Source organism: Protopterus annectens, chromosome 2.part0 (assembly GCF_019279795.1).
Source record: "Protopterus annectens isolate FY-2018-M chromosome 2.part0, PAN1.0, whole genome shotgun sequence".
Taxonomy (NCBI): Eukaryota; Metazoa; Chordata; order Ceratodontiformes; family Protopteridae; genus Protopterus; species Protopterus annectens.
This window is the reverse complement of record NC_056728.1, coordinates 1,610,647,661-1,610,719,749: the sequence shown is the minus strand read 5'-3', so window position 1 is coordinate 1,610,719,749 and position 72,089 is coordinate 1,610,647,661.

Below are 72,089 nucleotides of genomic sequence, written 5' to 3'. Positions count from 1 at the left end.
CTTGCTTGAAAAATAAAAATCAAATTTCCTACAGTTGAGCATTGTAGATCTTTCAAAAAGAAAACATTCTCTCCCAAGGACTGAACCCTTTAGTTGAAAGCTTTATTTGCAGATGTTACATATGGATCACTTATGATTTTTGAGGCTTGTGTCAGAGTAATTGCCCTGATGATCTCCCTAGGCAGACTACACATGTGAAAAATTCAGTGGTACTTTAAGATCCTTTGGTGGCAGCACATCTACCCCCTGCATCAGAAGATTTCTCTAACTCCCCCTCCATCCAGTAAGACCCTTTTTTTTAAATGGGAATAGCATGTGAAATACATCAGCACAATGGTAGTGGTGATCCCAGAAAGTCACAGACCTATACTATAGGTGCCTCAGATTTTCCCTTGGAGCTGTATTTAATTAAGTTGAAAGCTCAAGGGCTATGAGGCAATCCCATGCTTCACAGACATATCAGTCTGTAGCAAATGTAGGCCTTGATCCTAGCCTTAAGGGCATTCAGGTCAGTATTGTTGCCAGCACACAGGTGGATTATATATTATGTAGAAGGGCCAGTCTGAAGGAGATTGGAGACTGTAAAGTGGTGGCAGGGGAAAGTGTAGTTAGGCAGCATAGGATGGTGGTTTGTAGGATGACATTGGTGATCAAGAAGAAGAGGATGAGTGCGAGGGCACCAAGGATCAAATGGTGGAAATTGAAAAAGGGTAATTGTGAGGTGATGTTCAGGGAAGAGTTAAGACAGGCACTGCGTGGCAGTGAAGAGTTACTGAATAGCTGGGTAACTACAGCAGAGCTAGTAAGAGAGATGGCTAGAAAGGTGCTTGGTGTGACATCTGGAAAGAGGAAGGAGGACAAGGAGACCTGGTGGTGGAATGAAGAAGTACAGGAGAGTATACAGAGAAAGAGGATGGCGAAGAAGTGGGATTGTCAAAGAGATGAAGAAAGTAGACGAGAATAAAGAGATAAGGTGCATGGCAAAGAGAGAGGTGGCAAAGGCTAAGGATAAAGCGTATGAAGAGTTGTATAAAAGGTTGGACACTAAGGAGGGAGAAAAGGACCTGTACTGATTAGCTAGACAGAGGGACCGAGCTAGTAAAGATGTGCAGCAGGTAAGGGTGATAAAGGATAATGAGGGAAATGTACTCACAAGCGAGGAGAGTATGTTGAGCAGATGGAAAGAGTACTTTGAGGGGTTGATGAATGAAGAGAATGAGAGGGAGAGAAGGTTGGATGATGTGCGGATAGTGAATCATGAAGTGCAGTGGATTAGCAAGGAGGAAGTAAGGATAGCTATGAAGAGGATGAAGAACAGAAAGGCTGTTGGTCCAGATGACATACCTGTGGAAGCATGGAGGTGTTTAGGTGAAATGGCAGTGGAGTTTTTAACTAGATTGTTTAATGAAATCTTGGAAAGTGAGAGGATGCCTGAGGAATGGAGAAAGTGTTTTGGTACCGATTTTTAAGAGTAAGGGTGATGTGCAGAGCTGTAGTAACTACAGAGGGATTAAACTGATCAGTCACAGCATGAAGTTATGGGAAAGAGTAGTGAAAGCTAGGTTAAGAAGGGACGTGATGATTAGTGATCAGCAGTATGGTTTCATGCCAGGAAAGAGCACTACAGATGCAATGTTTGCTCTGAGAGTGTTGATGGAGAAGTAGAGAGAAGGTCAGAAGGAGTTGCATTGTGTCTTTGTGGATTTAGAGAAAGCATATGACAAGGGTGCCTAGAGAAGAGTTGTGGTATTGTATGAGGAAGTCGGGAGTGTCAGAGAAGTATGTAAGAGTGGTACAGGATATGTACGAGGGTAGTGTGACAGCGGTGAGGTCTGCACTGGGAGTGACGGATGCGTTTAAGGTGGAGGTGGGATTACATCAAGGATCAGCTCTGAGCCCTTTCTTATTTGCAATGGTGATGGACAGGTTGACAGATGAGATCAGACAGGAGTCCCCGTGGACTATGATGTTTGCAGATGACATTGTGATCTCTAGTGAGAGTAGGGAACAGGTGGAGGAGACCCTGGAGAGGTGGAGATGTGCTCTAGAGAGAAGAGGAATGAAGGTCAGCAGGACTAAGAATATATGTGTGTGAATGAGAGGGAGGCTAGAGGAATGGTGAGGATGCAGGGAGTAGAGGTGGTGAAGGTGGATGAGTTTAAATACTTGGGATCAACAGTTCAGAGTAATGGTGAGTGTGGAAAAAAGGTGAAGAAGAGAGTACAGGCAGGATGGAGTGGATGGAGAAGAGTGTCAGGAGTGGATTTGTGACAGACGAGTACCAGTAAGAGTGAAAGGGAAGGTGGCATTGACAAAAAGGCAGGAGTCAGAGCTTGACATGGCAGAGTTGAAGATGTTAAGATTTGCATTGGGTGTGACGAGGATGGACAGGATTAGAAATAAGTATATTGTAGGGTCAGCCCAGGTTGGAAGGTTTGGAGACAAAGCCAGAGAGGCAAGATTACATTGGTTTGGACATGTGCTGAGGAGGGATACAGAGTATATTGGGAAAAAGATGCTAAGGATGAAGCTGCCAGGTAACTGGAAGAGAGGAAGGCCTAAGGTAAGGTTTATGGATGTGGTGAGAGAGGACATGCAGGTGGTTGGTGTGACAGAGCAAGATGCAGAGGACAGGAAGAAATGGAAACAGTTGATCTGCTGTGGCAACCCCTAACGGTTGCAGCCGAAAGAAGAAGAAGATGATTGATGCCAGGGATCTTCGACAATACCACAGTAATGTAGTATAGAAGCAAACATGGGAGTACTCACTTTTACAAGATATGCAGATTAGCATTAGTAATGCAGGAATTTACTACTTCTTCTTTCGGCTGAATGCATCTGGGAGTGTATTCCAAGCATCTTATGTCCCATCATCCCAGAACACAGTTGCAGATAGATTAGTTAAGACAACACTCAACCATGAATGGAAAATTGGCCTTAAAGTCATCTCACTGACATACAAATAATGTTCCACTGACAAAGTTTGCATCAGAGAAGACTTGCCAGATGAAACTTTTTTTTTTCTTGCTTCCATGCTTAATTGTAGGGGCAGTGAGTTAATTTGACATTTCTTGGTCCAGCTAACAAGGTGTGGTCCTCCCCTACTGCTGAAGCAGTATAGCTTCCAAAAGAAGGACTGGACATTCATCTTAATTTATCTCAGCCTCTGAAAAATATTGTCTTTGTTGTCCTTAACATTCTTTTTCCTATTTTTACTTGGGGTGAGAGTGTTCAGTTTTTTTCCCATTTAAGATTCACCTGCTAAAGTAATCCTTTCCCCAGGATTCAGCAACTGTTTTTTTGCTTGCCATCTAAGATGGATGATCAGATTTAATGTTGGGCTGAGTTTGATTACTTGGACTATGACAAGCTCATGAATATGTTTTTATCAATGTCCCAACATTTTGTGCCTTCTTGGACTCACAAAGCTGAAAAAAAAATATCTTGCTTCAATTCACTATTTTCAGTTATTCGGATTGATTTCTCATTCTTGAAAAAATATCGATCTGATGTTATTAATCTTATTTCCATTTATCATTGATGGGTTCGGTTCTGAGCCCTCGTAATTGAGTCAGCCTATTACCAAGCTCCCGCCAGCCAAAAAACTCTCAAGCTAAGCTTCTACCCACAATGCCCTTCTCCCTGTTACCTCAGATCTCATTTGCTGCGTAGCCATAAAGCCGCGTTTCAGCCGAGCTCTCAGCTAAGTGGAAACTTTTTTGATATTTTGTGTGAAAACTTGTTTTCTTAATATTTGTGAGTTATAGTAATTTCCTGTATAATTACAGTTAGTTCTAGAACTTCTTCTCTTCTGTTTCTACCCATTGGTAACATTTTAAGTACCATTGCTGGTATGGCCCTTTCTCTTTACCCTTGTGGTATTCCTTGAATACCATCGCTGGTATTCCTTCCTCCCTTTCCTTCTAGTCTTTTTGGTGTGTTTGATATTGTTTTTTTTATATATACTACGTGTATTTAAAATTGTTTTTTTATATATACTACGTGTATTTAAATTTTGTTTTTCTGACTTAGGAAAATAGAGTTTGCCTTGCTCTGAAGATTTGAATCATTGTGTTTACTTTTCAAGATGTCTGATAAGAGGGGTACATCAGGTTTCTGGCACTGTAACTCGTGTAATGGTAAACTACCAAACAGTGACACTCTCAGTGATTGTGTTTATTGCTTGGGGCTGCCCCATTTTTCAGTGCAACTTCCCTGTGGGATTTGCCAAAGTTTCAGCCAATGTACTCTGAACAAGCGGAAGAATAAACTAATTCTGAAGGGACTACTTAAATCTCCCTTTTCAGAGGCCCTTTCTGTGATGAAGGTCTCAACCCCTCTTATGAAAGATAAGAAAAGGCCCCATTTGGTTCCTTCACCCTCCAATGAGGGTAAGTCTGTGAAACCTAAAGTTCAAAAGTTATCATCTGAGCATAAATCTGCCACGTCGGCACTGTTCTTATCTGCTCCGAGTACTTAGACTATTGCTGTACTGGTGCCAGCTTCATCGGCTCCGTTACTGCCTCCAGCACTGACTATAGAACTCACCTCACCTTCTAAGACTTGGGGACCTGTGGCCACTTCGGCACAGTATACCCCTTCAATGCCTATCTCTCCAGTGATGATTGAACCTCTCGTTTCAGCTCTGAGTGCCCCTTCGGCACCGAGCTCTATTACCTCAAGACTGGATTTGACCCCACTACTCCTGTCTCTAAACTCGAGACACCGGTGCCGGAAGATCACACATCACGGACCCGATACTCTCCATCTATAGTCCCATTCCTAGGTCAAGTGTATAGCCCCTTGATAGATCGACCTGATTTTCCATCCAGAGTATCCAGTAGGTCCACCAGAAGCCTTTCAGAACTTGTGGCGCGTTTTGTGGATCAGCTGTTGGCAGCCAGGGGGATACCCATGCCTTCCAAGACCCATCCTCCGGCAGGACTTTGGTTGACCTCTCCATGGACTCCATCCTATTCTCTTCCTTCGACCGTAGCAGCTTTGAAGCCTTCTGCTCAGACGTCCTTTTTGGAACCCTCCTCCCCTCAGTGACTGTAGTGGACTTCACTGAGGCTCTGGGTCTGTCCCTTTGGCCCTCTGTTCCTGCTGAACCAGTCCTTCCTCAATCTTGTGATTGGGCGGCGGGTTCCTCGGTTTATGGCATGGTTCCATGTATTCCTTCGGTTCCTTTTTTGGTGCCGGTAACTTTGTCTGCACCGATCCTGCTTGAGGCTGTATCCTCTGGTGCGGGGTAGACGGAGCAGGTTTTTGACACCAGTTCCTAGGTTGTCCTTCTCTGGGCTCCCATCCCTCTTTGGGCAGGCCTGCTTTCCATGTGATGGAGAGGGCACTCGCTTCTGGAAGCATTCCGTCGACATCAGGACCCCAGTTTTCTCCCCCTGAGCTACAGCTGCCATGGACAACCTTCCCAAGACACCAGGCAGGGAAGCCATAGGAACCCCCTGTTAGGGTACCCACTCTTCCGAGTCCTCCTCGGAAGCCCCCAGTGAGGAGTCCTCATGGAAGAGATCATGCAAGAGGAAGCACATTGACTCACCTGAGGAGTCTCTAACAGAAGACATGGATTATGATGAAGGTGAAGGGGTCCCCACAGTCACCTCATGATGATGTCTCCTTCGGAGACATCCTTGAAATGTTGAAGCAGAGGGGTAGCTAGAAGCCCTAAAACCCTTCTTCTGAGGAGTCTGTGTTCCTGCAGGCTTTCCGTGCCCAGCCATCTACCTCTTGGGTGACCTCACCTGCAGACGAGCTAGTCCAGCTTGTAGTGCAATGCGCATGGAAGAATTCTAACTCTATTGAGGTGATTCCTTGGAGATCTGACAAAATGCTGACAAAATACTTTCCCCTCCCGAGGAAAACCCACATTGGTCCAGAGGTTTACCAGTCGACGCTATGGTGGTGGCCACGAAAAAAGATCTGGCTGAAGAGTGTCCTGCTGTCCACCTGCACAACAGGGAGTCCCAGGCCGTGGACAGATTGGGGAAGCTAGTTTTTGCATCAGCGACCTTTGCCATACAGTCCCTGAACTATTTGGCACATTTTACGAGTTTCCAAAGAGACTTGATCTCTGAACTCTCACAGGACCGGTGTCTGACAAGATTCAGGACAAAGTTGCCTCGCAGCTTGCAACCCTGGAATTGATCTCCAACTCGTCCATGAGGTTACTTTCACATGCAACCAATGGGATGGCTAGACCTGTGGATTCAGGCATAGTTATGAGGCGTCATGCCTGGATGCGCATTTGTGACCTCGCGGATCCCTTCAAGTCTTACTTTTTGGATGCTCTCATCGAAGCATCTTCCTTTTTTGGCTTCAATGTGAAGGACACACTAGCCAGGTGTGAGCAGGATGGCAAAACCCTGCACCAAAAACTATTGCTATACTGGTGCCAGCTTCATCGGCTCCGTTACTGCCTCCAGCACTGACTGTAGAACTCACCTCACCTTCTAAGACTTGGGGACCTGTGGCCACTTCGGCACAGTGCTGTAGGCCTGCATTTTTCCAACCCTCAACTTTCCTTTTCCAAGAACAAGAGGAGTGGGAAGATGTGTCACAAAAAATCTCAGGGTCTTTTCCATGCTGCATGTGGTGATGATACTCCCAGAGGCAGAGGGGATCATTCTGGAAGACGCCCCTATAGAGACAGAGGGGGTCCGCTTAACCCAGGCTCCAGAGACTCACTCTGTTCAGTCTTACCAGCGCTTCTGAAGAGCAGCCCGATTGCATACCTCTGGAAGCATTCAGGCGTCGTTTCTCTCTGCACCAAGCTGCCTGGCAGTCTGTTACCACCAATCATTGGGTGCAGAGTATAATTACTAGAGGTTACACCATTCCCCTTATTTCTTATCCAAACCTTCCAACAAAACTTCCCGACATTCCACTCAGTCAAAGGGATTAAGCAGCTTCAGAAATAAAAAAGCTGTACCAAAAAGAGTTGTCCAACCAGTCCTACCAGACCAATGCAGATCCGGATTTTACTCAAGATTCTTTTTGGTGCCAAAAGAGACGGGGGACTGGAGACCCATTCTAGATCTCAGCAGCTTGAACAAGTCTGTCGCCCAAACCAAATTCCGGGTGGTCACGGTTCAGTCCATTCTCCCTTTTCTAAGAGAGGGCGATTGGATGTGCTCGATAGATCTTCGGGATGTGTATTACCACATCAAAATAGACAAATGCTCCAGGGGTCTGCTTAGCTTCCGGCTAGGAGCCAATCATTGCCAGTTTCATGCCCTGCCATTTGGTCTCTCTTCAGCCCCCAGTGTGTTAGAGTGTTCACAAAGTGCATGGCAGTGGTTACAGCTCACTTGAGACTACAAGGATTCCGGGTGTTTCCATATTCCATAACCCAGACTAACCTTTCATACCTCCCTGCTATGAGATTTTTTTTCCACTCTCTCTTTATCTCGTATATCTAACTCTCTACATAACTCTCTACAAAGCTGTTTCTATTACCTCACTTCTAATAAAGGAACTAAATCTCTACTTTCCATCTTCTTTTAAAGATGTATTAGACTAACTAGGTACTTTATCTTTACTGTCATATTGTACACTTTTCTAAGTAATAGAGAGACTTCTTACTGTACCTCATATTTGTACTCAAATGTTCTTAATTCTAACAGATGGTTTAAAGTATATGTTATTAGATATTATTTGTATATGCTGATATATTCTGATAAAGTTTTTGTTTTAGTCTTACTATAGTAGTACTGTAGAGGAGCTTTTCTCCCCGGGCCTCCACTGAAAATGGACATGTATCCAGTTGGACTAGCCCGGTTAACAAATGTAAAATAAATAAAATAAATAAATAAATAAATATTTGGACGATTGGCTCCTTACCGCCCCCACCAAGTGTCTTTGGTAACAGCCCTGCAATACACACTTTCTCTGGCAGAAATTTTGAGGATAACTTTGCACTGGGAGAAGTCCAACCATGCTTCTACCCAGCAGATAGAATTCATTGGAGCAGTCTTCAACACCTGATCCTGTCTCGTGTCTGTCAGCTCACAGACTCCAGAGATTCAAGCTTCAGCTCTGGGTGATACTCTGTCAAAACAAAATCTCAGCGAGAGAGGTTCTTCAGGCCCTAGGATCCATGGCAGCTTCAATCCCTGTAGTGTCTCTTGTGAAGCTGCACATGAGAATTCACCAATGGCTTCTTCTTTCTCAGTGGTTCCTGAATCCTCACCCTCTGTTTCCAGATTCAGATAAACAACTCCTGCAAGCAGGACCCTCTTTGGTGGATAAGACCAGACACAGAACTTTGGAGCCACCCATTCCAGTCCCCTCACCCCAAGGCTATTGTGATCACGGTTGCTTCCCTGATTGAGTGGGGGGGGGGCAATTTCCAGGGAAAGACAGTCCAAGGCACATGGTCCACATTGGGGGCCATCCTGCATATCAGCGTTCTAGAACTAAAAGCGATGCTGTTAGCATTGCAGGCATTCCATCCGTTTCTTCCTTCTGGGATAATTGCAATTCAGTCCGACAATATGTCAGTAGTCTGGTATATCAAGCAAGGAGGAACCAAGTTCTACTCCTTGCATCGAGAGGCCATGAGGATTTGGCAGTAGGTAATAGCTTCCAACCGCTTTCTGATAGCAACGTGTATCCCGGGGAGCACCAACGTGATGGCGGACAGATTGAGGAGATGTATTCTCCTACCCCACGAGTGGTCCCTCAATCCCAATGTAGCGGCAGAAATTTTCAGCCATTGAGGCCAGCCGTGCTGCAACCTTTTCACCTCTCCATCGAACAACAAGTGCAGCAGCTATTTTGCCCCATTACCGCCAAAGCGGGAGTCCCTGAGGGCTCTCTGATTCACGGGACTTCTTTATGCCTATCCCCCCATTCTTCTGATTCCACAGTTCTTAAAGAAAGCTCATTGGTTGAAATGCAAAGTGATCCTCATAGCCCCCTTCTGGGCTCGACAAGTTTGGTTCCCCTTCCTTCGCCCTCATCTGGTATACCCACCATTGATTCTGGACCCTCCGCCAGCTCACCCCCAAGGATTGAGCCACCCGAATCTGTCCAGTCTCAAGCTGACAGCTTGGTTTCTCCACTTCTATTAGTTGCCAGGCAGGCTAATCTCACCTCACCTGTTCGGGACATTATCCTGGCCTCTCATAAACCATCCACCAGAAGACTGTATCAGGACAAATGGAAAATGTTCTGTATCTGATCAAAGGATAAGATGCTAGATCCATATTCAGCTCTGGTCACAGCGGTTTTACAATATCTGTCTAAGTTTTTTAAAGATGGAGCTACAGCCTCTACCATATGAATACATCTGGCAGCAATTTCAAATTACCATAATGGGCTGGATGGTACGCCTCTCATTTCACTACGTTTATGTAAAACCTTTCTCAAAGGAGTTTCCCACATCAGGCCCCCAGTCAGACAGCCTATATAGCCATGGAACCTCACGTTAGTTCCTCAGTCTTTGACTCAACCCCTCCTTTGAACTCTCAGCAAAGTGTGACCTAAAATTCTTGTCTTGGAATTCCTTGTTCTTGGTAGCCATTACGTCAACCAGATGGGTTTTGGAGCTGCAGGCATTGTGCATCAGAAGGCCCTATTTGGTCTTCCACAAGGACAGAGTATCACTCTGGATGAACCCATCCTTCCTTCCCAAGGTTGTTTCTGACTTTTCCATCAATCAGTTCATTAATCTAGCAGTGTTCTTCCCAAATTTTTCTAATAAAGGAGAGTACTGCTTACATTCCTTGGATGTACACGGGCAACTGAGTTTCTATTTAGACAGGACCAAAATTATGCGCAAGTCTGACCAACTTTTCATTTCTTTTTCTGGACCTAGAATGGGAACTTCTGTCTCCAAGGTCACCTTATTGAAATGGCCAAGGGACTGCATACGCTTCTCTTATTCTTTCACAAAAGAACCTATGCCACAGGTTAAAGCCCATGCCACTAGATCAGTGGCGACATCTGTAGCTTTCCATTCCAGGACTTCTATGGATGACATTTGCGCAGCAGCCACTTGGGCTAAAGCCCACACTTTCATCAGTCATTACAAATTGGATGTGGTCTCCAGAGGGAGAGCTGCCTTTGGCTCAGTGGTACTCATAAATGTTCTTCCATAAGGGCCATGGGTCTCAAGGTAGCTTGGGATTCTGTTCCATCAGTGATGAATGGAAAGAAGATTAACATCATCAGGTAGAGAAGTTATGTCTTACCATAACATTCCATTTGTGTTGTTGAGCTTCTTTCATTCATCACTTCCCACCCCCCTTCCCCCACCAAAGGCTCCTGGGGGATACTTTGGGTCCAAGTGGTGTCTTAGGGCATTTTTGCAGAATGGGCCTCTGTTTTTCTTATCTATCATGGGCAAACTCGATATGAGTTAACAGGGAAAAGGGCATTGTGGGTAGAAGCTTAGCTCGGGAGTTTTTTGGCTGGTGCAAGCTTAGTAATAGGCCGACTCAGTTTCGAGGGCTTGGAACCAAATCCATCTGTGATGAATGTAATAAAATCAACAACACAGATGGAACGTTATGGTAAGACACGACTTTTTTTTTCCATCTTTGTTAAGAGGCTTTGATTACCCCAGCCCTCAAGAAGCCATCTTTGGATGATAACATTCTGGAGAATTATTAATGTTCTTCATATTGATCACTGCTGCAGTAGCCTTAGATATATGGGTTATATCATGCATAGGATATAACAGCCAACCAGCTTGCGGAGTTTCAGGGCACCTTCCAGGTAACCAACCATTAGACAGCTTGAGATGAGCTGACTGAAAGACAGGTTTGGGTGCCACGCCCTTCAGGGTTTTCTTGAAACCGAGTAGAGAGCTCCTGTGCAGCCTTACAAGTATCGCTGGTTGGCTTACATTGCTGAGTAGATTAGTTCCCTTCAGGGAAGAAAAACTTCCACATTATTTTGTTGTTTACACTAGTTTTGTGTGAAAAACTATTTTAAATCTGCGGATAAGTATTTTTATGGACTGTTGGATTACGTTTATGTACTTTCGTACAGGAGGGCAATTTTTTACTTTGGTGGTAAAAGTTTAACAGTTGTTGAAAACTACTTTTTCTGTGGAGAAGCTGTACATACTTTTTGGGGCTTAGTGCATTTTTCTACTTTTTTTTTCTTGTATGGAAAAAGTGACACCTTTGTGGCTTTCCCTTTTTACCCACTATTGCTACTAAGCTTTCCTGGAGAAAAGCCCCATTTTGGCTTGACCATGGAACAAACTACCAGTCCCTTGGGCAGACCTTCTTCCAGCCACAAAAAAGAAAAAGTTAACAAAGCAACCATGTTAAGTTGTCAATCTCGCCTTCATTCTTGCTTGATGGGTTCGGAGCCGATCCCTCGGCTCCGACTCTGCACTTGCCAAGCTCGAGAGTCACTTTTACCAGCTCGAGGCAGCCCCATATCCCATGATGCAAGGCGGTAAGTACCCAGATCTCGTTTGCCGCTTCACTTATGAGGTCCTCCTTTTACCAGCTCCTGGTAAGTGATTCACTTTTTGAATATTTAAGCCCCTTTTTCTTAAAAAACCCTTAATTATTAGTTATTAGTTAATTATTTACATTTTGTGACAGAAAATCCCTGTCTTTTCTAATTTATTTTAGTCAAACTTTACTCATCCCATCCCCCCCCCCCAGTTAGGGTGTGTGTGTTTTTTTTTATACAAATACCTTTTGGTATTTTATTTAAGTTAATTTTTTGACTGGTGTGTGTCTGTGTTTGTGTAAAGCACCATGTCAAAGGAGAGGGTCTCAGGTTTCAAGAAATGTGACTCGTGCTGTCAGAAGATGTCTCTGACAGACGGTCACACTTCTTGCCTGTATTGCCTGGGGCCTCTTCACCTGCAGGACTCCTGTGCTATTTGTCATTCCTTCAGCCAGAGAGTCCTGCAGGAAAGACGCAACAAACTGATCCTTAGGGGCCTTCTTAAGCCGGAGGGCTCTCCGGCTAAGTCGGCTCCATCTAAATCAGTTAAATCTTCCAAGGCCCAGGCTTCTGTGTCTAAGCCTGCGGCCTCGGCTCCGACTCATTCCGAGTCGAGATCGGCTCCGGCTGGAGCCGATTCTGGCTTAACAAAGCCTTCGGTGCCGAATCTGTATCGACCACTTCGGTGTCGGCTCCGATCGGTTCCGACACCCATGTGGCACAGGCATCGGTGTCGGCCCCGATCGGCTCCGACACCGTTATTTTGGCTGTATCGGCCGGCTGGAGCCGATACATCGAGGCTTCCTGTCGGCTCCGGGCAATCGGGTCCGACAGGATCCATAGTATCGGGTCCCATGGCGCATTCCAGGAAGAGGTTGAGGTCTCCTTCCTTGGAGCCGATACTTCGGCCCGGCTTCACCTCTTCTTCGAACGGAGCCATCGGAGCCGATCTTCAAGGTCATCCAGACTGTCAGATCATGACCTAGAGAGAGTGGTCAGTAGATTACTTAAGTCACAGGTACTGGCCCAAATGTTACATAGTCCGTCTCAACAGACGACTGTTGGTCCACACCCGTTACAGTTCCTCCTTCAACTCTACCCCAGAGCTTGGAGTTGGAGTCTTCGAATGGTTACTGCTACGGCTGGAGGACGGATACCCCTTCTGTTCCTTCAGCCTCTACTCTTATCTCCTCTTGAGACCTTCCTTAGAGGGATTCGTGGTCGGGCTTCCATGGTCTCCTCCGAGGGGTGAGTGGCATTGGACCCTTGTCCGAACCCTCCCCTTGGAGCCTCGGCCTTGGTGAGCTCGGCTCCGACATCTGCCTCGGAGGCTTCCTTCGGTGGTCCCTGGAGTTCCTAGCTCTTGGAGCTGGTTCTCTCGGACCTGCCTGGGAGGGAGCATTCGAGGTGATGAAGAGTGTACTGGCCACTGGTATCAGTCAGCAGTCTGTTCCCGTAGCTCCTCCCTCTATAGTACCTGTTGACATCTCTGCCACTTCTCTTGCTACAGGACCCAGAGATCCTCCGCCTCAGGTTTCCCCATTGGGAATTTCCTCTTCCGAGGATTCTCCTGATGTTTCGGGAGATCCTCCTAGGAAGAGGACTTGTAAGAGGAAGCATGTAGACTCCCGAGTCTGTCACTGGATACTGACTTTGATGAGTCAGAGGGATCCCCTAGATCCCCTCTGAGGATGTCTCCTTCTCAGACATCCTAGAACTCCTGAAACAGAGGGGAAACTGGCCCACCAACAATCCCTCTGAGGATGAGTCAGTATACCTAGAGGCGTTTGGATCTCGGCCCTCCACCTCCTGGGTGTCTCCGCCTTCGACCCCTTATGCAGGTTATTGCATGAAAGGTGGGCAGCTCCTGACTCTGTAGAGCCAGTCCCTAGGAGGCCTTCAAAATTTATCCCTGCCACCTGTGACAAGCAATTCCTCACTAAGGGTGTCCCCGCTGATGCCATGGTGGTGGCTGCGGCCACCAAAAAGGAACTTGCAGATCCTTCCGTGCCCGTCCATCCTCCTAATAAGGACTCTAGGACCATGGATAGGTACGGCAAGCGGATGTTTTCCTCAGCGACCTTTGCTATGCTCGCTGAATTACCTATGTCACTTCACCAGACTCCAGAGGATATCCTTAAGGAGCTGGGTGAAGTAGTTCAGGATCCTACAGCTGCAGGGGCTCAAGAAAAAATTGCTTCAAGCAGCTAGGAACCCTCAATTCCATTGCAAACTCCTCCATGCGGCTAATATCTTATGCTGCGGATGGAGCGGTAGAGCCGCAGGTACAGGTGTGGCTCTTAGGCGCCAAGCCTGGATGCGGCTATGTGATTTTATGGATCCCTTTAAGGTCCTTCACAAATTCTCCCTTTGATGGGTCAGCTTTGTTTGGCCCTCAGGTGAAGGAAACCTTGACCAGGTGCGAGCAGGACGGCAAGACTCTTTCTGCTGTTGGAGTCCGTTTTCCACCCCTTCTAGACCTTATCCTAAAGGACAGAAAGGTGGGAAGATGTGGTTCCGTAAATCCCAAGGAGTCACGCTGGATTCACGTGGTCAGTTTACCCCTAGAGGCAGAGGGGTAACAACAACAGACGCCGCTCTAGAGGCAGAGGGGTCCGAAACCAGGGAAACAGGGAGCCTCTCCTGACAAGCCCTTTCAGCATCCCTGAGGTGTTGCCCGGCTGTCCCTCCTTGGAGGCAGTCGGGAAGATTATCACTGTACCCAGAAGCCTGGCATTCCCTCACTCAAGACAGATGGGTACAGTCGATCATATCCAAGGGTTACATAATTCCTTTCGAGGAAAGTCCCTTCCCCTCAAGTTCCCTTCCAGACGTACCACCCGGTCTAAGGGAGGTTGCAGAGTTAGAAGTCTCAAAACTACTGCAAAAAAGAGCCATTCAGCCAGTTACAATAGACCATTCAGAGCCCGGAATCTACTCAAGGTTCTTTTGGTCCCCAAAAAGACGGGAGACTGGAGACCAATATTGGATCTCAGCAGACTCAACAAGTCTGTCAGGAAGACAAGATTCCGAATGGTCACTCTTCATTCAATTCTGCCCTTCTTACAGAAGGACAACTGGATGTGCTCAATAGATCTTCAGGATGCGTACTATCACATCAAAATTCACAGACGCTCCAGGAGATTTCTCCGCTTTCGGCTGGGGTCCAGTCATTTCCAGTTCAGAGCCCTGCCCTTTGGTCTCACTACAGCCCACAGAGTGTTCACCAAATGCATGGCAGTGGTCACGGCTCACCTGAGACGTCAAGGATTCCAGGTGTTTCCGTATCTCGACGACTGGCTCCTGTCAGCCACCACCAGGCATCAGCTTATACTAGCCAGGATTACACAATAGACCTTTGTTCTCATTTGGGCATCTCAATCAACTTCAAAAGTCATCCTTATCGCCCTGCCAGTCTATTACTTTCATAGGCGCAAACTTAAACACTGTTCGGATGTCAGCTACCCTTACAGATCAAAGAGTTTCAGACATTCAGAGTCATGTCAGGATCATTCTGGCCAGCAAGAAAGTACAGGCCAGGATGGTTCTAAAGGTATTAGGTCTCATGGCTGCGGCCATCACTCTTCTTCCCCTGGCTCGATTCTACATGCGCCTTCTTCAGTGGATGCTGTTCACACAATGGTCTTACCAGCAACTTCCAATGCGTCACCAGATTCTGGTGACACAGACATGCAAAGAGCATCTTGCTTGGTGGATCACATCGCCTCAGGTTCACCAAGGCAGGTACTTTGTACCCCCTTCCCCGATAGCCACTGTCACCACGGATGCCTCCCTGATCGGGTGGGGGGGTCATTATCAGGGCAGGATGGTTCATGGGACGTGGCAGCCGTTCGAGTACCATCTGCACATAAATGTCCTGGAGATGAGAGCAGTGCTTTTAACGTTGCAAGCCCTCAACGACTTTCTTCCCGTAGGGACAATTGCAGTCCACACAGACAACATGTCTGTAGTTTGGTATATCAACAAACAGGGCGGAACCAAGTCCTACCCCTTGTGTCGAGAAGCGCTCAGACTATGGCAATGGGCGATCTCCTCTCATCGGTTTCTGGTAGCAACGCATATCCCTGGGAAAACCAACATTGTAGCGGACAGATTGAGCAGAGCTATTCTCATGCCTCACGAGTGGTCTCTCAAGCAATCTATAGCGGAAGAGATTTTTCTGGAATGGGGTCGTCCATGTTGCGATCTTTTTGCTACTCCCAAAACAGCAAATGCCCAGACTTCTTCAGCCTCTTCCCTCTATCAGGCCATCCCCCAAGAGACGCTCTGACCCAGGATTGGCCCCAGGGACTTCTTTATGCCTTCCCTCCATTTCCTCTGATCCCTCAGGTGATCCAGAAAGCTACCGCTTTGAGAGCCAAATTGATTCTCATTGCCCCTTACTGGCCTCGACAAGTTTGGTTCCCGTTCCTCCATCATCACCTTTTGGTGCAGCCGTGGCATCTGGACCCAGTGCCAGATCTTCTGATTCACCAATCGGGTCAGCTGCACCAGTCAATCCCTTCTCTCAACCTCACAGCATGGTTGCTCCACTTCCTTCCTTAGCCAGGCTTCCTTTGATCTCTAATCCAGTTAGAGACATCATAGTAGCTTCGCTAAAATCCTCTACCAGGAGGATTTATACAAGCAAATGGAAACGTTTCTCTTATTGGGCTAAGGCCCAGAATATTGATCCTTTTACTGCACCTGTTCAGGCAGTCCTGGACTTCTTAGCAGAGATTTTTCATGCAGGCTCCTCTTCTTCCACAGTCAGAGTTCAATTGGCTGCTATTTCCAATTTTCATGTCGGGATAGCAGATCATAATATTATGTCCCATAGGCTCTGCAGGGCCTTCTTGAAAGGAATTTTCCTACTAAAGCCTCCAATCAGGAATCCTCCTCCTCAGTGGGATCTAAATTTAGTGCTGACATCCTTGATTCTTCCCCCCTTCGAGCCAGCTGTTTCTTGTTCCCTGAAATATCTTTCTTGGAAAACTTTATTCCTTGTGGCTATTACATCTGCCAGGAGGGTGTCTGAACTTCATGCTCTTCGGTTCGACCCCCCTATTTGGTTTTTCACAAAGACAGGGTATCTTTGAGAACTAACCCAACCTTTTTACCTAAGGTCGCTTCAAAGAACAATTTGAATCAATCCATTGATCTCCTGTATTTTTCCTAACTATTCAGATAGAGCTGAACAAAGCTACATTATCTTGATGTCCACCGTCAACTTAGATATTATCTGGACAGAACAAAAAATTTAGAAAATCTGATCAACTTTTTGTTTCCTATCGGATAATAAAAAGGCCTTCCTGTTTCTAAAGTGACCTTGTCCAGATGGCTTTCGTCGGTCATCTCTGAAATTTATACTCAGGGGAAAACAGCTGTGCTCAAAACCTAAAGCACATTCAACTAGGAGCTTAGCTACTTCTACAGCTTTCAAGCTAGACTTCCTTTGGACACTATTTGTGCAGCGGCCACTTGGGCTACTCCTCACACTTTTGTTTCCCATTACAAATTGGACTTGGCCTCCAGGGACAGAGAGCCAGTTTTGGCTCTACAGTCCTCAAGAGTTTGTTCCATTGAGCCACCCAGGATAGAGGTGCTAGGACGCGGTCCCATCAAGCAAGAATGAAGTAGATTGACAACTTAACATTAAGAAGTTATGTACCTACCATAACGTTCCATGTTAGTTGTCTTCTCGCCTTCTTTCTTCATGACCCTCCCTCCTTCCCCTGGCCTGGACAGACCTTGTTATAAGAAACTGTTATGCTGAAGATCATTCAGACCTGGTCCTTCTTCCATCTGTAAGTTTTCTTTCTTCCTTTGGGAAGTATTTTATGCTTGGTGCTATTGCCCTTTGTCAGCAAACGAGATCTGGGTACTTACCGCCTTGCATCATGGGATATGGGGCTGCCTCGAGCTGGTAAAAGTGACTCTCGAGCTTAGCAGTGCAGTCGGAGCCGAGGGATCGGCTCCGAACCCATCAAGCAAGAAAGAAGGCGAGAGAAGACAACTAACATGGAACGTTATGGTAGGTACATAACTTCTTATTTGCCACCACAGCAGGCTAGTACTTTGTCCTAGCTGCAGGTGGATGACTGCTGTGGCCAAAGCTAGTTCCTCAGGCCATTCATCTTTTTCCTTGTGTCCCGCTCGTGTTGTTCATGTAGCTTCCATGGACTGTAGGAGTTAACCATATACTCTTTGGTGTTGACAGCCCCTCAGTGGGCAAGGGAGACCCACTCTTGTTGGTCATGGCAGAAGGGGCAGGGAATGAGCCCTTGTTTGGACAGAATGTCATGATCAATTCTGGGAAAGCTATTGCTAGCCATACTAGGTCTGTTTGCCCCAACTTTCCTGTCAAAAAGACAAAAAACTAAACATTTAACTTCTTTGTCAGTTTCTCTGGAAAGGAGTAATAAACTTGGCACAGTGTCTTGTACAGACTATTGACCCCTTTTTTAAGGTGGTTCTGGTAAAAGAAAAAAGGGATTCCTCTTTCCTTGGAAGACTTTCAAGCTGTTGAATCTGTAAGAGAATGTGAAGGATCAGATGCAGTTTTTTTTTTCCCTCTGGTTTCTGATTTAGTTTTTAAGGTGAGTGTTGTATCTGAATCTCCCTGTGAAGGACTCACCTTTGCTGATACTATTTCCAAAATGTGCTAGTGTTTTCAGTCAGAGAACACTGAGGTTATCTGTCACTCAGAAAATACTATGAATTTCTACAACTGGAATTCCTAGAGCCTTAGCTTATCCTTTGGAGGATGTGCTAGTTGCAGCCAGTGGTTTCCCTGACAACCAACCTGCTGCATCTCAAAAAGCAATAGAATGTACAGAATTCCTTAGTCCTTCAAGATTTGTTCACACCTTTCTGACCTGACTCAGAAGTTACAGTTTTGGTTAATGCAGCTAATTGTGAAAGTATGGGAAATATTTATGCTGCAGTTTCCCCTTGTGAGGAACAGTCTGCTTTGTGTATTCTAGTTTCTTCTGTTTCTCAGGTCACTGCTCATTGTTTGAAGTGTGTTTATGATTCTGTAAACACTGCATGTGATAGTGTTCAATCTCGCCGTTTGTTCTTACACGTGGGTTCGGAGCCGATCCTCAGCTCCGTGTCGGCCGCTTGCAAGCTCTGCATCGAGAAGAAGCTCGAGACAACCTAATACCCACAATCCCCCTCTGCCTTTACCTCAGATCTAGTTTGCCGCTGCTGCGTTCGCATCACTGGGTCGAGCTCGAGCACCTACAGATAAGATTTAAGACTTTATTGTTACTTTATCATTATTTTTTCAGATAAAATATTTTAAAAAAGAAGTTTAAGTGACATAGTGTATGTGTGTGTGGTAAGGTTAGAATCTCTCGGTTCCGTTAAGTTTAATTAAACTTATCAGAGTTTTTCGGGGCCTACCACCCCTTACTTGACTTGACAACCGGATTGACAATTTTATATCGGATTCGACATTTTTTTCTGGACTTGTCTTATTTACTGGACTTGACTTTTCTCTCTCTAACTGAAGATGTCTGAGAAGGCTAAATCTGGTTTTAAGCGTTGCCAGTGTGGGCAAAAGATGTCAGTTACTGACAACCATAGTTCCTGTGTCTACTGTCTTGGCCCTCTCCACTTGCAAGAGGACTGCTCAATTTGTCACTCTTTCAGTGGTAGGGTCATGACAGATAGGCGCAGGAAACTCATGGACAGAGGGTTATTAAAACCTACCTTTCAAGAGGCTCTGGATGCTTCAGACCAGGCATCCAAATCCTCGAAGGAATCGAAGACGTCGGAGCCCAGGTCATCGGCTCCGAGCTCTTCAAGTAAAGTTAGATCACCGGTTCCACAGACTTCGGGGCCGAGTGTTCAACTGTTGCCAGTTTCCGAGCCTCGAGTCTTGGAACCAGTGATGGAGCTCCCTCCACCGTCTCTGTTGAGGTCGGCTCCGTCTTCGATTCCTTCGACTCGTTCTTCCAGGCCTCTCTCCGACACCGATGTAGACCGCGTGGTGCAGAAGTTAATGGAGAATACGGCCTTATCCAAGCTCATCTCGGTCTCCTCTCAATTGGTGTCGAGACTTGAAGGCCTTCCACTTTCTCCATCTGTTCCTCCTCCGAGACCTGTCCAGTCTTTGGAGCCGGAAGAAGCTGAGCTGCTGATTGTGGAGCCCTCGGTGCCAGAACCGTCCTTTTCTCGGTCGGCTCTGTTCACCTCGACTCCGTCCGATCCGGTACCGGAGTCTCGGAGCCGAAGATCCATCCTTGGTTCCGGGACCGAGAGTCGGACCGATGTTTCGGTTCCGACGCTCCCTCTCGGGGCCTCGGCGCGGATCGACTTGGTTCCGTCTTCGGGGTCGATACCTTCGGTGCCTGTTTCGGGGATTCTTCCCATTTCTTCGGAACCGGGAGATAACTCGACTCGGGACCCAGGGGCTTTCGACCTCATGAGGAAGGTGTTGTCTACCCAGACAACCACATCAGCAGAAACAGCTTCTCCTCCCCATAAAGGACCGTTATCCTCCTCTGCACCCACGGCTACATCTAAGCGTCGAGCACCGGTGTCTCAGCCACCCCTGGAGGGTGCCCCCTCTTCCTCGGAGGCTTCTTCGGATGCTCCCCACGAAGAAGTCCCTAGGAAAAGATTGTGTAAGAGGAGACACTTAGATTCTCCACAAGAATCTTTGACATCCGATACTGACTTGGATGAGTCAGAAGGGTCCCTAAGTCACCTTCAGAAGATGTCTCCTTTTCTGACATCTTGGAGATCCTAAAACAGAGAGGTGACTGGCAGGCCCTCCCCCCTTCTGAGGATGAGTCAGTCTTGCTGAAGGCATTTGGTGCTCGCCCTTCCTCCTCCTGGGTCACTCCGCCCTTCGATGAATTAATGGAGCTGATTGCTCGAAGGGCGTGGGAGGCTCCTGACACAGTGGAGCCAGTCCCTAGGAAGCCTAATAAATACATCACTGCACCCCAGGACAAGGCTTATTTGACAAAAGGAGTTCCAGTGGACGCTATGGTGGTGGCAGCGGCCACGAAAAAGGAGATGTCCTCATCTGTCCATCCCCCTAATAAAGATTCTAGGACTATGGACAGGTATGGGAAGCGCATTTTTAGTTCAGCGGCTTTTTCTATGCGATCCCTGAACTATTTGACCCACTTTACACGGCTACAGAGGGATCTAGTCAAAGAGTTGGGAGATACCCTCCAGGGTACTACAGATGCTGCTGTCTCAGAGAAAGTGACAGCGCAACTTAATACCCTTACATCCATTGTAAACTCGTCCATGAGGCTGATCTCTACGCGGCCGAAGGTTCGAGTAGGGCAGCAGCTTCAGCGATTGCACTGTAGACAATCCTGGATGCGCTTATGTTCATTTGGAAGCCTTCAAGTCTTCCTTTACTAACGCCCCATTTGACGGTGCCACTCTCTTTGGCCCCAAAGTAAAGGAGACCCTTACCTGGTGTGAGCAGGAGGGAAAGACTCTGTCTGCTGTCGGAGTCCGTTTTTCCACCCCATCCAGGCCGTACCCCAAAGGGCAACGCGGTGGAAAAATGTGGTTTCGAAAACCCCAAGGTTCTTTCCCAGGCACACAGGGTGATGCCCCCTCTAGAGGCAGAGGAGGGGACAGAGGTGGAAGACGCCGCCCTGGCGGCAGAGGGGGTCCGCAGAATCAAGGTGACAGGGATACACTTCCTGGTAAAGCTTTCCAGCACCCCGGAGAGGAGGCCCGACTGTCCTGCTCTGGAGGCAGTCGGGGTCGCTTAGCTTTATACCCTCAGGCCTGGCAAAACATTACTACAGACAACTGGGTAAAAAGCGTTGTTACCAGAGGTTACAGAATACCATTTCTATCCAACCCCATTCCAAAGAAAAGACTCCCAGATGTTCCCCATCTGAGAACCAGCAGCTATAGAAATTTCAAAGCTGCTAGAAAAAGAGTCATCCAACCAGTCCCAGCGGACCAAAGAGGATTCGAACTTACTCAAGGTTCTTTTAGTTCCAAAGAAGACAGGGGACTGGAGGCCCATTCTGGACCTAAGCAACCTCAATACCTTCACAAGAAAGAAAAGTTCGAATGGTCACGCTCAATCGATCCTTCCATTCTTACAGAAGGACGACTGGATGTGCTCAATAGATCTGAAGGACGATACTACCACATCAAAATGGCCAGGGCGCCCAGAGATCATTTGCGCTCGGCTGGGAGCCAGTCACTTTCAGTTTCGAGCCCTGCCCTTTGGTCTAACCTCAGCCCCCAGGGTCTTCACCAAATGCATGGCAGTGGTAGCGTCTCGCCTGAGACGCCTAGGATTCCAGGTGTTTCCGTATCTGGATGACTGGCTCCTTTCTGCCACCACCCAGCGTCAACTAGTACAAGCCAGAGACTACACTCTTCAACTGTGTGTTCACCTCGGAATTTCCGTAAACTTCGGAAAATCTTTACTACAGCCATCACAGCGTATCTTATTCATAGGAGCGGAATTAGATACACATCAGTTAATTCTAAGGCTTCCTCCAGAGAGGATACTTTCACTTCAGACTCACATACGTCTTCTGCTGTCGTCCAGAAAATCCCCAGCAAAACTAGTACTGAAGGTTTTGGGACTCATGGCAGCTTCTCTTATTGCGATACCCTTGGGAAGACTGCACATGAGAGTCCTACAATGGCTACTGTTTGCACAATGGTCGTTCCAACAGCTACCTCTGACACACGAAATTCTTATAACGAACACATGCAAATCACACCTAGTCTGGTGGCTTCAGACTTGCAACCTTTCCAGAGGAAGACCGTTTATGCTACCCACGCCGACAGCTACGGTGACCACGGACGCTTCCCTGATAGGGTGGGGGGGCATCTTTCAGGGACAGACAGTCCAAGGCGAATGGACCAATTTAGAGTACAATCTGCACATCAATGTTCTGGAGTTGAGGGCAGTGTTTCTAGCGTTGAAACACTTTGCTCCCCTTCTTCCTCTAGGGACTATTGCAGTTCAGACGGACAACATGTCTGTAGTCTGGTACATAAACAAGCAGGGGGGAACCAAGTCCTATCAGCTATGCAGAGAGGCCATGAGAATCTGGCAATGGGCGGAGTCCACGGGTCGCTTTCTGATAGCAACGCACATCCCGGGGTCATCCAACGTCATAGCCGACAGGCTGAGCAGAGCAATCCTGTTGCCGCACGAGTGGTCCCTAAAACAGTCAGTTGCGAAAAAGATTTTTCGCAAGTGGGGCCAGCCTTCCTGCGACCTCTTTGCGTCTCCAATGAACGCCAAATGCAGGAGCCACTTTGCCCTATTACCCCCTCCAGGGGAAGTCCCCAGGGACGCACTGATTCATGATTGGCGCCCGGGTCTCCTGTACGCCTTTCCTCCTTTTCCCCTAATTGCAAAGTTTCTCCAGAAAGCCAACAACCTGCAAAGGACGATAATCCTCATTGCCCCATTCTGGCCTCGTCAAATTTGGTTCCCTTTTCTCATGACACACTGCATTCGGGGGCCCTGGATCCTGGACCCGGAGCCAGATCTACTGACCCACTCATCAGGGGCTCCCCATCCCTCCCTCTTGTCACTCCATCTAGCAGCTTGGCTGCTCCGCTTCCCTACTTAGCCAGGTCTGATCTTCTTTCACCTGCAGTTCAGAAAATACTAGTGGCTTCTCATAAAGCTTCCACTTCTAAAACATACACTAGTAAATGGAAGCGCTTTGTATTCTGGGCAAATACACAGCAATTGGACCCTGTCATAGCCCCTTTAAATAAAATTTTAGAGTTTTTAACAGAATTGTTCCACCAGGGTGCTTCTCCTGCCACTTTAAGAGTTCAATTGGCTGCCATCTCTAATTTTCATGTGGAAGAATGTGGGGCTCCTGTTATGGCCTACAGACTTTGTAAAGCCTTTTTAAAAGGGTCTTTTCATATTAGACCACCAGTTAGATCTCCTACGTCACCTTGGAGTCTAAACTTATTATTATCTAAGTTGATGCTGCCCCCTTTTGAACCAGCCTCCTCTTGTCCATTGAAATTTTTGTCGTGAAAGACTCTCTTTTTGGTAGCCATTACATCCGCTAGGTGAGTATCTGAGCTTCAGGCTCTCTCCATTAAACACCCTTATTTGATCTTTCACTCTGACAGGGTTTCTCTTCGCACTAATTCATCCTTTCTTCCCAAAGTTTGCTCTATTAACAATATTAATCAGTCCATTGAATTACCCACCTTTTTCAAGAATCACTCCAATAAAATGGAGTATATGTTACACAAATTGGATGTCCACAGACAACTGAGATTTTACTTGGATAGAACAAAAGATCACAGGAAATCTGATCAGCTTTTTGTAGCCTTTGCTGATAGCAGAAAAGGATTAGCGGTTACTAAAAGAACTCTTTCTAAATGGTTAACTGATTGTATCATCTATGTTTATGATTCTTCAAATCAAACTTTATTGGACAAACCCAAAGGACATTCCACAAGATCAGTGTCTACATCCCTGGCTCATGCAGCTCGCCTACCACTAGACGCTATTTGTGCGGCTGCTACTTGGTCTAAACCACATACATTCATTTCTCATTATAAGGTAGACAAGGTTTCTAGGGACAGGGCAACCTTTGGTTCCACTGTGCTCAAGAACGCCCTTCCGTGAGTTCCTCAGGAACATGGAGCTAGGGACGCTACCCATGTGTAGAACAAACGGAGATTGAACACTATCACATATAGAAGTTATGTCCTTACCATAACGCTCCATGTGGAGTGTTCATCTCGCCTTTGTTCTTACATTCCCACCCTCCCACCCTTAGGAAGAACGTTCAGTTTGGTGCCTGGTCTGGGGTATTCTGCTTCTGCATTGCAGTTTTTGTATATATGATAAACATGTATATATATATATATATATATATATATATATATATATAGATAAGTGTTTTTGTGTCTTTGTGAATTTGGCATGAATGTTTCTCTCTCTGACTGCTGGTTTGCTTGCAAACTAGATCTGAGGTAAAGGCAGAGGGGGATTGTGGGTATTAGGTTGTCTCGAGCTTCTTCTCGATGCAGAGCTTGCAAGCGGCCGACACGGAGCCGAGGATTGGCTCCGAACCCATGTGTAAGAACAAAGGCGAGATGAACACTCCACATGGAATATTATGGTAAGGACATAACTTCTATTTCCAGTGTTTCAGACAAATGGGTTCTGAAGTTTATCCAGCTTGAATACAAATAACAGTGGGAGAAAATTCCTCCTGTCCAGGGAATTCCTCCTCAACCACCAAACCAAACCCTTCTGTCTCTTCCTGTTCTGAACCACATGCTGTCTTGGGGATAATGGAAGTAGTGCATCCTTGCAAGTTGCAAAAATGATTTTATTCAAGAATGTTTTTAGTGCAAAAGAAAGAATTCCTGGAGACCACTTCTGGATCTTTTCTTCTTGATTCAATTTTCCAAGAGTGTTTACAAAGTGTCTAGCTCCTGTCATAGCCCATTGCAGGTTCGAGGGTATCCACATTGTTCCATATATAGGCACCTTGCTGATCTTTATGTGGTCTTTTTCAGAGTGTCAGAAATCTCTCACTTGGGTAAGAGATTTCCTACACAGGGTGGAAATTCAAGAGAACATTCAAAAGTCCTTTCCTACATCACACAGGAATGTGTTTCTGGGTTGCCTGCTAGACACTTAATTTCAAAGAGCCTTTCTTCTCTTGGATAAAAAAGAGAGAGCTATTTGCATCTGTTCCATGGGCTTTCCACTCAGACTTATTTCACTGCAAAGGAATAACTCAGGATTCAGTATGTCATGGTGGCCATGATTCTCATGGTACCTCTTGCAAAACTCCACATGAGAAAGATACAGTAGTATCTGAAGTCTCTTTGGTCCCAGCACCAACACCCATTGTCTTTTCAAGTTCAGGTCCTGAGCTCTATGAAAAGAGAGGTTACTTGGTGAAGACAAATATCTCTGAATCCGGGTCTTTCTTCCCCTTTTGCTCCAAAGCAGTCTGTCAGTGCAGACCCCTCAGACTTTGCTATGAAGCAGTGTGAAAGAGATAAGTGCAAGGTCTTTGGGACAAGAAAAACAGACAAGCACGTAAACACAAAAGAGATGCTCACACTTCTAAAGGCTCTCAACTCTTTGAATCATTTGTGGTCCTCCGTTGTTAGACAGTACCATACATAAAAAACAAGGGGGAATTAAATCTTGCCCACTATGTAGACTAGTCATGTTACCATGGAGTACAGCTTTACAGCTTAGTCTCACTCTACAGGATTCATATATTCCATCAGAGCAAAATTGTGTGGCAGACAAGCTGAGCAAGAACAAAGGCAGACCCCCCCCACACACACACACACACACACACACAAATGGAAACTAGATGTGGGGAATTATTCAGGTAGGCCTTTTTGCCTTCTCACTGAACATTCAACAGGGTTTTTGCCTCCTTACTGAACAATGAACTAGCAATACTAAGTATCAGTGCATCATGCACGAGTGCTTGGAAAACAGACTACTTTTACTTCCTTAGACAGGACTGTTCTTGTATGCTTTTCTAGCCTTTTCAGTGATATTCAGGGTACTTCTGAAGATTCAGAAGGAATCCCCCATGATCACTGTGGTGAGACTTTCTTCTGGCCCAGGCAACACTGTTTTTTTTTTTTCTTTTGGAAATGGCCAGAGACAATTACAACAAGCTTCCACACAGATTGAATTTACTCGCACAAGAATAGGGCTGTTTGATACATCCATACTCCAGACAACTACAGCTGACTACCTGGATGATAGGGTCTTAATACTTTTTAGGTACCTGTTTTCAGAGGATATCCAGCAGATACTAATGGAGGCAAGAAAGCCTGCTACTAGAAAATCATATATTAACAAATGGAAAAGGTTTTCTAGTTTGTACCAACAAAGCAACCAACAGTCATTCAGGACTAGTGTTTCTCTGGTTTTACAACACTTGTCTGAATCACTACATGTAAGCTGTCTTTCTCCCATATTAGTGTTAACTTATTGACCATTTCAACATTGTATGGCCATGGATTCCCCTCTTTGAGTGCATTCTCACGTTAGAATCTTTTTTTGAAAGGGGTGCTGCATAAGATGCCTCCCAGAAAAACAGTGTCTGCTCCTTTGGATCTAAATTTTGTTAGAGAAGCTAACACTTGCTTCATTTTAACCAGCACATCTGGCTGATTTGAGGGTTTTAACATGGAAAACAAATTAGAAATTGCTCTGACATCTGCAAGAAGAGCATTCAAATTCCAAGCTCTTATGGTCGGTCAACCTTATCTCATTTTTATAGAGAAGATTTCTTTGAGAACTAATCCTTTTTTTATGCCTAAAGTGGTTTCAGAGTTTACTTTAAACCAGACTATCCTTCTCCCTGTGTTTTTTCTTGAACCTATGAATGAGGATGAAAGGATTCTTCATACCCTGGATGCCCTCAGACAACATGGGTACTATCCTCACAGAAAAAAAAGCTTTCAGAACTTAGTTCACTTTTTTGAAGGTAAGAAGAGACATCTGTCAAAACACACTGTTTACAAACAGTTGCCGCACTATTACCTTTTGTTATTCCCATTGCAACAAAACTATTCTAGGCAGAGTCCAGGCATATTCTACCAGGGTATTTGCTTCATCTGTGGCTGTTTGCAAGGGGTTGTACCCTAAAAGTATTCTAGAAGCAGCAACTACAAAGTAGATTCCTTTTTCAGGTCTAGGACAGGCTTTGCTAGGACCACTGTCTAGGGTCTCCTGGACTCTCTTCCTTCCCACCTCCGAGTTCTAAGCTGTGGTAGTCTACCCATATAGCTTAGGCTGCTGCTGCAGCAGTGATCAGTATGAAGAACATAGTGCAGTTGTGTAGGTAAACTTACCACAACAGTAAGTGTTCAGATCACTGTTGCAGTAGCCACTCCCTCCATCCCCCCATTGTTTTGTTGCTTTTTGTGTGAGTGTGTTTTTATGCCAGGCTTTGAACACAAGCTTTTGCTTTTCTAGCAATGTCTTCTCATGGCTCAATCCGTCTCATTTTGCATGAAAGCTGTGAATGGCTTAGTGCCCAAATGCTGTTGCAAGTGCTTGTCTTTTAGTCATCTCAGCTCGAGCTGTATAACTGTTTGGATATGTAGAAGGTGCCCTGATGCTTTAGAAGCTGGCTGGCTGTTATATCCTATGCAAGATGTTACCCATACCCTGTGCAGGGTATAAACCCATATAGCTTAAGGTGCAGCAGTGATCATTCAGAGAGCTACTGTTATGGTAAGTTTACTTAAACAGTTATACTTTTTTTTTCTTGAAACTTACATTTATTGGCAAGGTTATTGAGAATGTGGGTTGTGCACTACTGTGTTGACATTTTACATCTCTTGGCTTAATAGATTTTTGTCAGTCCAATTCTTGACTCTGGATATGTATAGTAAGTTACAAGCTGTGCAAAAGTATCTAATCCCTTTAATATTATAGACAGGTTGGGCATATTTTATATCAACCATTGGAGAAGCAGAAGCAGTGGACCATAAGAAGAAAAAATGGAAGCGTTTAATTGGGAGGGAAAGAGGCAAAAGTTAAGGGGATAAGTTGTTTCAGCCCACAGAACAAAGGTGGCTTAGGACTGCCAGATTTGAAGGGCTATTTTAGAGCTTCACAGTTGGGGCTTGTATACATAACAGAAGCAGAAGGCTACACATCAACTTGGAAAGAAATGATGCTTAAATAAAGGGAGTAGGTGTGGAAAAGGTTCATGAAACAAGGAGCGAGTAGGATTTTTGTATGCAGACCCTTAAGGAGAACAATAACTTCCATATAGAATATTGTATTTACAAAGTAGCAAGAAGTATTTCAAGAAATAAGCCAGCATGGGAATGGAGAAATGAGATTTTACTTATAGGGATTATTGAAAGTAAAAGAATAAAAAATAGGCAACATGGAGTGGGAATTTATTGGAGAAAATAATCAAAGGAACCAAGTTTTTTTTAATAAATAATTTGGTAGGGAAAAGGCATAGTAAGATGAGGCAAAGCAGTAGTATGGACAGCACGCTGGAGACAGTCTTCCCTGTCCAGGATTGATAAGAGTATAGGCAAAGAGAAAGTGATAGGGGAAAGTTAAATGGCTTGGGTTAAGCTTACAAGTGACTGAAGAACAGAAGCTGGTGTGAAGGGAAGAAAGAGGTAATTGGAAAGATGTTTTCTGGGAGTGTGCTAAGTTGATTGAGTCTCACAAGACATCTACAACAACTGGAAAGGCCACAGAAATATCTCACAGAGAGGATTACTGGCCTCAAACAGATGCCCTACGCAGACCGTCTCAAAAAACTCCAGCTTTACTCTGTCGCATATTGCCTACTCAGAGGCGATCTCTGCCTAACATACAAAGCTATGTCAAACCCAGAGCTGTTGGACATGCTCCATTTAAAGAAATCCCAATCCCTCCGAGCTACATGCTCTAGGGACCTAAACCTTGTCACCACAATAAACAGAACATGCTGGAGGGATAGATTCCTTTCCCAGAGACTTCCCATACTCTGGAACAGACTACTTATCTATGTCAAACAGAGCTCCTCATTAGCACTCTTCAAGAAAAATCTTGATGATTGGATGGGAAATGGGAAATTCACCCCAGGGATCACTTCTGTGGCTCTGCTCGACAGGGGCACATAAAAAATAATTTTTTTGGGTGGCGAAAGCCAGGGTACATTTTTGGCTAGGCTTATATAGGCCCTATGGCCAATAGCCTAGTACCTACCTATGAACCTATGGCAGACTTTAAGTATTCCCTGTGGGATGCACTGTCAGAGATGCTAGGTGGTTAGATTGCTCTGGCAAGGGAGATGATTTTTCTGAGCTGTGATACAGAATCAGCATTATCTAGACATGGTAAGGCCTTGCTGTGTCTAATAATGGTGGCTGACAAAAAGCAATTACTAGAAAATGGAAATTAGAATCTAAACCAACTGTACTGGAAGTAGTGACTATAGTAACAGAGATAAAACTGGAATTGAGATCTTTAGAAAAGGGTAGGAGCAAACTACATAGGAACAAGTTGGAATTGTGGGAACAATACATACAAGGGAGGAATGAGGTTTAAAAGGTTGCAGGACTTAGAGCTATGTGATGTTTGAGTGAGAAAGATTTGGTAAATTATGAAGGATGCTTGCAACTAGGAGGTTGTCAGTGTGATTTGTTTTCATTTATGTAAACGTATTTTTGCCTCTGTATAAGTAATGGTTTAATAAAGATGTTTTTTTGTATAAAAAAAGTCAGGAATTGAATAACGTATGTAATGTTGTTTAGGTTATATAATATATGTGAAGTATAATGTTATGCAGGTATAGTTTGATTACGTTTATATGAATGTAAATTTGCCTGTGTCACAAGTGATAATTCAATAAAGGTGTTTGAAAAAAAAAAGGAACAGAAGCTGAGTTAACAAAGGAATGATTAGTAGTGCATGTAAAATGCATAATATCTATAAGAATTAATCAGAAGAGGTTAGAAAACACTGAGAAATAAAATTGGAAAGGCAGTATACAAAGGAACGCTGGGAAGATATTTATATGACTCCTTTTTATAGCCCAAGTAGACTTCTGAACCCTCCTTGGGTAGCCAGCAATTGTTGAGGGTGTGTCTGGGAACAGAGGAGTACTTGGGAACATGTTTTTGGAATGCAGTGAGTTGGTCAATTCTAAAAAATTCCTGCAAGGAACATTGTCAGCAGTGTTGGGGAAGCAAATTATGTAACTAAGGGAGTTCTTTTGAGCTGGGGTATAATAACTGAATTCCCTAGATATAGTAGGGCCATACTAAGTTTAATGTTGTTGGCTGACAAATAAGCAAATGGTAGAAAATGGAAATCGAAAATAAACCAACCATGACAGAATTATTAAATGTTGTAAAGGAGATATAGTAATTGGAGGTGGGAACTTTATTAAAAAGAAGGAACAAATTACATAGAAGTAGAATATGTATGAACAATACATTTGGAATAATGCTCAGGAGAAAGAGTGACATTTTTGGGGAAGGCAGGACCTGATCAGTATAATGCTAAACTGAATAATTAAGAACAAATGCAATGTCTGTATAATGCATGAAAAAGCAAAATCTTTGTAATGGTTTGTTTTCTCTTTTTTAACTGTATGCTTATCTATGTCAGTGTGAAGAGTGTAAAGTTTTAATAAAGGCGTTTTAAAAAGGAGGAAAAGATGGCATGCTGAGTGAAAAAAATGGAAAGGGATGGTATGATTTAAGGCTAAGCAAGGGAAAACTAGTTGACAAATATTGTGGAGTGGCCCTGAATTATGTTGCTAGTGTAGTGGTAAACTGAGTGTATGCTTTTGGAGGGGGTTCATGTGAAAAATATGATAGTCACAAGTAGGGGCGGAATGCCTGCAACACTGGAGTGGATTTGGTAGATAACTGTTCTGATGTCTTTGTGTGTATAGTTACAACTATTGATGTGTGATGTGCTTTTCATTCCTTAACTGATGAGTTTGGATCAGAGACTCTAATCTGATGTGGATGCTTCTACCAGATCATTGGATCCACAACTATTGACCTGCTCCCTTTACCCACAGTGCCTCGCCAACCTAACATACCTCAGGTCTTGTTTGCTGCCATTCAACTTCAGACACGGATCCTGTTGCTTTCGACCTTTGGAGTTACATTTAGTCTTTTTTGTGAGTTATTGAGTTTTTTCTATTACATTTTTTTCTAATTCTCCTACTCCCACCCTTAATCCTTTTACCAGTTTCTGTGCACATTTTAGCTACCATTTCTTGCCACCCCTTAAAGTACCATTGTTGATACTCTTTTCCTTTACATCTTCTCATTAGAGTATTCTGTTTCTACCATTGTTGGTAGTTCCTTTCTCTCTAAATTTTTTTCTTTGTTTCCTTCAACTTTACCAAAAAAAAAATATCTATCCTTAGTGTCTTTAGGTGCCTGTCTTCTTAGATACCAATGGCCGACAAGCCATCTGGCTTTAAAAAGTGCATACCTGTGGGCATAAGCTTCCTAAATCAGAATCCCCCAGGAAATACATTTATTGTTTAGGACCTGCTGTATGAATGCAAATTGTTCAACCTGCTCTGGATTAAACTCCTGAGCCATAACTGACCAGAGAAATAAATTAGTCTTGTGAGACCTCCTTCCTTCTTCCTCTACTTCAGTTGCCAGGGCTCAGACCCCTACCAAGAATCCTGATAAGGGGAGGTCAGATTCAGAGGCCAAGGAAAAGCAGTTGTGTAAGAGGTCCCCAAACCGTTCTTTCTCAATAGCGCCTGCACTGGAGCCTCCTTATGTAATGCCTAAAAAGTCTGATTGGACTACCATGGATTTGACTGGTTCAAAACCTAGATCACTTCAAATCCATACTCCACTACTATTGAATCTGGCTAATTCCTGGCTCTCCATCTTTCCTGGAGGGATCTCCCTGTAGGCATTCTAGACCTCCATATCATTTTTTACATCTTCCAGAAACTTGTCAAACGCAAGTGTGATTAGGCTGATGAGGAAATTTCTTGAGGCAGGTCCAGATGGAGGTACTCCCTGCTCCAACTCCCACTGGATCTGTGAGCCATTGTTTGTCCACTTCCCCTTGTTATCTCCTCCTCTGATCCAGTCTGCTGTTTCAGAGCCCTTGGATACGAGATCCCTTGGGCTGTCCTCATCAGATCTGAAGATGGTCTGTTCTTTGACACAAGTGATTTTCCTTATTTGCTTGGCTCCAAGCCTTTCAGAGCTGCAAGACTCTTGTAGCCGAAGAGACTCTGAAGCTTTTGAAGCAGTCTCTTCCCCTCAGGGCTTCACTGCTGGACAGCCTGAGTCCTACTCCCTCCTCGAGTAGAATGCTAGTTGGGTTGCAGGAGCTGATGATGATCTTCGTGTTTCACTGTTGCAGTCATCACACTTGGGTTATCTGCCTGCAGGTGACCCTTAGTCAGCCCGAATACCAGAGACTTAGTATTTCTGCGTTGGATGCTGTCGCTTCAGGACTGACGCCAGGTCATCAGGGGTATAAAAATAGGCAGCCAATGCCATTACATCAGTCTTTCTTGCAGAGGAGTCCGAAGCAGAAGCAGTCCAACTCTCTCCTCGGGTAGAATGCTAGTTTGGTTGCAGGAGCTGATTTTTCAGGAACTGCAGGTCCCCTTACCATTGACTTCTGTAGGCATTCTGCCTTTGAAGTTGTGGAAAGGCTTTCTCTTTTTCTAGAAATGAGACATCCCTGTCCCGCTCGGTTCAGACCACTTTACATTCTCCAGTTCTATGCTTTGAGCCTTGTTCGTCCATTCCACTGGGACAGCCAGCCCAGACTAGTCTCCAGTCAGTCCTTCAGGATATCATCTGTTCTGATACATCCACACAACACCCCACTAAGGAGGTCCCTCGGAGAAGAACATGTAAGAGGAGACATCTAGATTCTCCTCCGAAATCTCTCACAGAAGACACTGATTTTTAATGAGTGGAAGGGGTACCACAGATCTCCACCTGAAGACATCTCTTTTGGAGATATCGTAGAGATCTTAAAACAAAAAGATGGTTGGTCCTCCTATACCCCCTCCAGGACGAATCGGTCTTCCTGGAGGCTTTTGGGTCTGGCCCGTTTACTTCTTGGTGATCCCCCCAGCAAGCAAACTCATAGATCTTGTTTCTTACCAGGCATGGAAGAAGACGGATAATATAGACCTGGTTCCAGAAAGGCCACACAAAATTCTAGCACCCACCCATTAAGGACCGGGCACACTAGAACAAGGGAGTCCCAGTCGATGCCTTAGTTGTGGCAGCAGCCACTAAAAAAGAATTGGCAGAACAGAGTTCCTCTGTCCGTCCCCCTAGCAGAAAGTCCAGGGCTCTGGACAGATTTGGTAAGCTTATGTATGCTTCAGCAACCTTTGCCCTCAGGTCTTTAAATTTTCTGGCACATTTTACATGGTTTGAGTTCTGACCAAAGAGCAGCCAAATCTCTTTCTGGGTCTGTCTGCCAGGGATGAAAATAGAATCTCGTCACTACTGCCCAGCCTCCAATCTGTTTCTAATACATCCATGAGGTTGATCTCCCATGCAGTGGAAGGTACCTCGCAGGCTGCGAGTTCAGGCATAGCTGTTGGGAGACGTGCCTGGATGCATGCGGAGCCCTTTAAGTCATTGTTCATCACTGCACCTTTTGATGGCTCCTCCTTGTTCGGCTCCAAGGTAAAGGATGTGCTGTTCAGATGTGAGCAAGATGGAAAGACCCTGTCTACCATGGGCATACGTTTTACAACCCCTCAAAGACCTTTCTCAAGGAACCAGCAAGGAGGTAGAAAAATGTGGTTTCAAAATGTCTAAGGTCCTTTTCAAGAGTCACATGGAGATAGCTCCTCCAGAGGCAGAGGGGGGAACTCCAATGGAAGGTGCTGCCCTCACAGCAGAGGTGACCCACAGAATCAGGGCTTCAGGAATTCCTAATTGGACAAGCTCCATCAGTGCTCCTTGAAGGGAGGCCCAACTGTTTCCCTCTGGAAGCAGTCGTGGACATTTGTCTCTTCACCAGAGAGCCTGGCTCTCTGTAACAAAAGATTCGTAGGTGCAGAGAATCGTATCCAGAGGTTATACTGTACCATTTTCCTTAGCTTCCTAAACCAAAACTAAAAGACTCACTGAAGTTCCACCCAATCAGAGGGAAGCAACGGCACTAGAAATAAAAAAGCTGCTAGAAAAAGTCATCCAAGAGGTCCCCCAGACCAGAGGGGATCTGGAACCTATTGAATATTCTTCTTGGTGCCAAAAAAGACAGAGGACTTGAGACCAATTCTGGATTTTAGCAAACTAAATCAGTTCGTATAGTATTCACTGTTTTGGATGGTCATGGTTCAGTCCATTTTGCCTCTGTTACATAAGGATGATTGTGTGTGTTCTGTAGATCTTCAAGATGTGTACTGTTACATAAAAATGACAGGTGCTCCAGAAGATATCCAAGTTTCTGGCTGGGAACCAGTCATTACTAGTTCAGAGCACTGCCCCCAGGGTGTTCAAATACATGGCAGTGGTAGCAGCTCATTTGAGATTGCTTGGATTCTAAGTGTTTCCATACTTGGATGCCTGGCTCCTAACTGCCCCAACCACGCATCGACTCCTACAGGTGAGGGACTACTTGCTCCAGTTGTGCATCCATCTAAACATCATGGTCAATTACAACAAATCACAACTCTTGCCTACCCAGAGTCTGGAGTTCAATGGTCAGTTAGATAGCCTGTCTTCCATTTCAGACGCTGAGATCCCAAGTCAAGAAAGTAATACAAAATTATTTTCTTCCAGCTCAATTAATTTTACAAGCCTTGGGATCCATGGCAGGAGCTGTTACCCTCATCCCTCTGGCCAGGTTTCACATGCAAATTCTTCAGTGGACACTTTCAGTCCAGTGGTTCATTCTCCAAGATCTGTTAACCTCCCCAGTCAAGATCACACAAAAGTGCAAAAGATATCTTTGGTGGACTTATTCAAACAAGCTCTCCCAAAGCCGTCCATTTGTTCTTCCCCTGCCCACAGCCATGGTGACCATGGATGCCTCACATCTGGGGTGGGGGGGACACTACTTGGGAAGGACAGTCCAAGGTATGTGGTCCCCAGAAGAGGCCAAGATGCAAGTCTGTGTCCTGGGGATGAGAGCAGTCCTCCTAGCATTACAGGCCTTTCAAGATGCTCTCCCATCCGGAAAAATTGCCATTCAGACACAGTACGTCATTGGTCTTGTACATCAATAAACAGGGAGGAACCAGATCTTCTCCAATTTGAGAAGCAGTGAGGGTGTGGTACTGGATGATCTCTTCCATTTGCTTTTTGATAGCAATGCACATTCCAGGGAAATCCAACGTGATTGCAGACAAACTAAGCAGGTGTATTCTGATGCCTCACATTTGGTCTGTCTTTGTCAGTGGTGTAGAGGATTTTCTGTCGATGGGGGGGCAGCCATGCTGCAATCTGTTTCTCCCTTCAATAAATGCAGCAGGGTCTTTGCCCAGATCCCTCCAATGGGGGAGTCGCCGAGGGATGCTCTGTTTCACAGTTGGCCCTCCAGTCTTTTTCGTCCTTATCCACTGTTGCCTCTCATGCCCAAATTTCTACACAAAGCATTACGATTAAAGAGCACAATTGTCTTCATTTCCCCCTTCTGGCTTTGTCAGATTTGGTTCCCCTTCCTCTGGACTCACCTTTTACATCTGCATGGGTACTGGATCCCACTCCAGACTTCTTGTGTCACCTTACAAAAAATAATTCATCCGGACTTAACAGACCTAAAACTGACTGCACGGTTTCCCCAATTCCATTGATTTCTAGACAGCCCAGGCTCTCCTATCCGGTATGTCATATCTTATCTTCTCAAAAAGCTGCTAGAAGGATTTCCAAGAGTAAATGGAAGAGATTTGTTTTCTGGGCCCTTGACAAGGGCTTGGATCCTTTTTCAGTGCCGGTACCATGTATCCTTGAATTTTTGGCTTCAGTTTTCAATGAAGAGACTAGTTTTTCGACTATTCAGTTGGCTGCCATTTCTAGTTTCCACCTGGGAAAAAATAACTCTACCATAATTTCTTCTAAAATATGTTGAGCCTTTCTCAAGAGAGCTTTTTTACTTGGACCCCTGTTAAAGGATACTCCTCCTCCTCCTTGGGATTTACTTGTCATGCTTCAGGTCTTAACCAGACTCCCTCTGAACCTTCAGCCAAGGCATATCTTAAGTTTTTGTCTCGGAAAACCATTTTTCTGGTTGCTTTCACATCAGCTACATGAATATCTGAACTCCAGGCTGCATCTTCTAAACCTCCTTACCTGTTTCTTCAAAAAGACAGGGTGTTATTGCGAACCAATCCATATTTCTTGCCTTAAGGTAGCTTCAGAGTCCAACAATAAACCAGGTCCATTAATCTACCAGTTTTCTTTCCAAACTTTTCAAATAAGGGAGAGTATATGCTCCACTTTTTGGATGTGCATAGACAACTTCACTTTTATCTCCATAGGACCAAAAACTTCAGGAAAGCCAACCAGTTTTTTCCTTTTCTCGTAACAGGTTGGGCAAACCAGTCTCCAAATTTACATTGGCCAAATGGTTAACGGAATGTATCATCTTTGTATATGGTAAAAAAGGTGCATTTTTTCCTAAGCTTGCTAGGGCCCATTCCATGAGGTCTGTAGCAGTTTCTTCAGCCTTTTGGTCAAGAGCTTCCTAAGATGACATTTTTACATCTGCAACTTGGACTAGTTCTCACACTTTTATTGCTCATTACAAATTAGCTTTGATTTCTAGGAACAGAGCTATCCTTCCATGAGGCCTTCCAGGGTTCCAGTAGCTGGGGACTCTGCCCCATCAGTTGAAGAATGAATGAAAAGTATAACATCAGATAAAGTTATGTACTCACCATATTCATGTTCCATCTGTGTTGTCCATTTTCATTCTTCCTTAACTTCCTGCCCCCATCCTGTGCTTCTGGAAAGGTCTAATAGTTGTACAGAAACCCCTTTTCCTTGTTTGAGCTCCAGTTTGTGTTGATTTTCATTATAGGTTTGTTCCTTTATATCTAGGGGCAACAAACTCGAACTGAGGTATGTTAGGTTGCCAGGGCATTATGGGTAAAGAAAGGAGCTTAAGAGTCATGATCTGATGATCTGGTAGAAGCATCCAAGTCTTATCCAAGTCTCTGATCCGAAACCATCAGTTGAGGAAGAATGAAAATGGACAAGACAGATGGAGTATTATGGTGAGAACAGAACTTTTTTTTTCTGCTCATTGATCTTATAACATATTTATTTATTTTCACTTTGTTGAGTTTGGTTAGTTAGTCCCACTAGGCCAGTGGACCCTTTTCAGGGGAGACCCAAAGTAGTATTCTTACTGACTAGGAAATTTGGCCAGGGCACCATTGAGCTTCCCTTAGTTTTTCGGTAAGTGCTGTGGAATCTTTTGTATGAACCTGAACTACCATCAGCTCAGGCAGATGAAGCCTCAGTTTAATGTTTCATCCAAAGGACAGATCTCTGTAGGACAGTGTGCACAGCAATGAGCTGCTTCTGAGTATGGAAAGGTGGACATCATCTTAAATTACCAACAGAATAAGAATAAAATCCTTCTAAGAACTACATGATTGAATGTTATGCTTCTTCTGAATTACATGTTCATGTTGTAAAAAGAGTGTATTGAAAATGTGCAGCTATACGGATTTCATCTTCCAAAATCTTTGTAAAGAAAAATGTTGACTTTATCAACTTAGTGGATGTTATGGGATCATTCTTATTTCACCCTTAACCAGGTAATGGAACAGGAAAATAGAAATACACTTCTTATTAAGCAGGTTAGTAAGGCAGAAGTACCTAATTTTCTTAGAATATCTTAACTTAAACCACTGATCTGATGTCAGTTTTCATTTTATCCTCAAATGTTGGGTATGGATCGGAACCTTTGATCTGACTGTGCTGTTGCTAAAGTTCATGGTAACCTAAAAGGTCTCAAGCTTCTCCCTTACCCGTAATGGACCAACCCCTAACATACCCCAGATATTGTTTGCCACTTCTCGCAAAAAGAAGTGATCAGCCTTAGCTCTTGAATTTTATTAAAGATAAGTGTATTTTTTTCTCTTTTTTATTCCCTTACCCTCTTACGTTATTGTAATCCTTGTTTGCCATTGTTGGTAATCCATTTTCCTCTCTTTCTGCCTGTCATACATGCTGATGTAGTTCTAATACCATTGTTGGTATTTTCTTTTTGTTTCCTGTACCCTTTATATTAAAAAAAAAATAATAAATAAAAGTATTTTTTCTTACTTACTGTTTTTTTGCTTTAGTCACCAGCATGTCTGAGAAATTGCCCCTTTCAGATGCTCATACTCTGTTTTTTTTTTGTTTATCATTTAGACCTTCAACATCTTCAGGAGCTTTGTACCATTTGCAAGAATCTGAATCCCAGGGCTTTTGTGGATAGGAAAAAAAAGCTTATCCTAAAGTTTTTTTGCCATCTTCTTCTGGTAAAGCTATTTCTAGGACTCAGTCCCCCAAAAATTAAAGCTAGGAAGTCCTTATCAAAGTCTCCTAAGCCTTCTGCTTCCTGTACTCCATCTTCATAACCATCAAGGAAGAGATGAAAATCTAATCTAAAAACATCTCAAAGCTCCTCCTCTTTGGATCTGAAGAAGAAATTAGTGGATCCTAATTCTTCTGATCTAACAAAGAAACTCTGATCCAACTAATTTGGGTCATATAGTTCCTCCAAGCACCAGTTGTTCCTCTGTTTATGGATCCAGTGCCTTCCAGTGTTCGTTCCCCTTTTTTGTGAAGTCAGCGATTCGAGTCAACTTCACTTGCCGTAGCTCATTGATCTAAGAGTTTGACTGAGGAAGATGTGGACAGGATGATGAGGAAATTTCTCTCTGCTCAGATTCAAATGGGTGTTTTACTAGCTCCTACCCCCTTGGAGGCCCATCCATCTACCACACGACCACTTCTTTCTCCTTTTCTGATCCCTGTGGTTACTTCAGAGTCCTTGAATCCAAACCTTCTGGGTTTGTCTGGCTTGGATCCGAATACAACTTTATCTTCTGATGTGAAACTAACTCTGACTGCACTGGCTCCAAGATCATCTGATCAGGATGATTCTTGGAGCCAGAGCTTCCTTGTCTGGTCCGAGGCGTTGGAGACAACTCCAAAGGTTTTGGAACTGTGTCTGTCGCTTGGTGCTTCGCCAATGGATAGCATGGCTCCACCTTCCTCCTCAGGGAGATTGCTTTCACAGAGGAGGGAGGCAGTGGTCCAGGAACCTGCTTTCTCAGGGTAGAGGTCATTCTTCTCTCTGGAGTGTTCTGAGCCAGCCCCCTCGGATCTACACTCTAGTTCCCAGAAAGTCTTTGCGCTTGGAGACGCATCATTCTTTGCCACAAGGACAGCCAGCTCAAGACCCCAGACCACCCAGTGGGTTTTACAGTCTCTTCTGACACTTCTACAGAGCACCCCACTGAGGAAGTCCTTAGGAAAAGAATGTGCAAGAGGAGGCACTTGGACTCTCCACAAGAGTCCGTCACTGAGGATACATTTTTCAATGAGAGAGAAGGGTCACCACGATCACCTCCAGAAGATCTCATTTGGAGACATCTTTGAGATCCTGAAGCAGAGAAATGGTTGGACCTCCAGCAACCATTAACCGGAGGAATCAGTATTTCTGGAGGCCTTCAGTGCTGGCCTATCTACTTCCTGGGTTACTCCGACCACCAGTGAGCTCATTGATTTGGTGTCTTTGGCAAGCATGGAAGGAGCCTGACTCAGTTGAGCCAGTCACTAAGAGGCCAGATTGGATACTGACTGCACATGTCTGGAAGGAATTTTGGAGTCACTGGGTGCCAGTGGATACCATGGTCATGGCAGGGACCACCAAGAAGGAGCTTGCTGAACACGGTTCCTCTGTTCATCCACGGTTCCTCTGTTCATCCCTCTAACAGGGAGTCTAAAGTGATGGACATGTTTGGGAAGCATGTCTATGCTTCAACGACATTCGCTCTTAGGTCGCTGAAGTCTTTGGCACATTTTCCTAGGCTACAAAGGGAATTGATAAGAAACTTTTGAAATCCCTTTCAGGGACCATTATTGCTGAGACCCAATTTTGTGTGGCCTCCCAGTTGGCTACCCTCCAATCCATTTCAAATTATTCCCTGAGGCTTATTTTGCATGCAGCCGAGGGTGCCTCAAGAGCAGTGTGTTCAAGCATATCCATTAGGAGGCATGGCTGGATGTGGCTTTTGCGATTTTGTGGAGCCTTTTAAGTCCTTGTTTCTCAGTGCATCCTTTGATGGCAGTTCATTGTTTGACCCAAAAGTGAGGGACACGTTATCCAGGTGTGAGAAGGATGGCGAGACACCCTCTTCAGTGAGTGTACGTTTTTCGACCCTTCAAAGATCCTTTTCTAGAAATCAGTGAGGTGGACAGAAACAATGGCTCAGGAAATGCCAGGGTCCTTTTCAGGACACACGTGGAGAAAGTCCCCATAGGGGCAGTGGGAGAAACTCTAATGGATGATGACTCCCCTGTGGCAGAGGAGGCCCACAAAACCAGAGGTCCAGATATTCTTTCCCTGATGGGACCCTACCAGTTCTCCTGAAAGGAGGCCCAATTGTCCACCTCTGTAGGCAATCGGGGGTTACCTATCCCTGCACCAGAGAGCCTGGCTAGATGTAACAAGAGATACTTGAGTGCAGAGAATTGTTTCCAGAAGTTATATAATCCCCCCCCCCCAACTGTATGCAGAATTTCCAATGCTCCACCCAGACAGAGGAAAGCAGCAGCACTAGAAACACAGAAGCTGCTAGGAAGAGTCATCCAGGAGGTCACGCCAGACCAGATAGAATCCGGAACTTAGTCAAGATTCTTTTTAGTGCCAAAGAAGACAGGAGACTGGAGACCAATTTTGGATCTCAGCAGTTTGACATGCAAAGTTTTGGATGGTCACGGTTCAGTCCATTCTTCCATTCCTGGGCAAGGACGACTGGATGTGCTTGACAGACATTCAGGATGCGTTCTATCAAATAAAGATGAACAGACAATCCAGAAGGTATTTATACTTCCAGCTGGGAGCCAGTCACTACAAGTTCAAAGCACTGCCCTTTGGCCTCATCACAGCCCCCAGAGTGTTTACCAAATGCATGGCAGTGGTAGCAGCTCACCTGAGACTGCAGGGATTTCATGTGTTTCCATATCCAGAAGATTGTCTCATTACTACTTAGACCAGGCATCTACTAACAAGAGCAAATGATCACGTTCTTCAGATTTGTTCTCATCCGGGGATAACCATAAATTACAAGTCTCAGCTACAACTAACTCAAACCTTAGAATTCATAGCAGTCTTCAACATGATATCAGTGACAGCTTCTCTTACGCACTCAAGAGTCTGGACTATCAGATTCCAGGTCAGGAAAATAGTTTGCAGTACCGGCATTTCAACCGGTTGATCGTTTGAGCCTTGTGGTCAATGTCTTCTGCCATAATCTTAGTTCCTCTGGCAAGATTTCATATGAGAATTCGTCAATGGATGCCAGCAACATAATGGTTGATTCTTTACCAGCGCATGTCAGCACAAATAAGAGTCATTTAGGTATTCAGGAGATACCTCTAGTGGTGGAGTCACATCAATTTCTACACCGCTGTCCTTCCATTCTCTCTCAACCCAAGGCCATAGTGACCACAGACGCTTCCCAGATCGAGTGGGGGAGGACTTTCTGGAGAGATGAGTCCAAGGCACTTTGTCCCCTGAAAAGGCCAACTTGGATGTCAGTGTCCTAGAGAATGAGAGCAGTGCTGTTAACGTTGCAGGCCTTCCAGTACAATCTCCCTTTAGGGACAATTGCGATTCAAACAATGTGTGAGTAATTTGTTATATCAACAAACAAGGAGGGACCAGTTCTTACCCCTTGTGAAGAGAAATGCTCAGTGTGTGGCAGTTGGTGATCTCATCCAACTGCTTTCTTGTAGCAAGGCATATTCTGGAGAAGTCCAGCAGGATAGCAAACTAATTGAACAGGTTCATTCTTCTACTTAACAAGTGGTCCCTCAGCATGGAAGTGGCAGAAATTATTTTCTGTCAGTGGAGTCAGTATTGCTTCTCCTGTAAACAACAAATGCAACATCTCAGAGGGACACTGTACTTCACTATTGGCCCCTGGTCTGCTTTATGCTTACTCCCCTGATTCTGAAATTTCTGCAAAAAGCTGCTAGGTTGAAGAGCAAAGTTATCCTCATTGCACCTTACTGGCCTTGTCAGATTTGATTCCCCTTCTCATGGCCTCATCTACTGTGCCAACCTTGGATTCTGGATCTCATTTCAGACCCTACTGTCCATCCAACAAATATGGTTCATCCGGATATCTCAAACTTCAAGCTAACAGCATTGTTTCCCCAATTCCATTAATAGCCAGACAACCAATGTTCTCTTCCCCATGTCCGTCCTATCCTTTTATCTTCCCATAAACCATCTACAAGAAGGCTTTATACAAGTAAGTGGAAAAGGTTTGTTTAATGGGCACAAACAAAACACATTGGTCCCTTTTCAGCTCTGCTACATAAAATACTTGAATTTTTGGGATTAATCTTTAATGAGGGGGTGAGTTCCTCTACCATTAAACTTCAATTAGCAACAGTATCTAATTTTCATATTGGATTTGAATGTTCTTCTGTGACCCTCTTCTAAACTTTGTAAAGCATTCTTGAAAGGCTCTCTTCTATTGAGACCCCTGTATAAAGATCCTACTCCACCATTTCAGAACTTCAAGCAATGTCATCAAAACCTCCCTACTTGATCTTTCATAAGAATAGTTACATTACGTACCAATCTGTCTTTCCTTCCCATGATGTTGTCAGTCAAGTATCAATCGGGCCATTAATTTGTCACTATTCTTTCCTAAATTTGCAAACAAAGGTGAACTTATGTTGTAGTTATTGGATCTTCACAGACAAGTACATTTTTAGTTACATAGGATGAAAGAAATCAGGAAGGCAGATCAATTGTTCGTCTCCTTTGCAGATTTGAAATTGGGCAAGCAAATTACAAAAGTAACTCTATCCAGATGGGTGCTGGATTGTATTTTTTTTCTATAACAAGCTGAGTCTAACCTTAACTAAACCTGTAAGAGCCCATTCAGGTAGGTCCATGGCAACTTTTTCAGTGTTCTCGAGGGCTTCCATGGACTGCATATGTGCAGCTGCAATTTGGGCCAGTCCTCATAACAGTATCACTCATTACAAACTGGATCTGGTCTTGAGGGGTAGAGGAGCATTTGGCTCAATTGTGCTCAGAGTTCCTTAGAGTCCACCTGGGATTTTAGATAGCTGGGGACTCTTTCCCAACAGTTGAGGATATAATGAAAATTGACATAATCAAATAAAGAAGTTATGTATTCATCATAACATTCCGTTTGTGTTGTCCATTTTCATTCTTCCTCAACTTCCTGCCCACCAACCTCCCAACCCTTTTCACAACAGACTTCTGTAATAATGAGATATTGTAAGGACATCACTATCCTTTAAGTTGAGCTCCAGCTATAGTACCTTCTGTAGGATTTATACCAATTTGTGTGTCTATATGCATGCATATTGGCAGATATTACTTTTTGTAAATCGGCAAACAAAATCTGAGGTGTGTTAGGGGTTGGTGCATTGTGGGCAAGGTAGAAGCTTGAGAGCTTTTGGTTACCACAAGCTTTAGTAATGGCCGAGTCAGATCTGAGGTTCAGATCCGAACCCAACAGTTGAGGAAGAATGCAAATGGACAACACAGATGGAACATCATAGTGTGTACATAACTTTTGATGTGATTTTGTCCTATCTCACCTTCATTCTTGATGGTTGGGGTTCAGAACAGAGTATCGTTTCCGATTTGGCCTAATACTAAAGCTCAAGAGCTTTTTACTGGTTCAAGGCTACACCCTATCCCATGATGCTTGGCAACAGTTCCCCAGATCTCATTTGCTGCTTTGCTGTTTTGGGATTGCTTTATCGCTGGCTCAGGCCAAGACTTTACTATTTTACTTTCACTGAATATTTTGCTTTCTTTTTAGTGCATAACCTTTAACTTCTATAGTTTAGGTTAGAACAGTTTGTGGTTTTGTATTGTTTTTGTTGTGTATTGTTACTTAGTTGTAGCTTGTTGTGTGGACCATCAAGCTGCAGCCATCTTTACTCCCTATCCCGTCTAGCTTTAAGTTGTCCTGAATGAATCCATTTGACTTAGAGGATTCATTTTTTGTCTCCTTTGCTTTTAGCCCTTAGTAGCGCTTTCCTTCCCCCTTTCCACTTTCTTCACTGAGGTTTCCTTGTTTCAGTTAGAGACATCTCCTCTGGCTAGAGGAGATTGTCGTTTAACTTAGAGACCTTCTCCTCTAGCATTATTTTTGTTTGTTCCCCCTATATATATATATATATATATATATATATATAAACTTTGCTGTGTTAATTGTGTTTTTCTTTCTGCCTTTCAGGGTACTGATAAGTTTACTGTCGCCTTTTACTTATTCCTTTGGTTGTCTAATTAGTGAAATATGTCTAAGGATACTGGTAAGGAAGCCAAGCAATCTGGCTTTAAAAAGTGTGACTCGTGCACACAGAAGATGTCACCTTCTGATAGCTACACTAGCTGTGTATATTGCTTAGGTGCAATTCATCTGCAGGACTCCTGCTCCATCTGTCATGGATTCAGTTCCAGGGTCTTGCAGGAACATAAAAATAAGTTTATTCTAAGACATCTACTCAAGGGACCGTTTGACGTGACTATGGAAGGGAAATAGCCCTATAAATCTTCATCTGAGAAGTCTTCCAAAAAATCATCTTCTTCGGCTCCGGATTCTGAGCAGACTAAGAAGCCTGAAAAACGTGCAACTTCGGACCCTACTCCATCAATTCCACCAGCTTTATTGGAACTGACTCTAAGCCAAAAAAAGAGCCGGTCCCTGACTTTGGAACCGGTCTACTCAGTGCCCCAGTCACCCCTTTTGCAATCAGTGGCTGATAGTCATAAGTCCTCCATGTTCTCCTCTCGATCCTTCAGGAGTCTCTCAGATGACGATGTGGAGCGGGTGGTCAAGAGGTTGCTTCGGACACCGGCCTTAGCCAAAATTCTCTTGAGTCCAGCCCAAATGGGAAGGGGAGCCAACGCCTATACCTGCCTTGTCTTCTGTTCCTCCTCAGACTCTGACGAGCTGTGAGCCAGAGTGCCTGGAGGTCCTTGCAGTGGAACTGTCTGTTCTGAAAACCACATCTGGTGTCTCGGCCCTGGCTTCTGCTCTGACCTCTTCGATGCTGTCTTCTCTCGAAGGGCCTGGGAGCCGATGCCCCCTCGTTGGGCCCGGGGGGGAGAGTTGGATCGGACCCTTGTTGAATCAGACTCTTCCTCCAGGGGCTTTGGCGCAGGTGAGTTCGGCTCCCGCATCTGCCTCGGAGCCATCCTCCTTGGCACGGGGGAGGTCTCCGGGCTCCTCAGAGCTGGGGGCTCTCTTGGGTGAGGATCGCGATGCCTTTGAGGTAATGAGGAGCGTGCTGTCTCCCCAGACTGCTCCACCCTTGAATTCAGCTACTCTTCCCCCAAAAGGACTGGTGTCAACCTCTGTACCGTCCTTTCAGCCCAAGTGTAGAGAGCCAATGCCCCAGGACACCCCAGTGGGCGACCTACTCTCTTCTGAAACCTCCCCAGAGTATCCCTCTGAGGAGGTCCCTTGGAAGAGGACTTGTAAGAGGAAACATTTAGACTCACCTGAGCCTGTCACATCAGATACAGACTTAGAGGATTCAGAAGGGTCACCACGGTCACCCTCTGAGGATGTCTCCTTTGCAGACATCTTAGAGATCCTGAAGCAGAGAGGTGGCTGGAAGACCCTCTCTCCTTCTGAAGATGAGTCTGTATACCTGGAGGCATTTCGATCTCGACCCTCCACCTCTTGGGTGTCTCCGCCTTTCAACCAACTCCTTGGCGTTGTCAGTCGAAAGGCATGGAGCTCTCCAGAATCTATGGAACCTGTTCCGAGGAGGCCCAACAAGTTTATTGCTGCCCCGGATGATAAGCAGTTCTTAACCAAAGGTGTCCCAGTAGATGCTATGGTGGTGGCAGAGGCCACCAAGAAGGAATTAGCTGAAACTTCATCTGTCCATCCGCCAAATAAGGAGTCACGAATGATGGACAGATATGGGAAGCATATGTTCTCTTCAGTGGCCTTTACTCTTAGGTCGTTGAAAACTGTTTATCCCATTTTACCCGACTTCAGAGGGATCCCCTGAAAGAGCTAGGAGATAATCTCTAATCTTTAAGTCTTCCTTTATAAACCCCCCTTTTGATGGCTTGTCTTTGTTCGGGCCCAAGGTTAGAGGTGCGAATAAGAAGGCAAAACTCAGTCTGCCATGGGAGTATGTTTTTCCGTCCCTACCAGGCCTTATTCTAAACGCCAGAAGGGTGGAAAAATGTGGTTCCGGAAATCTCAAAGAGCTTCGCCAGATGCATGTGGTGAATTTTCCCCCAGGGGCGGAGGGGGCAATAATAATGGAAGAAGCCGCACTCGCCGCAGAGGGAGTCCGCAGATCCAGGGCGACAGAGATACGTTCTCTGGCAGGCCCTTCCAGCGCTCCTGAAAGGAGGCCAGCCTGTCCACCTCTGGAGGCAGTCGGGGCAGATTATCACTGTACCCAAACACCTGGCTCAACATCACTCAAGACAACTGGTATGGTCGATTATATCCAGGGGATACAACATACCCTTCTCTTCTTCACCCCCTCCATCAAGGTCAATCCCAGACATCCCACCCAGTCAAAGGAATCAAGCACCCCTAGAAATCCAAAGGTTGCTAGAAAAAGAGTCACCCAAGAAGTCCCTGCAGACCAAATCTAACTGACTTACTCAAAGTTCTTTTTAGTTCCAAAGAAGACAGGGGACTGGAGACCAGTCTTGGATCTCAGCAAGCTAAACTAGTCCATGAAAAAAGCAAAGTTCTGGATGGTGACACTGCAGTCTATACTCCCTTTTCTGGGACGAGACAATTGGATGTGCTCAATAGATCTTCAGGATGCGTACTACCATATAAAGATGGACAGGTGATCCAGGAGATATCTATGCTTCCGGCTTGGAGCTAGTCATTACCACTTCAGGGCTCTGCCCTTTGGTCTCACTACAGCCCCAGTGTGTTTACCAAATGCATGGTAGTAGTCACAGCTCACCTGATGCATCTCGGATTCCAAGTGTTTCAGTACTTAGACTGGCTCCTGACTGCCACCACTGAGCATCTACTGACCAAGGCAAGGGACACCACCATTCTTCTCTTCTAAGAGCTAGGTATTACCATAAATTTTTAAAAATCTGCCTTGTTGCCTTCACAGCATATTACCTTCATAGGGGCAGAATTGAACACAAAGACATGGTAACAAAACTGTCTCACGACATGGTACAAACACTACGTCATGAGATATCAATCTTGCTAAGGAGGAGGAAAGTGCAGGCAAAGTTTGTTCTGAAGGTTCTGGGTTCAATGGCAGCTGCAATAACTTTAGTTCCACTGGCACCTCTACACATGAGGGTATTACAGTGGCTACTCTCTGCTCATTGGTCCATGCAGGAGTTATCCATGTCACACAAGATCCTCATTACAGACACCTGCAAGAAGGACCTATGATGGTGGCTTCATTCCACACAGGTAACGATAGGCAGACCATTTGTTCTCCCCCATCCAGTTGCTACAGTGACCACGGACGCTTCCCAGATAGGGTGGGGGTATTATCTGGGACAGACTGCCCAAGGGACTTGGCAGGAACACAAATACCACTTGCGCATAAATGTACTTGACATAAGAGTGGTGCTTCTGGCATTGCAAGCATTCCAGAACTCTCTTCCTACAGGTACAATTGTGATGCAGACAGACAAAAGTCCGTGGTGTGGTACATCAACAAACAAGGCAAAACCAGATCTTACTCTCTTTGTCGAGAGGCTCAGAGTATGGCAATGGGCAATTCTCTCAATTTTTTCCAACTGCAACGCATTCCAAGGAAATCCAACGTGATAGCTTAACAGATTAAGTTGTGCTATTTTCATGCCTCACGAGTGGTCCCTGAAACAGGAAATTGCAAACCAAATTTTTATGCATTAGCTACCTTGTTCTAATCTCTTTCTTCGGGAGTCACCAAGAGATGCACTTGTTCACACTGGCCTCTGGGACTTTATGCCTTTTCCCCTTTCCATTAATAGCCAAAGTTCTACAGAAAGACAAATTGTTGGAGTCACAAACTAATTCTCATTACTCCATACTGCCCTCGCCAAATCTGGTTCCCCTTCCTGTGGCCCCATCTCCAGGAGGAGCCTTAGATTCTGGACCCACTGCTGGACCTTCTGACCCATCAGTTGGGAACACTCTCCCTCCATCCAAACCCCTCAAGCTGACAGCTTGGTTGTTCCAATTCCCAGCTTAGCCAAACTTCCAAATATCTCCCGGCAGTGCGGCACATTCTGGTTTCTTCTCATAAGACTGCAACTAGAAAGCTGTATGTCAGGAACTGGAAAAGGTTTTCTTGCTGGGCTTCCAAGCATCACATAGATCCCTTCACAGCCATGGTGACCACAATTCTAGATTTTTAGCAGAGATTTTTCAGTCAAAGTAGCTTACAGCTACTGTACAAGTACAATTAGCTGCCATATCTAGCTACCATGTAGGAGACATGGAATAAAAAATAATGTCTCACAGATTATGCAAAGCTTTTCTGAGGGGTACATTCGTATTAAGACCTCCAATAAGAGAACCACCACCTCCTTGGGATCTAAATTTGGTATTGATTACTCTAATTCTCCCTCCATTCGAGCCAGCCTTCTCTTTACCAAGTAAAGTTCCTTACATGGAAGACAATCTTTTTGACGGCCTTTATTTTGGCTAGGAGGGTTTCAGAACTACAAGTCCTGTCTGTTTGTCCTCCCTATTTAGTTTTCCACAAAGACAGTCTCCCTTAGAACGAATCCTTCCTTTCTGCCCAAAGTTTGTTCTGAGACCAACTTGAATCAATCCATTGACCTACCTGTCTTTTTTCCCCAACTATGCCAACAAGGCAGAATACAAGCTTCACCAATTAGATGTTCATAGGCAGTTACGCTTGCGTTTTAGTTACATAGGAAAAGGGTTTAGAAAATCTGACCAGTTATTTGTCTCATTTTCAGAGACTAGAAGTGTTGTTTTCATTTCAAGGGTCACCTTATCTTATATTGTTCTCTGACACCATTACTTATGCATATAGTTCTCAAAGTAAGCAACTGCTAGGTAAAATTCGAGGCCATTCGACTAGAGCTACATCGATTTCCACTGCTTTCCAAGCCAGACTACCCTTGATTCAATTTCAGTGCAGCCGCCACATGGGTCAATCCTCATACCTTTATTACTCATTACAAAGTAGATGTGGCCTCCTGAACAGGGCTCTCTTTGCTTCCACTGTTCTGAAGAGTTTATTCCCTTGAACCACTGGAGAAAAGGTGCTGGGGACGCTTGTCCCAACCATCAAGAATGAAGGCGGTAGCTAGATTAACATAAGAAGAAAGAGTTATGTACTCACCCATAACGTTTCCATGTTTGTTGTCCATAATCTCACCTTCATTCTTTAAGCTTCCCCGCCTCCCCTTCCCCAGGCCTGGACAGACCTTTACAAGGAGTTATTATGCTGAAGACCATTCAGACCTGGTCCTTCTTCCATCTGTAAGTTTTCTTCTTCCTTTGGGAAGTGTTATGCTTGGTGCTATTGCCCTTTGTCATCAAACGAGATCTGGGTACTTACCGCCTTGCATCATGGGATATGGGGCTGCCTCGAGCTGGTAAAAGTGACTCTCGAGCTTAGCAGTGGGAGCCGAGGATCGGCTCCGAACCCATCAAGCAAGAAAGAAGGCGAGAGAAGACAACTAACATGGAACGTTATGGTAGGTACATAACTTCTTATTACATTACGTACCAATCTGTCTTTCCTTCCCATGATGGTGTCAGTCAAGTATCAATCGGGCCATTAATTTGTCACTATTCTTTCCTAAATTTGCAAACAAAGGTGAACTTATGTTGTAGTTATTGGATCTTCACAGACAAGTACATTTTTAGTTACATAGGATGAAAGAAATCAGGAAGGCAGATCAATTGATGTAATGGGATCCTATCTCGCCTACATTCATGACAGATGGGTTCGGAGCCGATCCATGCCCACTGCAACTTATATACTAGCACAAAGTCTCATTATTGGGCTATACCCTATCCCAGGATGCACTACACCTGCTTCCTCAGATCTCGTTTGCCGCTTTACAAGCTGGACGTGGTCTCGACTTGGCTGGAGCTAAGTGATTGTTTTTTTACCTTTATTGGTCCTTGACCTTGGGGTTTCTTGTTGAATATTAACCAAACAGCTGTTTTAACAGCTTTCTTTATTAGATTTGTGGATTTGAGTGCTTGAGTGTCTGGTGTTTATTCTTTTTTTCAGTCGGGCAAGGCCTGTTTTAGTTAGAGGGCCTTTGCACCTTGTGATTTTTGTGTGTACTAAATGGTTACTTGCTTTTTCGGGCCAAGCCCGTTTAAATTAGAGGGCCTTGGGCTTTTGTTTTTGTGTGTCTGTTGTTGAGGTAAATTTTATACCAGATATCTCGCTGCCAGCTTTTATCATTAGTTGTGCTTACTTTTGTGGTAACCCTTTTTTTTGTGATAGTACCTGCACTATGTCTAAAGAGCATAAGTCAGGGTTTAAAAAATGCACTCGGTGCAGTTACAAAATGTCCATAACTGACAGTCATTCTATTTGCGTATTGTTTCAAACATCTACAAGAGACTTGTAGCGTGTCACGCTTTTCTGCTAGAGTTCTTCAAGAACGAAAGAACAAGCTCATTCTAAAAGGGCTTATTAAACACTCCTTTGAGGAAGCTTTAAATCATCCTGTTGCTTCCAAAGAAAGATCGCCGGTTCACCACAATCGGAGTAATTCTAAAAGAAAAAGTTGACCTCTTCTTCCTCGGCTCCACTGACTGAGCCGAGGGTCAAGAGTCTGTTACACCTCCTACTTGTTCCACTGTCTTGAGCCGCAGTTGGAGTATCGAGAGGTGACACTCCATCGCTCCAATGGCTTGAGCGGTAGAAGTGTGCAGCTCAGACTCTTCCCCTCGGTTCCGAAGACTCCTTGCCGGCGGTGGTTCATGAGTTAGTGGAGTCGGCCCACAGTATTGGAGCCAACCGAGCCGGTCCCCTTCTCCATCGGAGCCGAGAGGAAAGTCTTCTCAGTGTCTACCTCCTCTAAATCTCGAGACTTTCAGATTGGACCTGGATAGGGTTTACAGAGCCTCTTCGAATCTCCATTCTTTGCTAATGGTCTCGGCTCCAGCACAGTTTGCTTCAGCGATCCCCGACACTTTGATTCCTCCTCCAACCTCTGAGTTGTTGGAGCCTGGTGGTGGAGCAATGTGGAGCCATGCGGTCGGAGCAGAGACCCTATCAGGCCTTCGGCTCCGACCATGCTTCCTATGTCCTTTCAGGGTTTGGTACTACTCTCAGCCGGGCCCGAGAATACTTTGGGATTAGGTGCTTCGGTGCCTAGTCTTCCTCTCGGAGTCGGCTGCTGGAATTCCCAGTGCCATCGTGGCCTCTAGACCAGTGACTTCCTTGATTCTGGAGGTCCGCCTTTGAGGCCATGAGGAGCTGGCCATGCCTTGCTTCAACTAGACTCTACCTCACCGTCCCTAGATTTGGAGACTGGTGCCTCTGTTGTTGCAGCCCCCGCAGCGGGTCCCAGGGCCTGAGGATACCCATTCTTCTGGTCCGTCCAAACTGCCGAAACCTCCACGGAAGAAATTGTAAGAGGAAACAGACTCCCAAGATGAGTCATTACATGGATACTGACCTCGATGACGCTGAAGGGTCCCCAAATCATCTGGATGATATCTCCTTCTCAGATATCTTGAGATTCTGAGACAGAGGTGACTGGCAAGCCAAAACCCTTCAACTGAGGAGTCAGTCTTCCTCAAGGCCTTGGGGCCCAGCCCTCCTCCTGGGTGTACCTTGATGAACTCCGATTTGATTAAGGGTGAACACCTGATTCCATGGAACCGGTGCCTCAGGCCTAACAAATTTTGTCAGCTCCCCAGAAAGAATTTCACTAAGGGTGTACCGTAGATGCTTTGGTGGTGGCTTCTGCCACACAGGACGTGGCAGAGGCTTCGACGCCTGTTCATCCTCCTAATAAGGATTCTAGGAGTATGGATAGAGGGAAGCATCTGTCCTCAGCGCCTTTCCTTACGGTCGCTGAATTATTTATGTCATTTTACGAGGCTCCAAAGGGATCTTCTCAAAGAGCTAAATGACTGTTGGTAATCTACCTGAAGCTGGCTACTGTTGGCACACAGATGACTACTTTGTTCTATTGTTAACTCCCATGAGGCTCCTTATGCGCCGAGGGCGAGTAGAGAGGGAACAGGCGTGTTCTTAGGAGACAAGCCTGGTTACGCTTGTGTTCGCTTTACGGAGGCCTTCAAGTCTTCCTTCCCTTTGATGGGTCATCTTTGTTTGGACCCAAGGTGAAGGACATTAACTCGGTGCGAGCAGGAGGGCAAGACTTTGACTACCGTAGTTGCTATTCCGCCCTTCCAGGCCTTATCCCAAGGCTGGGAGAGGAGGGAAGATGTGGTTTAAAAATCCCAAAAGTCTTTCTACTCCACCAGTGATTCCCTCCAGAGGCTGGGGATTTTAAGACGCTGCCCCAGAGGTGGCAGAGGCCCCGTAACTCTGGAGACTGATTTCGTGGTTCTTCATACAACCAGCGTCCTGAGTGGTTGCCCGACTGTGCAACTCGACCAGTCGGGGTCGCTCCGCATCCTCAAGCTTGGGAATCCATAACAAGTGATCAGTGGGTGCTCCGACATTACCAGGATATACCATCCCTTTCAACAAACCCCTTTCTTTAAGAAATCCCGACGCACCCACAGTCAGGATCAGGCAGCATTAGAAATTTCAAAGCTGCTAGAAAAAGAGCCATCCAGCCTGTCCCCACCGACCAGATCGGATCAGGAACTTACTCAAAATTATTTTTGGTACCAAAAAAGACAGGGGACTTCAGGCCCATATTGGACCTCAGTTCATTGAATCGTTCACAAGAAGTCCAAATTTGAATGGTCACTCTTCAATCCATTCTTCCTTTGCTGAAAAGATGCATGGATGTGCAATAGATCTCCAGGACGCTTACTATCATATTCCCATAGCTCAAGAGTCCAGGAGACATTTACGCCTCCGAGCCAGTCATTTCCAATTCAGCACTGCCCTTTGGTCTCACCACAGCCCCCAGGGTGTTCACCAAGTGTCTGGCAGTGGTAACTGCTCACCTGAGAAGTCTGGGATTCCAGGTGTTTCCTTATCTAGACGACTGGCTCCCTGACCTCGAGCATCTACTTTCCAAGCGCCAGAGCCACGCTCACCTTGGGCTTCTTGGGGATCACATTCAATTTGCAAAATCTGTACTACAGCCTTCAGCGATATTTTCATAGCAGACTTAGACACAAAAGAATGCGCTTTTGCGGCAGCAAGAATTCAGATCTTACAAGATCAAGTCAAATCCTGCCTTCACTTACAAGAGCTCCGCCCATCGGATCCTACAACTGTTGGGCTTGATGGCGCCACTATACTTCTAGTTCCCTTGGCCAGACTTCACATCTAATGGCTACTGTCGGTTCAATGGTCTTATCAGGAACTGCCCTTGAACCACTTAATCATAACGAAAGTTGCCGTCAGATCTGCTGGTGGCTTCTACAGTCAAATCTCGACCAAGGGGATCATTTATTCCTCAGCCCCGCTGCCACTGTGACCACGGACGCCCCAGGTAATGGGGGTCATTACCTGGACAGGTCGGTCCAAGGCACATGGCAGATCCAGGAAACACATCTGCATATCATCCTGGAGATGAGAGCGGTACTATTGGTACCAAGCTCTCCATCACGCCTCCCACAGGGCCCAATTGATCCTATCCGACAACATGTCGGTAGTATGGTACATAAACAAGCAAGGGGTACCAGGTCTTACCCACTATGCAGAGAAGCCATGAGACTTTGGCACTGGGCAAGCTACAACCGCTTAATGGCAACGCACATACCGGGAAGTCCAATTATGGACAGATTAAGCAGGACCATTCTCTTGCACGAGTGGTCCCTCAATCAGAATATAGCTGCAAAAATATTCGACAGATGGGTCTTCCTTGCTGATCTGTTTGCCAGCCCCCAGAATGCAAATGCAGAGAGTTCTTCACACTGTTCCCTTCCCAGGGACAGATTCCCCAGGACGCTGTCTCACAGTTGGCCCTCCGGTCTTCTACTTCCTCCTCCCTCCCACCGAGGGTGATACAGAAGGCCATTTACATGGAGAGCAGATTCTGATTGCCCCGCACTGGCCTCGCCAAGTTTGGTTCCTTCCTACAGAGGCATGTGATAGAAGGTCCATGGTTTCTGGATCCGTGCCAGACCTGTTGACTCATCAGTCAGGACGGCTTCATCCGTCTCTCAGGTCCCTGAAGTTGGCAGCATGGTTACTCCACTTCCATCCTTAGTCCGATAATGCTCTCCCATGTGGTCCACATTCTGTCTTCTTCCCATAAACCTTCCACCATCAAACTTTATTCCAGTAAATGGAAAAGGTTTGCCTTCTGGGCTCAAGAACGAGGTATAGATCCTCTCACTGCTCCAGTATCGGTGGTTCTGAATTTTCTGGCCTTCCTGTGGGTCGGCTCGCCAGTTTCTACCATTAAGGTTCAGCTAGTGGCATCTCTAATTTTCATGCTTCATTTGAACCTTCATTGATGTCTCAAACTTTGTAAGTCCTTAAAGGCTTGGCTCCTAGGCCTCCTTATCTCATCCTGTTCCTCCTTGGGATTTGAATATGGTTCTTGCTGCCCTAACTGCCCGCCCTTCGAACCAGCTGCTACTTGATTTAAAATTTCTGTCTTGGAAAACCTTTAGTAGCCATAACATCTGCTAGGCGAGTTTCAGAACTTCAAGCTCTTTGTTCTGATCCTCCCTATTTGATTTTTCACAAACATAGAGTTTCATTGAAATTGAACCCTGCATTTATTCCAAAGGTGGCCTCTTCTTTCTGTTTACATCAAACCATAGAACTCCCTGTGTTTTTCCCAGAATTCTCTAATAACGCAGAATATACTTTGCATCAATTGGACGCATAGACAGTTACGTTTTATTTCTAGAACCGCCAAACGAAAATCAAATCAATTGTTTGTTTCTTTTGCAGCGAACAAATTGGGTCAACCAGTATCAAAAGCCTCCATATCAAAATGGATTAAAGATTGTATCACTTTTGTTTATTCACAGGCCAAAAGACCTTCCTTTCCAGTCAAGGCTCATTCTACCAGGGCAATGGCTACTCGGTAGCTTTTCACTCCAAGTTATCCATTGATGATATTTGTGCTGCGCAACCTGGACTTCTTCGCACACTTTTATTTCTCATTACAAATTGGATGTGGTTTCGAGGCACAGCTTCCTTTGGTTCCACGGTTCTCAGGAGTGTGTTTCAATGAGCCACCCGGGATAGGTGCTAGGGACGCTGTCCATGAATAGGTAGATAGATCCCATTACATCTTTTAGTTATGTACTTACCATAACTTTGGATGTATGGGATCCATCTCACACATTCATAAGTACCCACCCTCCTTCCCCTGCCATTTGGATTTAGAGGAGCTGTAGTCACCTTTTTCTTGGCGTCTTTCTTGAAGAACTTTAGTTGGTTATAGTGACTTATAGTGTCTCTGTGTTTACATGGGTGTATGAAAGCAACAAACAAGATCTGGGGAAGCAGGTGTAGTGCATCCTGGGATAGGGTATAGCCCAGCCAATGAGAGAATTGTGCTAGTATATATAGAAGTCGGAGCATGGATCGGCTCAACCCATCTGTCATGAATGTAGGCGATGGATCCCACATCCAAAGTTATGGTAAGTACATAACTAAAAGTTGTCCTTTGCAGATTTGAAATTGGGCAAGCAAATTACAAAGTAACTCTATCCAGATGGGTGCTGGATTGTATTTTTTTCTATAACAAGCTGAGTCTAACCTAACTAAACCTGTAAGCCCATTCAGGTAGGTCCATGGCAACTTTTTCAGTGTTCTCGAGGGCTTCATGGACTGCATAGCAGCTGCAACCTGGGCCAGTCCTCATAACAGTATCACTCATTACAAACTGGATCTGGTCTTGAGGGGTAGAGGAGCATTTGGCTCAATTGTGCTCAGAGTTCCTTAGAGTCCACCTGGGATTTTAGATAGCTCTTCCCAACAGTTGAGGATATAATGAAAATTGACATCATCAAATAAAGAAGTTATGTATTCATCATAACATTCCGTTTGTGTTGTCCATTTTCATTCTTCCGCAACTTCCTGCCCACCAACCTCCCAACCCTTTTCACAGCAGACTTCTGTAATAATGAGATATTGTAAGGACATCACTATCCTTTAATTTGAGCTCCAGCTATAGTACCTTCTGTAGGATTTATACCAATTTGTGTGTCTATATGCATGCATATTGGCAGATATTACTTTTTGTAAATCGGCAAACAAAATCTGAGGTGTGTTAGGGGTTGGTGCATTGTGGGCAAGGTAGAAGCTTGAGAGCTTTTGGTTACCACAAGCTTTAGTAATGGCCGAGTCAGATCTGAGGTTCAGATCCGAACCCAACAGTTGAGGAAGAATGCAAATGGACAACACAGATGGAACATCATAGTGTGTACATAACTTTTGATGTGATTTTGTCCTATCTCACCTTCATTCTTGATGGTTGGGGTTCAGAACAGAGTATCGTTTCCGATTTGGCCTAATACTAAAGCTCAAGAGCTTTTTACTGGTTCAAGGCTACACCCTATCCCATGATGCTTGGCAACAGTTCCCCAGATCTCATTTGCTGCTTTGCTGTTTTGGGATTGCTTTATTGCTGGCTCAGGCCAAGACTTTACTATTTTACTTTCACTGAATATTTTGCTTTCTTTTTAGTGCATAACCTTTAACTTCTATAGTTTAGGTTAGAACAGTTTGTGGTTTTGTATTGTTTTTGTTGTGTATTGTTACTTAGTTGTAGCTTGTTGAACCGTCCCGCAGCCATCTTTCTCCCTATCCCGCCTAGCTGTTGTCCTGAATGAATCCATTTGACTTAGAGGATTCATTTTTGTCTCCTTTGCTTTTAGCCCTTAGTAGCGCTTTCCTTCCCCCTTTCCACTTTCTTCACTGAGGTTTCCTTGTTTCAGTTAGAGACATCTCCTCTGACTAGAGGGGATTGTCGCTTAACTTAGAGACCTCCTCCTCTAGCATTATTTTTGTTTGTTCCCCATATATATATATATATATATATATATATAAACTTTGCTGTGTTAATTGTGTTTTTCTTTCTGCCTTTCAGGGTACTGATAAGTTTACTGTCTTTACTTATTCCTTTGCTAATTAGTGAAGTATGTCTAAGGATACTGGTAAGGAAGCCAAGCAATCTGGCTTTAAAAAGTGTGACTCTTGCACACAGAAGATGCCACCTTCCGATAGCTACACTAGCTGTGTATATTGCTTAGGTGCAATTCATCTGCAAGAATACTGCTCCATCTTTCATGGATTCAGTTCCAGGGTGTTGCAGGAATAAATCTTCATCTGAGAAGTCTTCTAAAAAATCATCTTCTTCGGCTCCGGATTCTGAGCAGACTAAGAAGCCTGAGCATCCGGACCCTACTCCATCAATTCCACCAGCTTTATTGGAACTGACTCTAAGCCAAAAAAAGAGCCGGTCCCTGACTTTGGAACCGGTCTACTCAGTGCCCCAGTCACCCCTTTTGCAATCAGTGGCTGGTAGTCATAAGTCCTCCATGTTCTCCTCTCGATCCTTCCAGGAGTCTCAGATGACGATGTGGAGCGGGTGGTCAAGAGGTTGCTTCGACACCGGCCTTAGCCAAAATTCTGAGTCCAGCCCAATGGGAAGGGAGCCAACGCCATACCTGCCTTGTTCTCTGTTCCTCCTTATCCTCTGACGAGCTCTGCTCCAGAGTGCCTGGAGGTCCTTGCAGTGGAACTGTCTGTTCTGAAAACCACATCTGGTGTCTCGGCCCTGGCTTCTGCTCTGACCTCTTCAATGCTGTCTTCTCTCGAAGGGCCTGGGAGCCGATGCCCCTCTGGGCCCGGGGAGAGTTATCGACCCTTGTTGAATCAGACTCTCCAGGGGCTTTGGCGCAGGTGAGTTCGGCTCCCGCATCTGCCTCGGAGCCATCCTCCTTGGCACGGGGGAGGTCTCCGGGCTCCTCAGAGCTGGGGGCTCTCTTGGGTGAGGATCGCGATGCCTTTGAGGTAATGAGGAGCGTGCTGTCTCCCCAGACTGCTCCACCCTTGAATTCAGCTACTCTTCCCCCAAAAGGACTGGTGTCAACCTCTGTACCGTCCTTTCAGCCCAAGTGTAGAGAGCCAATGCCCCAGGACACCCCAGTGGACCTCTTCTCTGAAACCTCCCGGATCCTCTGAGGAGGTCCCTTGGAAGAGAACTTGTAAGCGGAAGCATTTGGACTGCCCTGAGACTGTCACTTCGGATACGGACTTAGAGGATTCAGAAGGTTCCTCACGATCACCCTCTGAGGTTGTCTCTTTTTCAGACATCCTAGAGATCCTGAAACAGAGAGGTACTTGGAAAACCCTTTCCGAAGATGAGTCCGTATACCTGGAGGCATTTGGATCTCGACCCTCCACCTCTTGGGTGTCTCTGTCTTTCGACCATCTCCTTGGCGTTGTCAGTCGAAAGGCATGGAGCTCTCCAGAATCTATGGAACCTGTTCCGAGGAGGCCCAACAAGTTTATTGCTGCCCCGGATGATAAGCAGTTCTTAACCAAAGGTGTCCCAGTAGATGCTATGGTGGTGGCAGAGGCCACCAAGAAGGAATTAGCTGAAACTTCATCTGTCCATCCGCCAAATAAGGAGTCACGAATGATGGACAGATACGGGAAGCATATGTTCTCTTCAGTGGCCTTTACTCTTAGGTCGTTGAACTGTTTATCCCATTTTACCCGACTTCAGAGGGATCCCCTGAAAGAGCTAGGAGATGATCTCTAATCTTTAAGTCTTCCTTTATAAACCCCCCTTTTGATGGCTTGTCTTTGTTCGGGCCCAAGGTTAGAGAGACACCAGGTGCGAATAAGAAGGCAAAACTCAGTCTGCCGTGGGAGTATGTTTTTCCGTCCCTACCAGGCCTTATTCTAAACGCCAGAAGGGTGGAAAAATGTGGTTCCGGAAATCTCAAAGAGCTTCGCCAGATGCATGTGGTGAATTTTCCCCCAGGGGCGGAGGGGGCAATAATAATGGAAGAAGCCGCACTCGCGGCAGAGGGAGTCCGCAGATCCAGGGCGACAGAGATACGTTCTCTGGCAGGCCCTTCCAGCGCTCCTGAAAGGAGGCCAGCCTGTCCACCTCTGGAGGCAGTCGGGGCAGATTATCACTGTACCCAAACACCTGGCTCAACATCACTCAAGACAACTGGGTATGGTCGATTATATCCAGGGGATACAACATACCCTTCTCTTCTTCACCCCCTCCATCAAGGTCAATCCCAGACATCCCACCCAGTCAAAGGAATCAAGCACCCCTAGAAATCCAAAGGTTGCTAGAAAAAGAGTCACCCAAGAAGTCCCTGCAGACCAAATCTAATCCGGGACTTACTCAAAGTTCTTTTTAGTTCCAAAGAAGACAGGGGACTGGAGACCAGTCTTGGATCTCAGCAAGCTAAACTAGTCCATGAAAAAAGCAAAGTTCTGGATGGTGACACTGCAGTCTATACTCCCTTTTCTGGGACGAGACAATTGGATGTGCTCAATAGATCTTCAGGATGCGTACTACCATATAAAGATGGACAGGTGATCCAGGAGATATCTATGCTTCCGGCTTGGAGCTAGTCATTACCAGTTCAGAGCTCTGCCCTTTTGGTCTCACTACAGCCCCCAGAGTGTTTACCAAATGCATGTCAGTAGTCACGGCTCACCTGAGGCATCTAGGATTCCTGGTGTTTCTGTACTTAGACTGGCTCCTGACTGCCACCACAGAGCATCTAGTGACCAAGGCAAAGGACACCACCATTCTTCTCTTCTAAGAGCTAGGTATTACCATAAATTTTTAAAAAATCTGCCTTGTTGCCTTCACAGCATATTACCTTCATAGGGGCAGAATTGAACACAAAAGACATGGTAACAAAACTGTCTCACGACATGGTACAAACACTACGTCATGAGATATCAATCTTGCTAAGGAGGAGGAAAGTGCAGGCAAAGTTTGTTCTGAAGGTTCTGGGTTCAATGGCAGCTGCAATAACTTTAGTTCCACTGGCACCTCTACACATGAGGGTATTACAGTGGCTACTCTCTGCTCATTGGTCCATGCAGGAGTTACCCATGTCACACAAGATCCTCATTACAGACACCTGCAAGAAGGACCTATGATGGTGGCTTCATTCCACACAGGTTACGATAGGCAGACCATTTGTTCTCCCCCAGCCAGTTGCTACAGTGACCACGGACGCTTCCCAGATAGGGTGGGGGGGGGGGTATTATCTGGGACAGACTGTCCAAGGGACTTGGCAGGAACACAAATACCACTTGCGCATAAATGTACTTGACATAAGAGTGGTGCTTCTGGCATTGCAAGCATTCCAGAACTCTCTTCCTACAGGTACAATTGTGATACAGACAGACAAAAAGTCCGTGGTGTGGTACATCAACAAACAAGGCAAAACCAGATCTTACTCTCTTTGTCGAGAGGCTCAGAGTATGGCAATGGGCAATTCCCTCTCAATTTTTTCCAACTGCAACGCACATTCCAAGGAAATCCAACGTGATAGCGAACAGATTAAGTTGTGCTATTTTCATGCCTCACGAGTGGTCCCTGAAACAGGAAATTGCAAACCAAATTTTTATGCATTAGCTACCTTGCCCTAATCCCCCTTTCGGGGGAGTCACCAAGAGATGCACTTGTTCACAATTGGCCTCTGGGACTTTATGCCTTTTCCCCCTTTTCCATTAATAGCCAAAGTTCTACAGAAAGACAAATTGTTGAGTCACAAACTAATTCTCATTACTCCATACTGCCCTCGTCAAATCTGGTTCCCCTTCCTGTGGCCCCATCTCCAGGAGGAGCCTTAGATTCTGGACCCACTGCTGGACCTTCTGACCCATCAGTTGGGAACACTCCTCCCTCCATCCAAACCCTCAAGCTGACAGCTTGGTTGTTCCAATTCCCAGCTTAGCCAAACTTCCAAATATCTCCCCGGCAGTGCGGCACATTCTGGTTTCTTCTCATAAGACTGCAACTAGAAAGCTGTATGCTAGCAAATGGAAAAGGTTTTCTTGCTGGGCTTCCAAGCATCACATAGATCCCTTCACAGCCATGGTGACCACAATTCTAGATTTTTTAGCAGAGATTTTCAGTCAAAGTGCAGCGACAGCTACTGTACAAGTACAATTAGCTGCCTTATCTAGCTACCATGTAGGAGACATGGAATCAAAAATAATGTCTCACAGATTATGCAAAGCTTTTCTGAGGGGTACATTCGTATTAAGACCTCCAATAAGAGAGCCACCACCTCCTTGGGATCTAAATTTGGTATTGATTACTCTAATTCTCCCTCCATTCGAGCCAGCCTTCTCTTACCAAGTAAAGTTCCTTACATGGAAGACAATCTTTTTGACGGCCTTTATTTTGGCTAGGAGGGTTTCAGAACTACAAGTCCTGTCTGTTTGTCCTCCCTATTTAGTTTTCCACAAAGACAGAGTCTCCCTTAGAACGAATCCTTCCTTTCTGCCCAAAGTTTGTTCTGAGACCAACTTGAATCAATCCATTGACCTACCTGTCTTTTTTCCCCAACTATGCCAACAAGGCAGAATACAAGCTTCACCAATTAGATGTCCGTAGGCAGTTACGTTTCTGTTTACATAGGACAAAAGGGTTTAGAAAATCTGACCAGTTATTTGTCTCATTTTCAGAGACTAGAAAAGGAGCGCCATTTTCAAGGGTCACCTTATCTTATATTGCTCTCTGATACCATTACTTATGCATATAGTTCTCAGCATAAGCAACTGCCAGGTAAAATTCGAGGCCATTCGACTAGAGCTACATCGACTTCCACTGCTTTCCAAGCCAGACTACCCTTGGATTCAATTTGTGCAGCAGCCACATGGGTCAATCCTCATACCTTTATTACTCATTACAAAGTAGATGTGGCCTCCTGGAACAGGGCTTCCTTTGCTTCCACTGTTCTGAAGAGTTTATTCCCTTGAACCACCGGAGAAAAAAGGTGCTGGGGACGCTGTCCCAACCATCAAGAATGAAGGCGAGCTAGGACAACATAAAGAAGTTATGTACTCACCATAACGTTCCATGTTTGTTGTCCATAATCTCACCTTCATTCTTGCTTCCCGCCCTCCTTCCCCCCTTCCTGGAGGATTGAGAGGAATTTCTGGAATTGGTCATAAAGTTAATTTCCTTCTTATCTCATGAAACATGAGCTAAGGATTTTCTGAATTTACTGTTTTTCTTCCTTTTCTGGTTGCATTGGTGTAGTAATTAGTGTTTGCAAACAAGATCTGAGGAACTGTCGCTAAACATCATGGGATAGGGTGTAGCCTCAAGCCAGTAAAAAGCTCTCGAGCTTTAGTATTGGGCTGAGTCGGAACCAATGCTCTGTTCCAAACCCCAACCATCAAGAATGAAGGCGAGATTATGGACAAAAAAAATTGAACGTTATGGTGAGTACATAACTTCTTTTTTTCTCTTCTGCCAGCCCTTAAATGTGTTGGGCTGGTTATGTCCATGATAGTAACACTGTATGGTATATTGTTTAATTTGTCATGATAACCCTCACTGGTTGAGGAAGGGAGAATTCGCTTATGCGAGCAGTTGAGGGTTTCTTTTTGTTTGGAAATATTTAAACCAAACCAAAAGGGCCTTGTTTTTTTTTAAACGGGGGGCTTTCTTTTTTTTTTAAGGGATTTTTTTTTGGGAAATTTTTTTGAGGGGGGCTTGAGTGTCTGGTGTTTTTTTTTCAGTCGGGCAAGGCCTTTTTTAGTTAGAGGGCCTTTGCCCTACCCTTTGGATTTTTTGTGTATTAAATTTCCCCTTTGGTTACTTGCTTTTGGCCAACCCCCTTTTAAATTAGGGGGCCCTTGGGCTTTTTTTTTGTTTTCTGTTGTTGAGGTAAATTTTGCCAGAGCATCTGCCATTTGGGCGCCTTTTATCATTAGTTGTGCTTACTTTTGTGGTAACCCTTTTTTTTGTGATAGTACCTGCACTATGTCTAAAGAGCATAAGTCAGGGTTTAAAAAATGCACGGGGCAGTTACAAAATGTCCATAACTGACAGTCATTCTATTTTTTTTTATTGTTTGGGGAAACATCTACAAGAGACTTGTAGCGTGTCACGCTTTTCTGCTAGAGTTCTTCAAGAACGAAAGAACAAGCTCATTCTAAAAGGGCTTATTAAACCCTCCTTTGAGGAAGCTTTAAATCATCCTGTTGCTTCCAAAAAGAAAAGATCGTCGGTTCACCAGTCCCCGATTTTAAAAAAAAAGTTGACCTCTTCTTCCTCGGCCCCACTGATTTGGGGCCGGGGGTGGTCTGCCTCGACACCTCCTGGTTTGTCGGGCCGCATTTGGGGTTTCGAGGTGAATCACCTCCATGGGCTCCAATGGCGGCCCGGTGAAGTGTGCAGCTCAGACTTTTCCCCCTGGGAAGAAGACCCCCCGGCCCGATGGTGGCATGAGTTAGTGGAGGGGGCCGACAGTATTGGAGCCGGGGCCGGCCCCCTTCCCTCGGAGCCGAGGGGAAAGTTTTCCCGGTTTCTACCTCCTCTAAATCCTCGAGACTTTCAGATTCGGACCTGGATGGGGTTTTACAGAGGCTCTTCCAATCTCCTATTTGTTGGTCTCGGCTCCAGCACAGTTTGTTTGGCCGATCCCCAAGATTCCTCCTCCAACCTCCTCTGAGTTGTTGGAGCCGGTGGTGGTGGAGCAATGTGGAGCCATGCGGTCGAGCAGAGACCCTATCGGGCCCTTTGGGCCCCATGCTTCCTCCCCTGTCCTCCGGTTCAGGGTTTGGTCCCCTCTCCCCGGGGCCCCGGGGAATACTTTGGGATTAGGTGCTTGGGGCCTAGTCTTCCCTCGAGCATCGGCTGCTGGAATTCCCTGCCAGTGGCCTCTAGACCAGTGACTTCCTTGGATTCTGGAGGTCCGGGCCCTTTTAGGCCATGAGGAGGGGTGGCCATGCCCCTTTCCGGTTCAACTAGACTCTACCTCACCGTCCCTAGATTTGGAGACTGGTGCCTCTTTGGGTTTCAGCCCCGCAGCGGGTCCCAGGGCCTGAGGATACCCCATCGGGGTTCCCCCTCTTTGGAAACCCCCAAAAAATTGAAAGGAAATGACTCCCTTCATTTCGGTACGACCCCAGGTGAAGGGAAATCATCTTGGGATGATATCTCCTTCTCAGATATCTTGGAGATTCTGAGACAGAGAGGTGACTTGTAAAGCCAAAACCCCTTCAACTGAGGAGTCCAGTCTTCCTCTCAAGGCCTTTGGGGCCCAGGCCTCGCCTCCTGGAGTGTCTCCGCCCCGATGGAACTCCTTGATTTGATTTCGAAGGGTGTGGGAACACCCTGATTCCATGGAACCGGGTGCCACTCACGAGGCCCTAAACAAATTCCTTGTCAGCTGCCCCCCAGAAAGAATTTCCTCTCACTAAGGGTGTACCGTGTAGATGCTTTGGTGGTAGCTTCTGCCACACAGTTATGGACGCATTGGCAGAGGCTTCGACGCCCTGTTCATCCTCCTAATCAAGGATTCTAGGAGTATGGATAGATACGGGAAGCGTAACCCTGTCCTCAGCCTGGCCTTTTCCCCACGATTGCGGCTGAATTATTGGTATGTCATTCTTTACTGAGGGCTCCAAAGGGATCTTCTCAAAGAGCTAAGCCATGACTTTCCCTTTGTTGGTGTAATCTACCTAGGCGCTGGCCCTCGACTGTTGGCACACAGATGACTACTGCTCTTGTTCTATTGTTAACCATGGGCCCATGGAGGCTCATCTAGGTATGCGGCCGAGGCCAGTAGAGCAGCGAACAGGCGTTGCCCTTAGGAGACAAGCCTGGTTACGCTTTTGTGTCTGGGGATTTTCACGAGGCTCTTCAAGTCTTCCTCTACGCCCGACGCCCCGCTTTGATGGGTCATCTTTGTTTTTGGACCCAAGGTGAAGGGACACATTAATCCCTTGAAGTGCGAGCAGGAGGGCTTAGAGACTTTGACTACCGTTGGGGCCTCATGTTATTCCAGCTCCTTCCAGGGCCTTATCCCAAGGCTGGGAGAGGGAGGGAAGATGTGGTTTAAAAAATCCCAAAGTCTTTCTCTACTCCACTCCAGTGATTCCCCCTCCAGAGGCTGGGGGATTCCCTGGAAGACGCTGGCCCCAGAGGTGGCAGAGGCCCCGTAACTCTGGAGACCGCTGATGGTCCTCTCGTGGTTCTTCATACAACCAGCTGCCTCCTGAGTGGACACTTGCCCGAGCTGTGCAACTCGGAGCCAGTGAGGGTGCGGCTTGGCGCGCATCCTCAAGCTTGGGAATCCATAACAAGTGATCAGTGATTGCTCCATTTATTGGTCGCGAGGATATACCATCCCTTTCAACAAACCCCCCCTTTCTTATGGGAAATCCCGGACGGTTGCCACCCAGTCAAGTAGGATCAGGCAGCATTAGAAATTTCCCCAAAGCTGCTGGGGAAAAAGAGCCACATCCAGCTCCTGTCCCCACCGACCAGATGGGGATCAGGAACTTACTCAAAATTATTTTTGGTACCAAAAAGACAGGGGACTTCAGGCCCATATTGGACCTCAGTTCATTGAATCAAGATTTAGTCAAGAAGTCCAAATTCTGAATGGTCACTTTCTTGTCCATTCTTCCTTTGCTGGAAAAGATGCATGGACATGTGCCTGTCCAATAGATCTCCGGGACGCCTTCTATCATATTCCCAGGTTGGCTCAAGAGTCCAGAGACATTTCACGGCCTTCCGCGGAGGCCAGTCATTTCCAATTCCGAAAGCACTGCCCTCTTTGGAGTCACCCCACACCACAGCCCCCAGGGTGTTCACCAAGTGTCTGGCAGTGGTAACTGCTCACCCTGAGAAGTCTAGGGATTCCAGGTGTTTCCCGCTATCTAGACTGACTGGGCTCCTTACAGCCACCTCCAGGCATCTACTTCTCCCAAGCGGCTCAGAGCCACGTGCTGCTCACCTTGGGGCGCTTCTTGGGGGATCACATATCAATTTGCAAAAATTCTGTACTACAGCCTTCTCAGCGTGTGTGTACTTTCATGAGGCGAGACTTAGACACAAAAGAATGCAGCGCCTTTTTGCTTACGGGCAGCAAGAATTCAGATCTTACAAGATCAAGTCCAAATCCTGCCTTCACTTACAAAGAGCTCCTCATTTATGGCCCATCGGATCCTACAACTGTTGGGCCTTGATAGCGTGACTATACTTCCTGGGTTCCCTTGGCCAGACTTCACATGCTTAATTCCCTACAATGGCTGCACAATCGGTTCAATGGTCTTATCAGGAACTGCTCCTTGAACCACTTAATCATAACGAAAGTTGCCGGCCTCGAGGATCTGCGCTTGGTGGCTTCTACAGCTCAAATCTCGACCTGGAAGGATCATTTCGCCCTCAACGTCCCGTTGCGCTACTCTTGACCACGGACGCCTCCCAGGTAGGGTGGGGGGTCATTACCTGGACAGGTCGGTCCAAGGCACATGGCAGATCCAGGAAACACATCTGCATATCAATGTCCTGGAGATGAGAGCGGTACTATTGGTACCCAAGCTCTCCATCACGCTTCCTCCCACAGGGCCCAATTATGATCCTATCCGACAACATGTCGGTAGTATGGCACATAAATGCTAAAGGGGTACCAGGTCTTACCCACTATGCAGAGAAGCCATGGAGACTTTGGCACTGGTGTAGCAGCTACCAACCGCTTCTAAATTTTGGCAAGCGCACATACCTTTGGAAGTCCAATGTGATTGCGGACAGATTACAGGACCATTCTCTTGCCCCACGAGTGGTCCCTCAATCAGAATATAGCTGCGAAAATATTCGACAGATGGGGTCTCCCACTTGCTGCGATCTGTTTACCCAGCCCCAGGAATGCTTAAAATGCAGAGAGTTCTTCACACTGTTCCCTTCCCAGGGACAGATTCCCAGGGATGAAGTCTCGCACAGTTGGCCCTCCGGGCTTCTCAGTACGCCCCTTCCCTCCTTCCCCTCCCACCGAGGGTGATACAGAAAGGCCATTTACATGGAGAGCGAGATGATTCTGATTGCCCCTGCACTAGCCTCTTTTCACAAGTTTGGTTCCCTTTCCTACAGAGGCATGTGCGATAGAAGGTCCATGGTTTCTGGATCCTCGTGCCAGACCTGTTGACTCATCATCAGTCAGGACGGACACAAAAATCCGTATAGGTCCCCTGATGTTGGCAGCATGATAACTCCACTTCCATCCTTAGTCCCAGATAGTGCCTTCTCGCCGGATGTGGGTCCACATTCTGTCTTCTTCCCATAAACCTTCCACCATCAAACTTTATTCCAGTAAATGGAAAAAGGTTTGCGCTTCTGGGCTCAAGAAATCCAGGTATAAGATCCTCTCACTGCTCCAGTATCGGAGGTTCTGAATTTTTCTGGCCTTCCCTGTTTCGGGTCGGGCTCGTCAGTTTCTCACCATTAAAGGTTCAGCTAGTGGCAATCTCTAATTTTCATGCTTCATTTGAACCTTCATTGATGTCTCACAAACTTTGTAGGCATGCCTTAAAGGGGCTTGGCTCGCCTTAGGCCTCCTTTATCTCATCCTGTTCCTCCTTGGGATTTGAATATGGTTCTTGCTGCCTCTAACTGCCCGTCCTTTCTCGAACCAGCTGCTACTTCTGATTTAAAATTTCTGTCTTGGAAAACGGCCTTTTAGTAGCCACATAACATTCTGCTAGGTGAGTTTCAGAACTTCCAAGCTCTTTTGTTCTGATCCTCCCTATTTGATTTTTCACAAACATAGAGTTTCATTGAAATTGAACCCTGCATTTTATTCCAAAGGTGGCCTCTTCTTTCTGCTTTACACTCAAACCATAGAACTCCCTGTGTTTTTCCCAGAATTCTTCTAATAACGCAGAATATACTCTGCATCAATTGGACGTACACTAGAACAGTTACGTTTTTATTTGGCGCAGAACCGCTTCAAACGCGAAAATCAAATCAATTGTTTGTTCTTTTTTGCAGTGAACAAATTGTCAACTAGTATCAAAAGCCTCCATATCAAAATGGATTAAAGATTGTATCACTTTTGTTTATTCACAGGCCAAAAAAGACCTTCCTTTCCAGTCAAGGCTCATTCTACCAGGGCAATGGCTACGCCGGTAGCTTTTCACCCAAGTTATCCATTGATGATATTTGTGCTGCGGCAACCTGGACTTCTTCGCACACTTTTATTTCTCGGTCATAAATTGGATGTGGTTTCTCGAGGCACAGCTTCCCTTTGGTTCCACGGTTCTCAGGAGTGTGTTTCAATGAGCCACCGGGATGTAGGTGCTAGGGACGCTGTCCCATCTGGTCATGAATGTAGAGTGGCAGATAGATCCCATTACATCTTTAGTTATGTACTTACCAGTAACCTCTTGGATGTATGGGATCCATCTTCTTGCCTCACATTCACTGGAAAGTACCCACCCTCCTTCCCCTGCCATTTGGATTTAGAGGAGCTGTAGTCACCTTTTTCTTGGCGTTCTTTCTTGAAGAACTTTAGTTGGTTATAGTGACTTATAGTGTCTCTGTGTTTACATGGGTGTATGAAAGCGAACAAACAAGATCTGGGGAAGCAGGTGTAGTGCATCCTGGGATAGGGTATAGCCCAGCCAATGAGGAGAATTACGTAAGTATAGTATATATAGCATGGTTTTGCCGGTCGGAACCCGATGGATCGGCTCCGAACCCATCTGTCATGAATGTAGGCGAGATGGATCCCATACATCCAAAGTTATGGTAAGTACATAACTAAAAGTTCGTCTCCTTTGCAGATTTGAAATTGGGCAAGCAAATTACAAAAGTAACTCTATCCAGATGGGTGCTGGATTGTATTTTTTTTCTATAACAAGCTGAGTCTAACCTTAACTAAACCTGTAAGAGCCCATTCAGGTAGGTCCATGGCAACTTTTTCAGTGTTCTCGAGGGCTTCCATGGACTGCATATGTGCAGCTGCAACCTGGGCCAGTCCTCATAACAGTATCACTCATTACAAACTGGATCTGGTCTTGAGGGGTAGAGGAGCATTTGGCTCAATTGTGCTCAGAGTTCCTTAGAGTCCACCTGGGATTTTAGATAGCTGGGGGACTCTTTCCCAACAGTTGAGGATATAATGAAAATTGACATCATCAAATAAAGAAGTTATGTATTCATCATAACATTCCGTTTGTGTTGTCCATTTTCATTCTTCCGCAACTTCCTGCCCACCAACCTCCCAACCCTTTTCACAGCAGACTTCTGTAATAATGAGATATTGTAAGGACATCACTATCCTTTAATTTGAGCTCCAGCTATAGTACCTTCTGTAGGATTTATACCAATTTGTGTGTCTATATGCATGCATATTGGCAGATATTACTTTTTGTAAATCGGCAAACAAAATCTGAGGTGTGTTAGGGGTTGGTGCATTGTGGGCAAGGTAGAAGCTTGAGAGCTTTTGGTTACCACAAGCTTTAGTAATGGCCGAGTCAGATCTGAGGTTCAGATCCGAACCCAACAGTTGAGGAAGAATGCAAATGGACAACACAGATGGAACATCATAGTGTGTACATAACTTTTGATGTGATTTTGTCCTATCTCACCTTCATTCTTGATGGTTGGGGTTCAGAACAGAGTATCGTTTCCGATTTGGCCTAATACTAAAGCTCAAGAGCTTTTTACTGGTTCAAGGCTACACCCTATCCCATGATGCTTGGCAACAGTTCCCCAGATCTCATTTGCTGCTTTGCTGTTTTGGGATTGCTTTATCGCTGGCTCAGGCCAAGACTTTACTATTTTACTTTCACTGAATATTTTGCTTTCTTTTTAGTGCATAACCTTTAACTTCTATAGTTTAGGTTAGAACAGTTTGTGGTTTTGTATTGTTTTTGTTGTGTATTGTTACTTAGTTGTAGCTTGTTGTGTGGACCGTCGTTTCTCGCAGCCATCTTTACTCCCTATCCCGTCTAGCTTTAAGTTGTCCTGAATGAATCCATTTGACTTAGAGGATTCATTTTTTTGTCTCCTTTGCTTTTAGCCCTTAGTAGCGCTTTCCTTCCCCCTTTCCACTTTCTTCACTGAGGTTTCCTTGTTTCAGTTAGAGACATCTCCTCTGGCTAGAGGAGATTGTCGTTTAACTTAGAGACCTTCTCCTCTAGCATTATTTTTGTTTGTTCCCCATATATATATATATATATATATATATATAAACTTTGCTGTGTTAATTGTGTTTTTCTTTCTGCCTTTCAGGGTACTGATAAGTTTACTGTCGCCTTTTACTTATTCCTTTGGTTGTCTAATTAGTGAAGTATGTCTAAGGATACTGGTAAGGAAGCCAAGCAATCTGGCTTTAAAAAGTGTGACTCTTGCACACAGAAGATGCCACCTTCCGATAGCTACACTAGCTGTGTATATTGCTTAGGTGCAATTCATCTGCAGGACTCCTGCTCCATCTGTCATGGATTCAGTTCCAGGGTCTTGCAGGAATAAATCTTCATCTGAGAAGTCTTCCAAAAAATCATCTTCTTCGGCTCCGGATTCTGAGCAGACTAAGAAGCCTGAAAAACGTACAACTTCGGACCCTACTCCATCAATTCCACCAGCTTTATTGGAACTGACTCTAAGCCAAAAAAAGAGCCGGTCCCTGACTTTGGAACCGGTCTACTCAGTGCCCCAGTCACCCCTTTTGCAATCAGTGGCTGGTAGTCATAAGTCCTCCATGTTCTCCTCTCGATCCTTCAGGAGTCTCTCAGATGACGATGTGGAGCGGGTGGTCAAGAGGTTGCTTCGGACACCGGCCTTAGCCAAAATTCTCTTGAGTCCAGCCCAAATGGGAAGGGGAGCCAACGCCTATACCTGCCTTGTCTTCTGTTCCTCCTCAGACTCTGACGAGCTCTGAGCCAGAGTGCCTGGAGGTCCTTGCAGTGGAACTGTCTGTTCTGAAAACCACATCTGGTGTCTCGGCCCTGGCTTCTGCTCTGACCTCTTCAATGCTGTCTTCTCTCGAAGGGCCTGGGAGCCGATGCCCCCTCGTTGGGCCCGGGGGGGAGAGTTGCATCGGACCCTTGTTGAATCAGACTCTTCCTCCAGGGGCTTTGGCGCAGGTGAGTTCAGCTCCCGCATCTGCCTCGGAGCCATCCTCCTTGGCACGGGGGAGGTCTCCGGGCTCCTCAGAGCTGGGGGCTCTCTTGGGTGAGGATCGCGATGCCTTTGAGGTAATGAGGAGTGTGCTGTCTCCCCAGACTGCTCCACCCTTGAATTCAGCTACTCTTCCCCCAAAAGGACTGGTGTCAACCTCTGTACCGTCCTTTCAGCCCAAGTGTAGAGAGCCAATGCCCCAGGACACCCCAGTGGGCGACCTACTCTCTTCTGAAACCTCCCCGGAGTATCCCTCTGAGGAGGTCCCTTGGAAGAGAACTTGTAAGAGGAAACATTTAGACTCACCTGAGCCTGTCACATCAGATACGGACTTAGAGGATTCAGAAGGGTCACCACGGTCACCCTCTGAGGATGTCTCCTTTGCAGACATCTTAGAGATCCTGAAGCAGAGAGGTGGCTGGAAGACCCTCTCTCCTTCTGAAGATGAGTCTGTATACCTGGAGGCATTTCGATCTCGACCCTCCACCTCTTGGGTGTCTCTGTCTTTCGACCATCTCCTTGGCGTTGTCAGTCGAAAGGCATGGAGCTCTCCAGAATCTATGGAACCTGTTCCGAGGAGGCCCAACAAGTTTATTGCTGCCCCGGATGATAAGCAGTTCTTAACCAAAAGGTGGCAACTCCCAGTAGATGCTATGGTGGTGGCAGAGGCCACCAAGAAGGAATTAGCTGAAACTTCATCTGTCCATCCGCCAAATAAGGAGTCACGAAT